At 40.7% G+C, this 72,089-nt stretch overlaps 1 protein-coding gene across 3 annotated transcripts; it reads left to right on the plus strand.

Moving 5' to 3' along the window:
- Positions 1-4,831: 4,831 nt before the first annotated feature.
- On the plus strand, positions 4,832-17,797 carry Asrgl1 (asparaginase and isoaspartyl peptidase 1). 3 transcript variants are annotated; one of them, XM_023564319.2, is made up of 7 exons: positions 4,832-4,847; positions 5,118-5,316; positions 7,909-8,051; positions 9,090-9,247; positions 14,178-14,296; positions 15,880-15,990; positions 16,426-17,797. In XM_023564319.2, the coding sequence occupies exons 2-7, from the start codon at positions 5,127-5,129 to the stop codon at positions 16,629-16,631; spliced, it is 927 nt and encodes a 308-aa protein (XP_023420087.1). In that variant the 5' UTR covers positions 4,832-4,847; positions 5,118-5,126; the 3' UTR covers positions 16,632-17,797. The 3 variants fall into 3 exon arrangements, with proteins under 3 accessions (XP_023420087.1, XP_063084319.1, XP_003467908.1); XM_003467860.5 differs by lacking the exon at positions 4,832-4,847 and having other exon boundaries at positions 4,914-5,316; XM_063228249.1 differs by lacking the exons at positions 4,832-4,847; positions 15,880-15,990 and having other exon boundaries at positions 4,911-5,316.
- Positions 17,798-72,089: the final 54,292 nt, after the last annotated feature.

A 72,089-nucleotide genomic window follows, 5' to 3' on the forward strand; every position in this document is an offset into this window, starting at 1 on the left:
GACACCTGTCTCCTGCTTCTTTTGTTGAGCAGGTTAATTTTTCTCTTGTGGGTGCAGTTCATTCTCCTTTTTTTATGGGATTGTACTCTAGGTAATTTTCCATTCTGCTGGACCAAAAACAGGGCACTCATTAAATACAGGGCTCAAAATGGCATCAGTTAGCCAACCTACAACAGTGGGCTACCAAGTGAATTCTGAGTGCTCAGCCTGACAAAGCTAAGGAAACCCAGTGGAGCTCATGAATTTTACTGTGCTTCAATAAATTCTAACATTGTGGAAACACACAAGTGTGTCTGTTCTGTGTTACTAGATAGCTCACTTATAATGCCCATGTATGTAACATGCAAAATGGGTAAATTTGTATACTTTTCTTTTGTTAGTCAGCACTTGGCATTGAGTTCTTATACTTACCTGAAGAGCCCACATAAAAACTAAGAGAAGCATGAGGGATAGTGGCACATGCATGTAATCCCAGCTCCTCAGGAGGCTGGGACAGGAGGATAATCAAGCCGAGGGAAGTTCTATAAATGACCCTCATTGGGTCATATAGTCAGCTGTTAAACAAGTTTTTGTTGCCACACAAATGAAATACCACAGCTGGCCAGGCCTAGTTTATGTGCTGAGACTTAGGGGCATGGATAGAAAGTCTACAAACATTAAAACAAAGATGGAATAATTTTCTTGGTGAGCAAGGAAATACCACAACAGACAACATACATAAATTAAAACAATGCCAGCATTGATGGGTACAAGATGAGGATTCCATGGGTGACTCTAAGGCTTTTGATTTAGAGGGGCCAGGGATATAGCTCAGCAGCATAAGTACCTGCCTGGCAAGTACAAGTTCCTGAGTTCGATCTCTGGAATGAAAAAAAATACTCAGAAGAAAGGGTAGAAGAGTGCCCTCCTCTAAGATAGCTAAGTAAGGCCAGGGGTGTCAGCACATCATTATAATCCCAGCTACTTGGGAGGCTAAGGCAGAAGGATCCCAAGTTTGAAGCCAATGGGCAAAATAAAAGAACTAGAAGGAAGTTCAGGCTGGGGGCATAGAATGGGGCAAGAAGGAGGAAAGTTTAAGACACAAGATGATAGACCAACCACAGAGACACATCAAGTGCAGGTGTCCAGAACTGGAGGCCTAACTCAAGAGAAAAATAAAAGCTAGAGACATAAATTTAGGACTTTTTTGTCATGTAACATGTAGGTAATGTCATGTTTCCAAACACAGATCCAGAAGCTCACCCCACAGAAAAGCCAACATGTAAGAAGTACATGTTGAAGAAAAGATTTCACTCAGGCCAAAGTATGGAAAAGTGTTATCTGTGCTCACAAATGAATTAATTTCCAGGTATAGGAAATAAATAATGAGGAAGAGCAAATGAAGGGAGAAATACTCATGTTCTTTTGGGGAAAAGATGGGGACTTTCCAGGAACTCAAGTGTCATGTGTTTTTGATCTTGTGTTTGCAGTCATGGTTCCTGGAGTCTTTAGCCCTGAAGGGGGAAAGGAGAAATTATGCATTTTAGAAACTCCTCACTGATAGGACAAAATATCCAACACCTGTAATTTAAAAGAACAGAGGTTTATTTTGGCTCCTATTTCAGAAGTTTCCATCATGCTGGGCAGGCTTGAGCACAGAAACAGCATGGTGGAAGGCCTGGGGGAGGAGAGCTGCTCAGCACACAGCAGCTAAGAAGCACAGTGAGGAGCCAAAAAGAGAGGGAGACTCTGCCAGCCAGGACCTGCTGCAACCGCAACTCCTGAGTTTCTTGGGGTTAAGGACCACAAGAGGATGAGAAAAATAAAGAAAAGACAAAGCTGGGGTCAGGTGGAGTCCCTATCCTCCTGATGGGAAGAAAGGAACTGCTCAACAATTTCAGGCCCTCTGCCTAGCAACCCATTGTCTGGCAGGCCTGGGCCCCTTGCCTTCTTGGTGCTGGAACAACTTGTTTACATAGTTTGTTTTGGTCTCTCTGTTTTTTGTGAGCTGGCCTTGTTTTAGCCCCACACATGTGATCAATCTCGTTTCCACGGCTCCCAACAAGGCCCCACCTTCCAACAGCACACCCATTCGCTGACCCACCAGCAGATGCTTCCATGGTGAGTACAGCACCCTTATGAACCAGACCCCTCCACAAGCCCATGTGAGTGCAAGAGGCCTTCTTCAGTGAACCAGAATCTAGGTAAGTCTAGATCAGGTCCATGGGTAACTGCATGGTTCTGGGCAAAGCATTTTTCAAATGATCAGCATGTCTACATAGAGAACTGAGTAAAATCTGACTCAAAGGTCAGGGGACCAAACAGGACAGATGTAATATGAAGACAGAAAATGCCAAACCTTTCGTCCCTATTCTAGTCACTTACCAGACATTCACAGGCCCAAATGGAAAGTCAGTATTTTCAGGAAAAGTGATCTAGTCTCTAACAAGTAGCCTGGGCAACCCACATTTTGATGATTAAAAATTAAAAAACCACCAAGAAAGAAAAAAATCCACCAATTTGGTTTCTTTTTGTTCATTTTCTGAAAGCTTTGCTTTGAATCTTCCAGTAATTTATACACTGTCCAATATGTGACAATTGACAAACAATCTGCATCATTTTAAGATTGTAGCTTATGGCAATATATGCCAAATAAACCTTCCAGATGTGATTTGAAAACATATGCACTGGTAGATGTGAAAACATTTTAGAAATTTATCCTGGAACCCAGCCAACAGGTCTTTATTCATGCAATAAAAAACTATATGGCTTTGTAAGCAAACTTGTTGCACCTATTTCAAAAAATAACTGAAATGTCACATTTGATAATTAGTTCACCAGTGACCCATGGATGTTACATTTGCTAAAAAAAAAAAAAAATACCAACTGGCCAGCACAGGAACTATTCACAAGAACAAAGCAGGAGATTCTTGGGGAAATGTTTTAAGTTCATAGTAAAGAAATATATAATCTTTGGACTTCGAAAGACATAACATTGGCCCCCTAGGTGATAAAAAAATAATATTAATACTATGAATATTACACCATGATGATAAGATTAATAGTGCAACCAGGTCTAGTGGTACATGTCTATAATCCCAGCACTGGGGAGGCCGAGGCAGGAAGATTCTGTAAATTAACGTCATCCTGTGCTACAGAGTGAATTCAAGGCTGCCCTGGACTACATAGTGAGACCCTGTCTCAAAGACCACAAAAATATGTATAGTGAGTCTCAACATAAATGAAGCCAGAAGTGGTCACATTTGACAACAAAACAAAAGATGGAGCAGATACTGTTGGTGAGTTACGCAGCACCTGTAAGTCCTCAAAACAAAGATTTGGCCAGTGCTTACATTTTACTCAATCCTAAACATGTCAGGCATAAAACCATTTCATAGTTTACAAAGAAAATAACAAGCACAAAATATCATGGAGAAATTTTCTTACAGGATTGGGAATAGAACTGATAAGTGATCAATTACTACAGAGGAATAACAGTATGTACCTGCCCAAAGAACTCTGCAAAAGAATTCTGGAGCAAACCAGTGAACAGACAGGGGAAACATCAGAAGCACTTTCTAGAAAATGGGAAGACCAGCAAGATGTTAAGTGTGTCCTACCAAAGAAGACAGGAAACAAAACCCATGTGCTATCAGTGTAAGTGATACTTTTGTATGGAACATGCTGTTCGCATGTGTGAAGACTGCCTTAGGTGTGATAATTGAAGTCAAAATTATTATGTGGTAGGATCTTATTTGTATTTTCATTGTAGTTACATAGGAGTTCATTTCTGTTGTAGATTTTATAAACAGTTGATGTTGAAAATATTGATATTTATTCTAAACCCTCATTGCATACTAAAAATTTAATATTTTTTGATATTATATTTTCCTGTTAAATATACATTGTATAATATAATAAAACTCATAAAATTAAAATAAATAATTCAATAGAAATACTCCTAAAAAATAAATGTGCGTGTTATACATCTACTTCTTTTTTTTAAAATTTAACATGAACATCAGGGAGATAAATTCACCATCCTTAAAGGATTTTTTTTTTACTTTTTTCAATCAGATTTGTTACCATAGAATCTGTTTGACCTGAAGTTTTTTTAAAAAACTGTTCAGATGACAGGCTTTTTCTCAGTTCCACTTTTTGTCTTTCAAAACATTCCATGATATCCATCTGTGGCAACAAGTTTTTGCATATGTTTTATTGAATTCTAAATTTTAAAAATTGACGTACTTTCCCTACAAAAAGCCTAGTGTGTTAGTACATATGTTGGCAAAAATTTTGTTGAATGTTTTCCTTCTGCCGTAATTTTTCTTTTCTTTCTTCCTTCCTTTCCTTCTTGTTTATTTTTTGGTTTTGTTTTCTTTGAGAGGATGTTGAAGCCGAGCTGGAATTTAAATGTTAAAGCATAGATAAATAAGCAAACCTCGTCCTGGCTTGGCAGTGCACGCTTGAAATCCCAGCACAGGAATCCTTGCCAGCAGACCTGCCTGGGCTGCAAAGTGAATTAAAGGTCAGCCTGAACCGCTTAGAAAGCCCCCCTCTCCAAAAGAAACAACCAAACTTTTTTTTTCTAGTGTACGGGAGGCCGAGTAATTATGACAATATTGAAATAAAAAATCTATTTGATATCTAGTTCCTTCACCCATATTTCCTGCACCACAACTGGCAAACACAGGACCCGGATGGGACACGCGGGCTGTCATCTGAGGGGCGGGACCTGGGGGCGAGGCTGTAGTGGGCGTGGCATGCCAAGGATGCAGAGGGGCGGCACCGGGGGCGTGGTCGCAGGGCTTCCAGAAACGCATAGTGCGCAGGCGTGGGCAGGCCATTTAGAGACGGTTGCGGCGGCGGTTAGTGAACCAGTTGTAGGGCTAAGTCCGTTCCAGCCGGGTGGGTGCATCCTGCGGCGGGGCGGGGGCTGGGGCCGGGACCAAGACTGGATCAGGGACGGGCGTGGGGGAAGCCGAGGCCGGTGGGCGGGACGCGGAGGTTCCGGGTGCCCGAGGCAGTGTCGGGCCGGGCCGAGCCGTTGCCTTGAGCCCCGGGGGACCAGGCCGTGTAGAGCCTCCCAGCGGCCTGTCCTCCCCTGTCGCCAGCCTCGCGTCCCTGCCTACCTGCAGCCTGGCGTCATGGAGCCGGTGCTCGTGGTCCACGGCGGCGGCGCCAGTTGCATTTCATGCGAGCGCCGGCAGCGCGTGCGCCAGGGCGTGATCCGGGCGGCCTCGCTGGGCCACGGCGTCCTGAGGGCCGGGGGCAGCGCCGTGGACGCGGTAGAGGCGGCAGTGGCGGCGCTGGAGGACGACGCCGAGTTCAACGCAGGTGGGTCGCGAGGCAGAGGGGGGAGTTGCGGGAGGAGGACCTGTCACAGTCTCATTGGACACGTTTATAGTACAGGATGATCCTACATCACACATCATCACACATGGTTCCAGTGTTTTCCTCCCTTCTACCCTTCTCCCATCTCTAGATTCCTTCCCTTTTGCAGAAGATCTATCTTCTTTTACTGTGCTCTTTATTTGCATGTTGGGGGTCTCATATAAGAAAATCAATGTGATATTTAAGCTTGTGTGTCTGATTTACATCATTTAGTAGTCTGGTTTCAGTGCCTCCATTCTCCTGCAAATGATTCAATTTTATTCTCCTTGGTACCAGAATAGCACTGCGTTGTGGGTAAATGCAACCTTTTTTTATCCATTTATCTGTTGATGGACAGCTTCCATGATTTTTTTTCTTAATTTTATTTGAGGAAAGACTAAAAACAGAATACAGGTAGAAATAATACATACTTTCAAAGAAAAAATAAACAGTAGGAAATCACTAGTTGATGACTACGTATTGTCTTCCCACAAATAGTTTTTCAAGATACAAAAGTGAAACATACAATGTCGGGATTCAAACAACCAGACTGCAAATGATTCGGTTCAACTATCCATCAAAAACCCAGCAATATGGTTATCGATCCTATACACTTAAACATACATGCAGTTATCCATATCTTCATTTATTTTGAGATTAAACAAACCAAAGCAGGCTAAAGTCACTCTGAACAAAGAATAATAGTATTGCTGGATTTCACATCATGACACCACAGGATCAGCACTGGGTAACTTAGTGTCTCCCCCTCCCCAAAGTATTTGCTCATTTCATCATGCGTTGTAAGATCAGTTCTCGTAAACTATTTATAGGTTCTATGCATATGTGAGTCTTAACATGTATTTCCATCCTTTCTATATTAGAGGGAGAAACAAAACAAAGCAAGACAAAACAAAACATATTCCTATAAACACATGAAATGAAAAAGACAAAACCACTGTACAAGGAGTTCTACCATGGTTACTGTATTGTCTCTTGTTATCTTCAATAGAATTGGCTGTATCATCAGACATCATATAATTGAATATAGCAGTACATAACAATATTAATAAAAACAAAACTTTGTAGATAGTGTAAAACTTCAAACACAGGTAATAATCAAACCAGAATGGGTATTGTAGTGAATCTTGTCATCTTCAGTGTAATTGCCTATACTCTCAGACTTGATACTATCAATCAGAACAGTTTTGAATAAAATCTGTCGATACCAAACAGCATTCAAACAAACCAAATTTAACTAAGATCAGTCATGATAAAACAGTATAAGTTATACAGGGCTCCAGATCAAGGCAATAGAAGATGAAAGATGATCACTGTACTATATTCTGTTGTTTTTGGAATAGCAGACAGCTTCCATGATTTAGCCATTATGAATTGTGCTTCTGTAAACATTGGTATGAGTGGATCTTTATAGCATGATGTCTAACTCTTTCAAGAAGATACCTTGAAGGGAAATAGCTGGGTTGAGTGGGATTTTTGAGAACTCTCCATATTGATCCCCACCAATAGTATGGAAGGGTTCCTTACTACCTGCAGCCTGACCAGCACTTGTTAGTCTTTGATTTAGTTTCATCCAGGCTAGAAGCTTTTCAGTATGGGGCTTCTGTTTTCAGTCAGTCCTCTCAGCCTACCCAGAGCTACACTAAATCACACACCTGCCATCCCATTCCCCCCAGGCTCTGCTCTGGGTCTGACCTGCAAGCATGAAACAAAATGAATGTCCTTACCTATTTTCCAAGTAGACCCCAGATGCACAGAGCTTAAGACCCAGAGCCAGGGCTGTGCCCTGTCCATGTGGAAGAAGTGAGGCACCAGGCTTAAGGGGAGGAGAGTTCATTTCAGAGGCACGGGCAGTGGGAGCTGGGGTGTGTTCAGGAAGGCCTAGCGTTTCAGGGAGATGAATCATGAAAAAAGGACCAGCTGGGGCATGAGACCTGAGGCCAGGTCAGCACCAACTGAGTGCTTGTTGTTTCATAAGTCATAGGGTGCTGTCTTAGCCTGCTTTGTATTGCAGTTATAACATAATCACTGAATCCTGTTCTGTAAAGAGAAGTAGGGCCGCCAGGAGTGTAGCTGTGTGCTTGTGTTTGCCCAATCACCACCACAGACAGAGAAACAAAGAAAAGGGATGTTGGGAGGAAAGCATGGAGGGGACAAAAGAAAGTGAAGTAAAGCAAAAGGGTTTGTGAACCACAGCACTGGGGCTGTTCAGAGCAGGACCAGTGTACTAGGTTCGGCCCAGGGCTGCTGCAGGTGGCCCTGCAGCCAGAGGGAGAAGCTAGACACAGGTCAGTAATCAGCTCACTCCCAGGAGTGGATCTGCCCCCATAGCGCCAGTGCAGTGGAAGCCTCTCAGGCCCTGGGGACCAGGCTGCCAGCCCCAGCCTCATCCAAACCTGTGAGTGCCCAACCAGATCTGAGATTCAAGGATCCCTATGGCAGTGGAGTAGCAGACAGGCTCAGGGGGCTGTGTTAGAGGAACAGGCAGAGCCTCCTCTGAGTGCTGCGGGCCCACCTTCCACCTTTGTCTCGGTGCAGGCCATGGCTCTGTGCTGACTGAAAATGGAGATGTGGAGATGGATGCCAGCATCATGGATGGCAGAGACCTCGGTGCAGGAGCCGTGTCCGCCGTGCGCTGCATTGCAAATCCCATCAAGCTGGCACGGCTGGTTATGGACAAGGTGTGTGTGCCCACAGCAGGGGTCTTGGGTGGGGGTCCTGCAGTGCTTTGGTGAGGGCAAGGCCTGACCCGGAAAGCACTGAGATGGCAGCTATGGCAGACATGTGTTAGGCACAGCGCCACTCCCCTCAGGGTCTCAGACAACCACAGTTGGACTCATAATCATGTGACACATGGAGTCTTTGTCATCACCTTGTGTTTCCTCAGCCTCTGTCTAGCACATGTCACAGCACATGCACACTGAGAAGATACATGCTGTTTAACAGCACATGTTAAATAAGAATGGTTACATTTTCTAGTTTTGCTTTTTGTTTGTTTATTTTGCAATACTTGGATTGAATCCAGAGCCTTTGCACTGGGCTATATCCACTACCCTTTTTCTATTTTGAAACGGGATCTTGCAGAGTTGCTCAGGCACTCAGACTGGCTGGTACATGCATGTAATCCCAGCACTAGGAAAGCAGAGACAAGGGGATTGCTGTGACTGCCTAGCAAGACCCTAAACAAAAAAGACACCAAAATTGCCCAGGCTCAGCTGGAACTTGCAGTTCTCCTGCCTCAAGGATTAAAATTTCTAAATGAAAGTTCTTGTGTAAGTGTAAGTCATATCCCTAGCGCAGTTCCATCAGTGGGGACTTTGGTGAAACAAAAGAACTCAGAGTCAGGTTCTTCAGCATTCAGAAAAGGAGGCCAGGCTGGTGCCCATCCACTGTAGTAGCATGCATGCCTCCCGTGCATGAACCCCTAGCCTGATCTGCAGCATCAGCAAAAAAAGTAACAGACCCAGTGGAGTTGCATCTGTGACCCTTTGTACCCTCAGACAAGCAGTTATTGCCACACAATTGGAACAGAGAACATGAGAAACTTTTCAAACCAGGCACAGTGACTGGCACATTCCTGTAATCCCAGCTGCTTTTGAGACTGAGGCAGGAGGATCAGTTTCACTACCACTGGGAAATTTAGACCCTGTTCCAAAAAACATGAAAACAAAGATTAAAATTTCACAAAAATCTCCCCATTTACTCTGCTCTCTTGTCAGACGCCACACTGCTTTCTGACTGGCCAAGGTGCAGCAAAATTTGCAGCAGACATGGGGATCTCGGAGATTCCTGGGGAGCAGCTGGTGACAGAGAGGAACAGAAAGCGTCTGGAGAAGGAAAGGCAGGAGAAAGACGCCTCAAGTCCTGACTGCCCCAAGTGAGCAGCCCACGATTCCAAGAAGTCTTCAGGGGAGCACACTCAGCAAATCCTTTCTGTCTACATTTCTTAAGCCAATGACTGGAACAACTGCTCTTAGCCCTCAGTTGGACCTTGTTTATGGCTGCTTTGTGTGGGAACTCCAGCCAGGCCCGTAGCGCTCTCCCCTGACTTGGGGTAGCCAGAGACGGCTGCTGGTATGAAGACATCGTGTATCTTCCACTTCCTCAAGTGTCTGTGTCTTACTGAGATATAGGGGATCTCCTGCACTCAGCTGTATTCATCCTCGCCTCGGCTGTGGCATAATAGTCCTATCCCTGCTTTCTAGCTTGTTGTCTCAAAGGTACAAGGGGCCCAGAGTGAGCAGGAAGAATTATTGTGCTTCTTGGTTCAAGCCTTCCCTTCTTTGGAACATTTTCATTTCTCTGCTGCCATAGATGTTAAGTATTTTTATTGACCATTTGCATTTTGTCTCCTAATAGGGGTCTACTAATTCAGTCGCCCATATTTTGATCGGATCTTTTTTGTGGAATTTATTTCTTATGAATTCTTCATATATTCTAGATGTTAGTCCTCTATCAAAAGAACAGCTAACAAAAAAAATTTTTCCCATTCTCTAGGCTATCTCTTCATGCTGGTGATGATTTCCTTTGCTGTGAAGAAGCTCTTTGATTTGGTACAATCCAACATAATGATTCTTGTGCAAGTGAGATTCTGTTCAGAAAGTCCTTGCCTATGCTTATAAGATTTTCACCTCTTTTTATCTTCCAGCAGATTGTTTAACATTTATATGTTTGATCTATTTTAATTTAGTTTAGTGCATAGCAAGACCTATGGGTCTGGTCCAGTCTTCTGTATGTAGATAGCCAGCTTTCCAGCACCCCTCATTGAAGAGGTGTTCTTACTATTATGTTTTTGTCCCATTTGCTAGAGGATACTGTAGTGTGCCTGAAGTTGTTTCTGCATCCTCTGTTCTGTTTCATTGGTCTACAATGTGTTTTTGTGCCAGAGCCATGCTATTTTTATCACTGTAACTTTGCCATATAACTCGAAATCAAGGATTATGATGCTACCTCCTGTGCTTGTGTTACCCAGAATTGCTTTTGTTATTGTAACAAAAGCAGAATTGCTTTTATTATTCTTTTTGTTTTTGTTCTATATGAATTTCAGGATTGTTTTCTCTAGTACCGTGAGAAATGCTGTTGGTATTCTGATCAAGGTTGCATTAAATCTATCAGTCAGTTGTGGAAGTATGCCCATTTTGACAATATTGGGACATTCCATTGGTTTGGTTTAGTTTGGTTTGGTTTGGTTTGGTTTGGTTTGGTTTGGTTTGGTTTGGTTTTTGAGACAGGGTCTCATTATATAGCCCGGGCTGGCTTTGAATGCACAGCAATCTTCCTGCCTCACCCTCCCAAGAGCTGGGATTACAGGCCTGTGCCACCACACCTGGCCCATCTTCCCAGTTTTTGGTATCCACTTTAATCTCCTTTTCAGAATATCAGAGATTTGTTTGTTTGTTTGTTTGTTTGGTACTGGGTATCGAACTCAGGACCTTGTGCTTGCCAGGCAGGTGCTTTGCCACTGAGCTAAATTTCCAGCCTCTAGAGTTTTTATTGTAGAGATTTTTCACTTGCTTGGCTGAGTTAATTCCTAAGTACTTGTGTTTTCTTATAACTGTTGTGAATGGTGTCGTTTTCCTAATTTTTTTCTTGGTGGGTTCATTATCATTGTGTGGGAAGGCTACTGATTATTTGCACATTGATTTTGCATCCTGCTTAATGTGGTTAATTCTAGGAATCTTTTGGTGGACTTTTTTTTTGGTTATTCTGTATAAAAGATCATGTCATCTGCAAAATAGTGACAGTTTGATTTCTTCTTTTACTAACCCTCCACCTATCCCTTTACATTTTCTTGCCTGAATGCCTTGGTTGTTTCAAGCACAGTATTGGACTTTGAGGCAGAAGTAGGTATCCAAGTCTTATTCTGATTTTACAGGGAAAGGTTTTAGTTTTTCTTTTTATTTTAATTTAAAGAGAATAAAACAAAACAAAGCAAGTCAGAACAGAACAATCAATGCAAGCAACACAGAACTTCACAACAGGACATCAACAGTGGCTACCATATTGTCTCTTGCTTTCTTTGAAATGTTTGGCCATCCCTTCACACACAGTAATGTCAAACATAACAAAATAGAATTTTTAGTTTTTCTATGCTTATTATGATGTTGGCAGTAGTAGGCTGGACATAAATAACTTTGACCAGATTGAGATAAGGTACTGTTACACCTATTTTCTTTTTTTTTTTTTTTTTTTTTTTTTTTTTTTTTTTTTTTTGTCTTTTTGAGATGAAGTCTCGCTATGCAGTTCAGGCTAGCCTTGAACTCACTTTGTAGCCCAGGGTGGTCTCGAACTCGCAACGATCCTCCCACCTCAGCCTCCTGAGTGCTGGGATTACAAAAGTGAGCCACCATGCCCAGCTCTGTGCCTATTTTCTTTAGGGTTTTATCCTGAAAGGATGTTGGTTATTTTTTTGTTTTGTTTTGTTTTGTTGTTTGTTTTTATCCTGGGAATCCAGATGTTGGATTTTGTTGAAGGCTTTTTCTGCATCTATTATGATGACCATGTGATTTTTGTTTCTGTTTATGTGATGTATTATGTTGACTGACTTGAATATGTTGAACCATACTTGTCCTTAGCTATGAAGCCTACTTTGTCATGATTTCTTCTTGTTTGCCAGTATCTTTAGGATTTTTGCATCCATGTTCATTAAAGAAACTGGCCTGTAGTTTTCTTTTTCAGCTGGGTCCTTTTCTGGTTTTGGAATCAAGTGGATATGCCACTTTCCAGAAATGAGTTTGGAAGTATTACTTGCCTTACAATTTCATTAAGGAATTTGAGGAGTATAGTGTTATATCCTCCCTGAAGCACTATTCAGTGGTGAATCTTTCAGGTCTTGGGCTTTTCTTATTTGGTAGGTTTTTAATTATTGCCTCAATTTCATTGTCTGTTACTGAATTAATCAAAGTTTTACATGTCATCTTTGTTCACTTTTGGTAAATCATGTGTCTAGGAATGTGTCCATTCCCAGATTGTGCAGTTTATTTTGTATTACTAATGGTCTCAACTTCAGAGGTGCCCATTGTATTTTTGCTTTTTTCACTCCTAACTGTATTGCAGTGAATCTTTTTTTGGGTGGTTTTTTTTTCCCTGCTGTTTGTTTCTGTTTGTTTGTTTGTTTGTTTGTTTGTTTGTTTGTTTGACACAGAGTCTTGCTACATAGTCTAGACTGGCTTTGAACTCACTATGTATACCCAGCTCACCTTGACCTCTCAGTGATCCTCGTATCTTAGCCACAGGGGTGCTGGCATTACAATCATGTGCCACCACATCTACCCTAAGTGTGTCTATTTTGTTTATACTTTCAAAAATCCAGCTCTTACAGTCATTGGTTGTTTTTGTGACTTTTTTTTGTAACCTCAAATTCACTAATTTTTGCTCTTGATTATCATCATTTCCTTCCTTGTACTAGATCAGGTTTTATGTTCTTCATTTTTTTTAGGTTCTTGAGTTATATCTTTAGGTTATTTGAATTTCCTCTGCAATGAACTTTTCTCTTAGGACTGTTATCACTGTCTCATAGGTTCTGGTATATTTTTTGGCTAGGAATTACTTTCTTCCTTGATTTCTTTTGTGATCCATTGAGTGTTCAGGAGGATGTGATTTAATAACTAGGTGTTTGTAACATTGCTATAGCTTGGACAGGGTTCTAGTTTTCTCTTTATTTGCCATGGATTTCTGATTTCAGAGTGCTATAATTAATAGTGTATAACGGATAGTTTTGATTCCTTTGTATATACAGTAAATACCTGACTGACACAAAGGTTCCATTCCAAGACAATTAAGCATAAGTTGGATTCTTTCAAGAATGGTTTTTATTTAAGAATGGTTATTTTTAAAACCCAACTTGGAATGTGCTGATTGTAAGCTCAAATAATCATATGAGCTCCCATTCTGTTGAAGAGAAAGAAAAGAGACCAGCCTGTCTTGGGTGAACAGGATGCACAGACAGTACACTTGTGAGAGCCTTGGCACATTGGCCCTGGCTATCCTATGACCTTGCTGCTGCCGCTGTCCTGAGCCAACTCCAGACACGGCAGACCCTGGGACTAGCTGGGCCAAGCATGTCTCTTGCCCCACCAGGACAGCACTCCCTCCCATGGAGGCCTCTGCCAGAGACTGCTGCACCCCCCTGCCGCTCACCTGCTATGTGGCTCCCAATCTCTCCTGCTTTCTTTCTTCCTTGTGGTTGCCACCTGAAGTTTTATGGCCCACCCCGGATGCAGCTGTGTGGGAGAAGGGGCTGGGTCCCTGCTATTTCCTACTATCATCTAGCACCCGGGACAGTTCCCTTGGGAATGGGGTAGGAGGATAGGTGACTCCACCATTGACTTCAAACTTCATAATGTCAAAGGAAAACCTAACCTACTCCTTCCCTACAGCCCACACAGCAGGCTTCTGTGGGGTCAATGGATGGGCAGTGGGACACCCTGGGCAGGGCCTGAGCACCACAGGCTGGGGCTGCCCTGAACCCACCACCTCACCTGGGTGCCCAAGGGATTCTCACGCTGGCCAGAGTTTGACATGAGCTCCTGTGTGTCTCTGTGCAGCTCCAAGGCCCCGCAGCTCAGGTGGTGCTGTGGCCGTGGTACACTGTCAGGTGGGGAGCTGGAGGAGGCAGGGACTACACTGCAGTGACATGGCTAGTGTGGTGGGAAAAGCCTAAGCCTGTGAGTCCACAGTGCCCAAGAGTCCACAGTGTCTTGGTGCCGTTAACACACAGCATGGACACTGGAGTGACTGTAAGCTCCAAGGGGACTGGTAGGAGTATTTCTTGTCCTCAGCCTGTCGCTTTTTCTGTTTTTTTGCAGAAACTTGGGAACCGTGGGTGCTGTGGCCTTAGACTGCAAAGGAAACGTGGCTTATGCAACCTCTACAGGAGGCATTGTTAACAAGATGACTGGCCGAGTTGGGGACTCACCCTGCATAGGTAGGATGTGGGCATGGCTCTTCCTACTCACCAGGGCCCATTTCTCTCCATTTCTTCCTTTGCTTTTCTCCATGGCAGCTTCTGGGGTTCCTGGAGTAGAGTTGGGCTGGAGGGGTATTCCGGGCAGTGCCTGCTTGTAGAGGCTACTGGCATGTTTCTTAGGCTACTAATTGGAGACCCCCATGAGACAGAGAGCAGAGACCCTAGAGCAGACCTGCATCCCCATCAGCCCAGGTGGGATCTGCAGACTAGCCAAGGCCAAGGCTGGGACTCCCTCCCAGGAGGCCTGCGCTCACCTCACCTAGTAGACAGCTGGATATTTGTGGTATGAGCCATGAGTGACACAGAGGTGACACACAGCTCTGCAGAAGGGGAGCAGAGGGAAATGTCCCAGAGGTGACCCCTGAAGCACACGGCCATGAGTTTCTGTGCAGACTTGGAGAGTTCCTATGGGAATTCCCACTAAGCCCTGAGAGGACTGAAGTTGCAGGACCAAACCTGCACCCTCTGCCCACAGAAACAGCCCCTCCTTCTGGTGGAAACTAATGCCCAGCTTGAGCTTTCCAAGAGCCCAAACCCCTCATCCAGATGTGGACCCATCTCCTGCTCCCTCTACGCAGCAGGAACCCTGGCCTGGGCATGCAGCACGGTGCTGCTACCCAGCTGGGGCAGTACTGGAAGCAGACTGCAAGCTCCTCAAGTCCCAGTAGAGAATTCCTGAGGGGAAAGGCATGATGTGAATTCCCAAAGCCCTGATCCTGCTTCTGCACCAGAAAGTCTGGCCCACAGGATCCTGCATGGACTCTGAGGGGAACACCCTGGCCCATGGTGCCTCCCTCAGGTGGAACCTCTGCCTGGGGCAGGGCAGTTCATGGGGCACTTGGTCCTTGTGGGCCCAAAGGAGCCAGAAGGGAAAAAAAACTTGGCTACACCCAGTACCAGGGCATCCCTGAGCACCAGGTCGGCTACCTCCTCCAGGTCAGCCACTTTGTCCTGCAGCAGAAGTTTGAGTGAGACAGGGGACAGAGGCCCTTTCACCGTAGGGGTGCACATTCCCCCATCCTGTACCCTGCAGACCCAGCCCCGAGTCTCCTGCCACAGGCAGTGCCACCTGTACCCTGAGCCCCAGCCTAGCCTCAGTGAGCCAGGGAATGTACCATGCTGAGCCAGGATGGGGGAGGCAAACCCTGTCCAACCCTAACCCTGACCCCCAAGATTGCCTTCAGATGGGGACCTGAGACCTGGTCATGATGGACAGTAGCTTTCCCCATCTTTCTTGGTGTGCTGGCATTGCTGGTGATCCAGACAGGGCAGGCAGGTGTCCTGGGCTGTAGGTGCAGGCAGGGTGGCATGACCTACCCTGAGACACAGGAGGTTTTGGCCCAGGTGCTGCTTGCTAACTGAAAGGTTCCTTGCTCCCATCTCCATCCGACTGGTCCAACATTTTCCTCCTGCTGCCTCTTCCTTTGATATCCGGCGGTCACAGTGCTGTACCTGATGCTGGCCCACACCTCAGCACTCGGATTCACTTTAGGTCTCCTGAGTCTTGCTACTGAGTTAGAACCCAGCCTCTTTGTGAGCAGGGTCTGGAGGCTATGCTGACAACAGCATCGGAGCAGTGTCAACTACAGGGCATGGAGAAAGCATCCTGAAGGTGAACCTGGCCCGGCTTGCACTCTTCCACCTAGAGCAAGGTGCGTAGGGCCAAGCCCAGGCCTCTGAGAAGCTAGGATGGATAGACAGGCATGCAGAACCTCCCTCTCTGCTAGGGCCAAGGCCAGGCCTCTGAGAAGCTAAGATGGGTAGACAAGGAGGCATGCGGAACCTCCCTCTCTGCTAAAGACATTAGTATTCATATTGCCTAACTCTACCCTCCTTACGAAGGTGCTTGCATAAGAAATCTGCCTGAGTCTGTTGGCTCTCTCTGAGTAGCAGTGCAGGTCCACTAGGGCTGGGGCAGGGTAGCTGCTGTATGGGAGGATAAGGGAAGAATATGTGGCGGGAGATTCTTTTATCACCCATCTATGTGGAAGTACTTGGCCACACTGCTTGCACTACCTACTTTGGCTTGCAAAGTGTGTCAGATACCTCTGTGGCATGTGTCATTTCCAATCCTTCCTTCTTCCCAGGAAAGACAGTGGATGAGGCTGCGGACCTGGCACTGGGCTACATGAAGTCAAGGCTCAAAGGTTTAGGGGGCCTCATCCTGGTCAGCCGAACAGGGGAATGGGTAGCAAAGTGGACCTCAACCTCCATGCCCTGGGCAGCTGTGAAGGGTGGCAAGGTGCATGCTGGCATCGACCTCAATGACACCACTGTCACAGACCTGTGCTGAGATGGAAATAGCCCCTGCGGGGCTGGCGTAGCTTAATCAATTAGATGTCAAAAGGAAAATTCACCCAGTCTGTCCCTTGTTTTGTTCCTGATCCATGAGTATCTTCACATTTCCTTTTGGGTTCCATAGTAGTGAGAGGAACACCAACTTCACAGTGGGACTGAGAGGGTGACAGCCCAACCAGCTCCTCCCCGAAGGACCTGAGCTAGGCCATGTGGCACATGGGCAGGAATCCTGGGGGTAGAGGCAGTGGGAATAGAGAGCCCCTGAGTGACACCCAGAGGAACTCAGTATTACACAGCTGCTGTTGAGGCACAAGGACCCTAGCAAGAAGTGTGAATCCCAACAAGAGGAATGCATTTTCTAAGGATGCTGGGGTCACATGTGACCAATGAGCAGCTTGAGCTCCTGATGCTGTGGGATCCTCCCATCACATCTCCCTGCTTGGAGCAAGGGCTCAGGTGGGGCTGATGTCCTATAGTCAGGAGTTTCCTGGCACCCATGTGCAGGACAGCAGGGCTGTGAACACCCCACCCTCCCCAGAAGCAGGGGCTGAGGGATGCAGAGTACATACCAGTCATCCTGGGGCACAGCAGGATACCTGCCTGCTTGCCAGGATGTAAGTGGTGGGCATAATGAGCTCGCTTTTCTCTCTCTCTCTGCCCCAAGTTCTGTGTCTGCTGTGAATGCATCTGGCCATCTAGGTCTCTAACTTTGTTGGAGAGGAGCAGTGACGTTGTAACTAGAAGTCCCTGTGGGAAGGGACCTGAGGTCTCCTCAACCAGGCAATGGTCATGGCTTTCCAGGAGAGGCTGGGGTGTGCAGTTTTGAAGCTTCTCTGTTTCAGCTTCCTTTACTTCATGTTACAGCCTTGATGTGCACCCATTTACCTACAGATGATTTGTGTTTATCTTCCTCTGTGGTTGAGGAGTGCTCACTGTGCACAAATGCCACATTAGCTTTGTGCACTCAGCTGCCGATGGACACGTGGGTCACAGCCAGGGCTGAGCCGCTGTGGACTGTGCTGCTGCAGGCATGGCTATGCAAGCATCACTGTCTTTAAGTCCTCTGAGAAGACCTCCTGGGGGAGTGGCTGGGTCAGGTAGAATTTCTACTGAAAGGTGAACAGCCATCAACTACAATAAAATAGAACAACTATTACTACATGCACTAGTAAACAGTCTGCTGCTTTATTTGTACCCAGTGTTTTGAACTCGTGGACAGTTATTTTTAGGTCACCAGATGATCAGTCACCTGTCAACCCATGCACACTTGCTGTCTTGCAGTCTAGGCTGGGCAGAGGCTGTGGCCATACCACTCTAACCTACCTTGTTGCCCAGCAGTTTCTTGGGTATGCTGAGCTACAGCTGCTGATGAGGATGGGTAGTGCAGCAGGGTTGTGTCTGGTTGTCCTTTTCAGGTGAAATGCTGTAATCCTCTGGTGGGAAGGAAGCCAGTATGTCATCCTCTCCCCATCCTGGCCAAGAATGGAGACACGGGCTTGAGCCCGGCCTCTAGCACTTTTCCACCTTCACCTCCATCCAGAGGACCAAGATGTGGCAACATGTGCTGGGCACCAGTTGGCGCTGATTGGAGCTAGGCCTTGGTAGCTGCAGGGGACAGGAGGGGAGCACGGGGAGGTTTGTTGGGCCCCATGGCACAAGCTGAAGGCCTGCACGGTATATCCCATGTAGCTGTGCAGCCTTGATAAGCCATGGAGAACCTGATAGGGCCCTGCCCAGTGAGGGCCCCACCCAGTGATCGCAAGCAACTGAGGAGCCTTGCCATGCCCTTTGGTTGCTGGTAGTGTCCTGCCCAGCAACCCCAAGCAGCCAGGGAGCATTGGTATGCTGTGTGGCATGAGCTGAAGACCTGCACAGTGTACTCCATCTGACCGTGCAGCTTTGGAGGCCACTCAGAACTTGGTAGGGCCCTGCCCAGCAAGCCCAATCAGCTGAACAGCCTGAGCACACTCTGTGGGGCATGGTAAAGGTGCACCCAGCATACTCCACTCATTCTGGGATCCTCCAGGTGTCTAACAATTCCACTCAGCTAGGAAGCCCCTCCAGTATGGACAGTGATCCTCAATCCAGGAAACAGCTGAGACTTTGCATTTAGCTGCTCTAAGGGAATACAGGAAAATGACAAAAGCAAAATGCAGTCTCAAACCTCTAGCCCATCCACAAGCCTAGGAGACATGGACATAGAAGAAAGTGTAAGCCATACACATGAAATATCTGAAATGATAACAACTGAAGTAACAAAACAACTCCATGCAACTATAAAGGAAATCGGGTCAGAAATAATCTCCCAGGTAAAACAAGAAATGATAAGCATAATGAAAGAAATGCTGAACATACCTAAAGACATAGTTTAAAAAATTGAAGAGCACTCAAGATGATAGAAACCTTGAGTGAACAATATAAGAAAGAATTAGAATGCATGAAACATTCAAAGAGATAATCAGGAAATGGACAGCTGGCAAAATTGCCTCAATGAATGTCAAGATAGACTTTCAGACCTTGAAGACAAGATTGAAGGAAAGATTGTTTAAAAAATAATCAGGAAACAGCAGTTAAACAGTTGCAAGATGATGCAAAGAAAATACTAATAAGTGTAAACAGAAGTGATGACAAATGATATAAAAAGACTAAAGAAATAATAGCAGATTTGCCAAACACAGGTAAAGAAAGTGGCACACAGATAAGTATATAGGACTACAATTAGCCATAACCAAAATAAGTCTACACCTAGGTATACAATCACACCCCAGAAATTCAACATAAGAACACTATTAAAAGCTGTTAGAGAAATCACCTATAAAGGAAAACCCATTAGAATCAAAGCAGACTTCAACAGAAACAAGAGCATAGAGTGAAGAATTTCAAATCCTAAAGGAAAACTTCCAACCGAGATTGCTGTACCTTGAAAAGCTATCCTTCAAAATCAGTGGAGAAATAGACACTTTCCTAGAAACATAAATTACAAAAGCTGCATCAAAAAGGTGTAAAACTGCTAAATAACCCAATTTCACGTAATGAAGTTGAAAATTAGAACCTTACCAACAAAGCCTAAGTCCTTAAGAATTAACTGCTGAATATTATGAGAAATTTAGGGCAGACAATGCCAACACTCCTCAACCTCTTCAAGGAAACTGAAAGGGAAGCAAGTCTGCATAACTTATTCCTAGAAACAAGTGTTACTATAATACCAAAGGCAGAGAAAGACTCAACCAAAAGGGCCAATCTCCAGAACGAACATAGATACAAACATTCTCAATAAAATACAGGCAAATAGAATGAAGCATATCAGCCAGGTATGGTCGCACACTCCTGTAACCCCAGCACTCAGGAGGCTGAGGTAGGATCATTGCAAGTTCAAGACCAGCCTGGGCTACAAAGTGAGGCCAAGGCTATGTGCAATGAGACTCTGTCTCAAAAAGAAATGCAGCATATCATCTGGAACATCATATACCATAACCAAGCAGCATTCATCCCAGGAATGCAGGGGTGGTCCAACATATGCAAGTCAATAAGTGTAATATACCATATCAACATAGCCAAAGACAAAACTCACATGATCATCTCACTCTTTGGAGAAAAAGTTTTGGGTAAAGTCAAAACACTCATGATAACTCTACAGAATATCAGAATAGGTGGCCTTTACTTCAATCTGATAAAACCCATGTATGGTAAACCAATAGCCAAAATTTTACTAAATACAAAAAGTTTTCACTCTGAAATCAGGAATAAGAAGGATGTCCATGATCACAGCTCATATTCAATATTAGTTCTCAGAATACTAGCTAGAGCAATTAGACAAGAGAAACAAAAGGAAGAAGTTAAATTATTATTTGCAGATAGTATGATGCTCTATATAAAAGACCCCCGAAACTCCATTGAAAGACTTCCTAGATGTAATAACCAAATTGAGTAATATGGCTGGATACAAAGTCAACACTCAAAAATCAATAGCATTCCTGTACACAGACAACAAACACTGATACTACCCCCTTCACATTAGCACCCAAGAAAATGAAATGCTTAGGAATCAATCTAACAAAGTAAAAGATCTATACACTGAAAATTGCACTACTCTGAAAAAAATAAAGGAGGATTTCAGAAAGTGGGAAGACATTCCTTGTTCATGGATAGGAAGAAGAAACACTGTTAAAAATCTTTTCTCAAAGTTGTTATAAAAATTTAATGCAACTCCAGTCAAAATACCATTAGCATACCTCACAGATACAGAGAAATCATTCCTAAAACTCATCTGGAACCAGAACAGACCTAGATTAGCAAAGATAATCTGAGCCACACAGGCAAGGCAAGAGGTATCACAAGCCCCAACTTGAAATATATTCTACAAAACTACTGTGATAAAAATCAGCATGGTACTGGATTAAAAACACACCTAAAGATTGGTGGAATACATTAGAAAATACAACTACAAACACTCAGCTACCTTATCTTTGACAAAGGGGCCAAACAAGTTCACTGGAAGAAGGATATCCTCTTTAATGCATGATGCTGGAAATGCTGGCTTCCATATGCTGAAAACTAAAACTAGACCCATGTCTATCACTATGCACTAAAGTCAAAATAGATCAAAGTCCTAAGTATTAAAACAGAAAAACTAAATTGGTAGACAAAATAGGTAGAAATGTAGATGACATAGAGGTAAGCAAAGAGTTCATGAACAAAAGTCAAACTCCATGGGAAATACAACCCAGAATCAACAACTGGGATCTCATTAAAACATTTTTGCACTTCAAAAGAAATCAACAGAGTGAAAAGAAAAACCACAAATTAGGAAAATATCTTGGCCAACTGTCCCTCAGACAAAGGACTTCTGTCTAGAACATATAAAGCCTTTAAAATATCAGGCCCTCAAAATTCAAAGACCCAATCCAAAAATGAGCATCTAAGATAAATATACACTTCTCAGATGAAATATATATATATATGAAAAAATGTTCAGCATCAATGATCATTAGAGAAATGCAGATTAAAATGCTGTTATTTCATCTCACTCCAGGAAGAATGACCAAGCTTAAGAAATCAACCAATAACAATGCTGGAGAGGCCATGGAGAAAAAGGAATCTTCCTTCACTTCTAATGGGAGTGCAGACTGGTTGAACCACCATGGAAATCAGCGTGGAGGTTCCTGAAAAAGCTAGGGTTAGAGGTCCCATTCAACCCAGTTATCCCACTTCTGGGCATTTTCCCAGAAGAATTGAAAACATATCACAGTCATATATGTGCACCCATGTTTGTAGCAGCACAATTTTTTTTAATATCCAAGTGTTGGAAACAAATGCTGATACCCTGGAATAAAAAAGAGATTGAACTTTTATACAATGGAATACCACTCAATTATAAAGAAAGGTAACATCAAAGCTATAAAATTATAGATAAATGGGTGCACTTTGAGACCATGCTCCTAAGTGAAGTAAATCAGGCCCACATGTGTAAATACCATATTGTCTCCCTACTGTAAGAAACTGAAAGAATAAGATCCAAAATCTAGAATAGATATTGTGAAAGGGTAAGAAACTAAAGGGAAAAAATAACTGGCATAAAGGAAAAGAGAAAAAGAAGGGGAAAGGTAAAAGATACAAATTTGCATACATATACATAAAATAGATAAGATGATTATACTGTTAATGCTATTAGTTCTTGGGATGCATAGGAGGTACCACGGGCCTGACTGGGTCATGTCCAATGATCTTCACTCATTCTCTGGAAACTGAGGGTGTTTGAGGTGAGTTTCAGCACACTTGCACTAGGAAAGAGCTTTGGACCATCGCTCCCAGTGGTAAGGACACTGCCCAGTGTCCTAGATCACCAGAGTATGCACAGGAGGACCCCATGGGCTTGACTGGGCCATGTCCAGAGACAGCCATTCAATCCTAGGAGCTGAGGTCATGCGAGGTGATTCCCAGTGTGATTATGCTCCAGCAGAGCGTTGGACCATTCCAGCATCCTAGACCACTGGAGAACACACAGGAGGTCCCTGTGGGCCTGATTAGGCCACACCCAGCGACCTCCAGTCTCAGGGGCCGAGGGCATGTGAGATGATTTCAAGCATTCCCTCAGGGAGCTATGGGACATCACTTGAAACCTTGAAATATAGGAAAATGACAAAGCAAAAGAGCAAAATGTAATCTCAAACATTCAACCCATCCCATACAAGCCTCAAAGACATGAATATTGAACAAAATATAAGCCATATACGTGAAATGTCTGAAGTGATAACAACTGAAATAACGCTGGGAAGCTATAAAAGAACTCATCAGAAATAACCTCCCAGGTAAAACAAGAAATGATAAATGTAATGAAAGAAATGCTGAACATGTAAAGACATAGTTTAAAACTTAGAAGAACAATGCCAAAAGATGGAAACCTTGGATGAACAATATAAGAAACAGACATAATTCATGAAGCATATTGAAAGAGATACACAATAAACCAAAAATTCCATCAAAAGTAAAACTGCCTCACAAAAGTGAAGATAGACTTTCAGACCTCCAAGACAAGATTGCAGCTAGTGAACAGGAAAGGAAAGATCTTTTAAAAATAAAAAGGAATCAGCAAGTAGCAATTCAACATATGCAAGATGATTCAAAGAAAAATAACATAAGATTGATAGGGATAAATGAAAAAGGTGACAACACAAATGATATTAAGAGGCTATTTACAAAAGTAATAGCTGAAAATTCCCCAAACATGAGAATAAAAACTGACACACAGAGCAGTGAAGCATATAGAACTCCAATTATAACCAAAATAAAACAACACCCAGATGTATAATAATCAACATCCCAGAAATCCAACATGAGAACAGAATATTAAAAACTGTTAGAAACACATATCACCTATAAAGGAAAGTGTATCAGATCACAACAGACTTCTCAACAAAAACAAGTCAAGAAAAGCATGGAGTGAAATATTTCAGGTCCTAAAGGAAAATGACTTCCAACCCAGATTGATGTACCCTGAAAAACTGTCCTTCAAAATGGATAGAAAAATAAGATACTTCCATGACAAAAAACAGCTGAAGCATTTCATAACCACCAAACCAACACTGCAAAGAATACTGAGAGACATTCCAGATAGATATGGGAAAAAAACACTAAGCAAAACAGAAAAACAGATGGGAAAGATAATCAACAGCAAAAAGATAATGTCAAAAATAAACCAATATATAACCATTAATGTAAATGGCCTCAATTCACCAATTAGAAGAAACAGACTGGCAGAATGGATCAAGAAATAACATCCAACCATGTGCTACAAGAAACCCATCTAGCCAAAAAGGAAATTCATAGACTGAAAGTCAAAGGATGGAAAACAATACTTAATGCAACAGGACCCCCCCCCCCCCGAAAAAAAGCAGGGATAGCTATTCTGTTTGCAGACAATGTGGACTTCAAACCAAGAATGATCAAAAGAGATAAAGGTCATTACATACTAGTTAGGGAAAAACTTCAAGAGTGAGAAATAACAGTCTCATATATGCACCACGTTTGGGAGCAGCCAGCTATACAAAACAAATATTAACAGAAATGAAAAATCAAATAAGCAATAACAATTTTGACAGGAGACCTTAACATGGCATTGACACAAAGGGACAGATCAATTAGAAAATCAGCAAAGAAATAACAGAATTCAGTCACACTTCTGAACAAATGAACTTGGTGGATGTATAAAGAGTACTCCACCCAACAACACCAGAATACACATTCTTCCGACCTGCACATGGTATGTTTTCTAAAATATTCTAGCCTACAGAACATGCTGAAGTAAATGCAGAAGAACTGAAATTATCCCATGCATTTTATCAAATCATAGCTGCATGAAACTAGAAATTAGTGACAAAAGAAAGTGCAAAAACGCCACAAACACATGTAAATTGAATAATACACTCCCAAGCAATCAACAGGTCACAAAAGACATTAAAAAAGAAACATTACCTACAAGCAAGTGAAAATATAAATAAAGCTTACCAGAACCTGGGGGATGCAATGAAAACAGTCCTCAGAGGAAATATTATTGCAGTGAATTCCCACATCAGGAAAACAAAATGAAAACAGATATAAACAACCTCATGCTACACCTCAATCTAGAAAAAGAAGAACAACGCAAGTGAAAAGCCAAAAGAAGGGAGGAAATCAGAAAGATTAGATCAGAAATCAATACAATAAAGACTAAGAAAATAATACAAAGAATCAATGAATCAAAAAGTTGGTTCTTTGAAAGAATAAGTAAAATTGATAAGCCACTAGCCAATCTTATTTTTAAAAGGAAAGAAAAAACTCAAATTCATGCCATAAGGAATGAAAAGGGTGAAATCACTACAGGCTCTGTGGCAATACAGAAGATCATCAATGCTTGTTTCTAAAACCTCTACTCTCATAGGCTTGATAACAGAAGAAATGGACAGATTCCTAGAAACATATGAATTACCAAAGCTGGGTCAAGAAAATGTAAAACTGCTGAACAACCCAATTTCAATTTAAAAAATTGAAAATGTGGACTTCTGGGAGAACATGGCAGACAGATAGCAGATACTACGGAGGCTCTCTGAAAGGCTTGGTTCAGAAGTCAGGAATGGTGCGGACTAAGGAGACATAAGCCGGTAGAGATATGCTCTGCTGACTCAGGAACAAACTGGGCTGAGAGAAACCAACTTGGAATGCAGTCCTGGTGCTAAAACAGGAACAGAAAAGTCTCAGTGTGGAGCCTGGACCCCGCGCCATTGGAAGCAGCGATTTGGGTTTCCCACCACGCAGCAGCTGGCTGCCTCTACATCGGCTCGGCAAGGAGAGAGACGCGCAGAAGCTCTGAGAATGGGAGTCTGCGAACGGAGTCGAAAACAGGACGGGCAGAGAGGCATACACTGACTTGTGGTGAGGTGAGTGAGAGAAACTGACACTCTACCACAGTTTGACTCCAGTGGAGGACTTTCTGGGCTCGGGCAGTCCTGCGGGAGCAGGGTGCGGTGGTGACTCCAGCCACACATTCCCCTCTCAGACGGGATTGGTGAAAAGTGCCTGGCCTGCGTGATGCTGCTGGCGGACTTGGTAGGCTGGCCCAACCCAGATCCCAGAGCCTGACGGTGGCCTGGAGGGGCGATTCCCGCATAGGCTGCCTAGTCTGCAACTCCCTGGTGTGCTGCAGGGGGCGGGAACATCTAGCCAGCGTAATTCGATCAGGCTCTGGCTGACAGGGAGGGAAGCTGGGCCTCCTATGTAAGCTTGCATATATAAGGAACAGAGAATATGGGAAAAGGCAGCAACAAGAAAGGCTCCTCGGCCCCCAATTCTGAGAAACAGGCAATAGCGGACACCGCACCAATAGACATAAAGCACCATATAGAGAGCCTCATAGACCAATTCAGGAATGAAGTTATCAACGACCTGAAGCTAGAAGTATGCAGAATAGTTAGAAAAATGCTAAGCACCACCCAGGAAAAAACAGATGGTGGAATGGAAAAACAGAAAAAGAGGGGAGAATTGTTTGATGGAGAAAACAGAGAAAGCATAGAGTACGTGAAGCAGGTTCAAAGGGACTACCAAGAAATTAAGAAGTCTATCCAAGACTGGCATAACAGCTTGAAAGAAACTAAGGACAGACTATCTGAACTGGAGGGCAGACTTGTAATATGGGAGAATGAAATGAAAAACTTCTTAAAAATAACAAAGAAACAAACAGCAATAATACAAAGACAAGAAGATGATAAGAGGAGCCATAACTTAAGGATTAAGAACATAAAAGAAGAAGTAGGGACACATACAAGTGAACTACAAAATCTACTCACAGAAATAATCCAGGAGAATTTTCCTAATTTAGCAACAGGTAAAGATACTCAGATGTATGAGGCATACAGGACCCCAGCTACCTGCAACCCAAACAGAGCAACACCCAGATATATAATAATAAAAATTCCAGAAATTCAATACAAGAACAGAATATTAAAAGCTGTCAGAGACAAGAAACAGACCACCTACAAGGGAACACCCATCAGAATTACAGCAGATTTCTCTGCACAAACCATCAAATCACAAAGAGCGTGGGGGGAAATAATTCAAGCTTTGAAGGATAATAATCTCCAGCCAAGATTGAGATATCCTGCACAACTGTCCCTGGAAATTGATGGAAAAACAAGGTGCTTCCAGGATAAAGAGGAACTGGGGGAATTTGCAACCACCAATTCAACTCTACAGAAAGTATTGCAGGATATTCTGAAAAAAAGAAAAATACAAAAAACCCAGAAATAGTGGTGGGGAGGCCACAACAAATGGAGCAGAGAACAAAATGAAGAAGACAAACTGACAGCTACTGACAGAAAAAGAGCTCAACAGAAATGAGACAGAGAAGATTGAATGATAGGAACAGCTATTTTGGAGAAAATGACATCTTAATAGGTAATACTGATTTAGTATCATCTTGTTTTGAAGTCTCATCTAGCTTTTGTTCTTCTGTCTCCAATGGTCTAAATAGGTTGTATCTTATTGGATTTTATTATGTACAATAGTATAAGCAAAAACCTTTTAAAGACAAGGAGATTATACAGAGACCATTGTTCATTTTCTGTTAGTCAATTCTAAATACTCTGTAATGCTGTCATTCTCTTAAAAGGTTTTACATTGTTTTGATATACTTAATGCTACAGTATATGAAGTGTACTCAAGGACTTCAAGGAAAGAGTCAATATGGTAACTACTTTTGGGTCGGAATTATCTGGTGGTGAAACACTATTCTGCTTAAATGGTTATGTTTTGATCTGCGCTGTTTCGCTGTTATGCCCTCTTTTATCTCAATCTCCACTCCATTATTTACTTTTTTATTTTTATCCGTTTAATTAAAGGGAAAAAATAGCAGGATATATTATAGTAACCCACTTTGACTTTCTATTATCTCGATTTGAAGCCCTGTATTACCCTCACCATCTTGTTTTTGGCTGATGTTCCCCTATTCTGTTTTGCTGGATAGTATCAGGTTCGAAAGTTTAGGCATCAGCTGTGAAGATAATGAGGTTCATTATAACGCCCATTCTCATTGACTTTTATCTACTTTTGAATACCTACAATGTCTCCAATGGTTTGGTTTTATCGGTTTTGTTCTTTACTGTTTTGTTCAATTGTATTATAACTAATGATATAGGCAATTCTATTAGAGATAGCGGGAGGCATTATGGTAACCATTGTTGATCACCTTGTAGTTTGTTTTTACATTATCTATTATGTCCACCCTTTTGACTTGACCGATTCTGGTCTGTTATGTCACACTTGGTTTTACTCTCTTCCAAAAAAGCAATAAGAACCGTGGGAGCAATGAAACCCAAAATGTGTAATAGTCATTATATAAAAGAGAGGAAAATAAAGTGCTCTAAACTATATAACTGCATATATATTTAAGTGTATAAGAAAGAAAATGATATCACAGAGTTTTATTGGATCATTGAACAGAACTGTTTGCAGTATCATTGTTGGAATGTCCACTCTACAAGCTTTAATTTTGTGACTTGAACAATTATTTCTAAGATGGCAATATGTAATCCATTAACTAGTGATCTCCTACTGTTCATTTTTTTCTTTTGTAAATCTGTATAACTTGTACCCTTTCACTGTTTTTTTTCTTTTCTCCTTAAATAAAATTTAAAAAAAAATAAAATGTAATTAAATCCTTCACAACAAAGAAAAGTCCATGTTCAGATAGATTCACTGTGGAATTCTACAAGAAATTAAAAGAAGACAATGCCAACACCCCTCAAACTCTTCAATGAAGTTGAAAGGGGAGCAGTTCTCCCTAAATCATTCCTGGAAGCAAATATTACTCTAGTACCAATGTCTAAGAAATACCTAACTAAAAAAGAATTACAGGCCAATCTCCCTAATGAACATAGATGCAAAACTCCTCAATAAAATATTGGCAAACAGGATGCAGCAATTCATCAAGAAGATTATACAAAATGATGAAGTGGCATTCATCCCAAGAATGCAAGGACAGTTGAACATATACAAATTAAAAAATGTAATCCACTATATCAATAGAGACAAAAATAAGAATCACACGAAAATTTCTATAGATGCAGAAAAAGCTTTTGATAGGGTCCAACATATAATCATCATAAGAACCTTGCAGAGAATTGGAATAGATGGTCCTTACCTCATTATGATAAAAGCCATCTATGACAAACCAATAGCCAGCATCATATAAATGGCCAAAAACGGAAAACATTTACCCTAAAATCCAGAAAAAGACAAGCATGTCTTTTATCGCCACTCCTATTCAATATAGTACTGGAAATACTAGCCAGAGCAATTAGACAAGAGAGAAATATAAAGGGGGAGTAATAACAGGAAAAAAAGTTAAATTATCATTATTTGCAGATGACATGATACTCTATCTAAAAGACTCTCAAAACTCCATGGAAAATGCCCAGCAAACCCAAACAGCAAGCAGGGCCCAGAATCAGGTCCCAGGTCCTGACCTCATGAGAGCATTGAATTCCAGCACACAGGGAAAACTTGAAACTTTGCTCTCAGGCAGTAAGACCATGCCCTGCATCTGAAATCACCCTAAGACAAAAGGGAGGTACTGAAGGGCCTAACCAGGCAATGCCCAGCCAATTCCAAGCAACAGGCAGGGCCTGATATCCAGTCCTGGTCCCTGACAGCACATGCTGCTTGAACTCCAGCACAGGGGGAAAACTGGGAACTTCCAGGAGTACCCACCCTTTCAGAACCTTGGACAACAGCAGATTAACTGTGCCAGTTTGAAGGGAGATTCAGTAACAGCCTCACCCAAACAGATCTCAGCAGGCTCCAGTCAGTGTGGTGAGTATGCCCCTAAAATAGAGGTGTACAGTGGGTAAATAGGGCTAGTAGTAAAGCTCTCTCCAACTAAGACTTTGGTAAGTCAGGCAAGAGTGTAGGTGACTCCTTCCTGCACGCAGAAAGCACAGGGCAGGGTGAGGAGTGTGCCAATAACGACTCCCCAAACTTGGGGAAAATCAAAAGGGCTTATGAGACATACAGGCACAAAATAGGGACACAGTTGAGCCTCAGCCAACACAAACACTATAGACAGGGAGATTTGGTGACCTGGCATAACCTAAAGATAAAATAATATCAGGAAATAGAAGTTCACCTACATCATTACTACTAGGCTTGTCATCAGAGGAAGAATATAGGACTCACCCAACAGGACCTGCAGTGGGAAGTCAGGTGATGGGCACACCTCTTCGTTGTGTGACCCAGCAATTGGACAAATATCAACCTGATATTAGGACCCCAAGATACACACTACCAACAGTTGACACTAGTGGGATTGAAGGGCCAAATATTAACTTGAAAGGGGAAAATGGCAAAACAAAAAAGCAAAATGCAATTTCAAACTAGTCCATGAGGAGCAAGTACAAGAGATATTGAAACAGAGGACTTCAAAAGTAACACACCAGAAATCTCTGAAAAGATAGTGAAATAAAAAAAAAAACCTCCATGAGGCTATATAGGAAATCAAGTTAGAAGTACTCTCCAATGTAAAGATAGAAATAGCAACCTTATTAAAGGACTTGCTCAACATAGATAAACAAGAAATAGAGAAAAAAGTACAGGAGCATGGGAAACTGATTGAAACCTTGAATGAACGACATAGAAAACAAACAGAATTCATGAAACAAACTCAAACAGACATTCACGAAACAAAAAATTCTATTCAAAGCTGACAAAGCCATTTAAATGAAACTAAGGATAGGATTTCAGACCTTGAGAACAAGATCACAGTTAGTGATCATGAAAGGATACAACTTTTAAAACTAACAAAGCAGCATGAAATGACAATCCAGTAGCTTCAACATGATGCCAAGAACAACAACACAAGATTAATAGGCAGGACTTTCAGGAAAACATGGTGGATAGATAGCAGCAGCTACGAAGGCTCTCTGAGAAACTGCACTTAAAATCCAGGAATGATGCTGGGTAAGAAATCCTAAGCAAGGGGAGATATAATTTGCCAACCCAGGAATGAACTAAACTAAGAGAAACCAACTGGAAACACAAACCCGGTGACATAACAGGAACAGATAAGGTCTCAGCACAGAAGCTGGACCCTGTACCACTTGAAGCTGCAATTTGAATTTCCTGCAGCCGCTGCTGCATTGCAATCGGCACAGCAAGGCGAGAGATGCAAAAGCTCTGAGAGTGGGAAGCAGTGAATGGAGTTGAGAACGGGACTGGCCAGGAGCCCTGCATTGACCTGTGGTGAATGAGCAGATCGGGGACCCTTCCATAGAGTAGAAGGCTTCAGCAAAGAACATACTGGGACCAGGCAGGCTGGCCGGGACAGGATGCTGCAGTGACTTCAGTCACATATTCCCCTTTCAAGCAGGATTGGTGGGGAGTGCCTGGCCTGCATGATGCCGCTAAGACCAAGTAGGCTAGCCTAAACCAGGTCCCAGCACCTGCAGGTGCACCCTAGCAGTGAAGTCTTTGGTAGGTTGACCTGGAGGGGTGAGCCCAGCATAGACTGCCCAGGTCTGTGTGTCCCTAGTGCACTGCAGTGGCTGGGACAACCTAGCCAGTGCAATTCAAACAAACTGTAACCGACAAAGAAACTGGGCCTCCTATATACACTTGTATAAAAGGAACAAAAAATATGGGAAGAGGGAGCAACAAGAAAGGGTCCTTGGCCCCCAATCCTGAAAAACATGCAGTATCAGACACAGCACCAATAAACATAAACCGCTATCTCCAGAGCCTCATAGAAGAGTTAAGGAATGAAGTTATTAACGACCTGAAACAAGATATAAGTAGAAAACATAGAGAAATGTTAAGCACCGCCCAAGAAAAAACAGATGGTTGAATGGAAGAACAGAAAAAAGGGGGAAAATTGTTTGATGGAGAAAATAGAGAAAACATAGATGCAGGTTCAAAGAGATTACCAGGAAACTAAAAACTCTATCAAAAACTGGCATAACAGCTTGAAAGAAACTAAGGATAGATTATCTGAACTGGAGGGCAGATTTGTAATATGGGAGCAGGAAATGAAAAACTTCTTTAAAATAACAAAAAAAAAAAAAACCAAACAGCAACAATACAAAGGCTAGAAGAGGATAAGAGGATCTATAACTTAAGAATTAAGAACCTAAAAGAAGTAGGGACACAAACAAGTGGACTACAAAAGCTATTCACAGAAATAATCCAAGAGAATTTCCCTAATTTAGCAAATGGTAAAGATACTCAGATGTATGAGGCATACAGGACTCCAGCCACCTATAACCCAAACAGAACTACACCCAGGCATATAATAATCAAAATTCCAGAAATCCATTATAAGAAGAGAATATTAAAAGCCATCAGAGACAAGAAACAGATCACTTACAAGGGATCACCCATCAGAATTATAGCAGACTTCTTGGCAAAAACCATGAAATTACGAAGAGTGTGGGGTGAAATAATTCAAGCTTTCAAAGATAATAACCTCCAGCCAAGATTGATATATCCTGCACAACTGTCCCTAGAAATTGATGGAAAAACAAGGTGCTTCCAAGATAAAGAGGAACTAGGGGAATTTGCAACCTCCAATTCAACTCTACAGAGAATACTGCAGGATATTCTAAAAAAAGGAAAATACCAAGATTCCAGAAATAGTGGCAGAGAGGCCACAATGAATGGAGCAGAAAGCGAAATGAAGAAGACAAACTGACAACAAATGACAGAAAAAGAGCTCAACAGAAATGAGGCAGAGAAGATCGGATGGTAGGAACAGCTATTTTGGAGAAAACAGGATATCATAATAGTGCTGATTTAGTATCATCTTGTTTTGGAGTCCCATCAAACTTGTATTCTTCTGTCTGAGTCAGTCTTAAAAGGTTGTATCTTACTGAATTTTATTATATATGATAATATAAGTAAAAACTTTTATAGACAAGGAGATTATACAGAAACCATTGTTCATTTTCTGTTAATTGGTTCTAAATTCCCTGTAATAATGTAATTCTCTTGAATGGTTTTAATAGTGACTTGATATGTTTGGTGCTACAGTATATGAAGTTATACTCAAAGATGTCAAGAAAAGAGACACTATGGTAACTATTTTCATGTCAGGATATCTTGTGGTGAAACACTATTTTGCTTAAATGGTTATGTTTTGACCTGCGCTGTTCTGTTGTTATGCCCTCTTTTATCTCAATCCCTTTTTTTAATTATTTACTTTTTTCTTTTTATCTTTTTAATTGAGTGAAAAATAAATAAAAATAGCAGGATACATTATAGTAACCTACTTTGATTCCCTATTAACTTGATTTGAAATCCTGTATTGCCCTCACCATCTTGTTTTGACTGATTTTCCCCTATTCTGCTTTGCTTGATAGTACCAAGTTCGAAAGTATAGACAAAACTGTGAAGACAATAAGAATCATAATGACACCCATTCCGGTTGACTATTATCTTCTTTTAAAGTCCTGTAATGTATCCAATGCTTTGGCTTTATTCTTTACTGTTTTGTTCAATTTTATTATAACTGGCAATTCTTCTTAAAATAGCAAGAGGCAGTATGGTAACCATTGTTGATCACCTTGTATTTTGTTTTTACATTATCTATTATGTCCATCCTTTTGATTTGACTGATTCTGTTCTGATATGTCACATTTGGTTTTACTCTGTTCAAAAAAAGTAATAAGAACTGTGGGAGTAATAAAACCCAAAATGTGTAACTGTCATTGTACAAAAGAAAAGAAAATAAAGTGCCCTAAAGGTTAAAACTGCATGTATGTTTAAGTGTATAAGATAGAAAACCATATTGCTGAGTTTTTTTGGATCATTGAACAAAACTTTTTGCAGTCTCAAGGTTTGAAAGTCCACTTTATATGCTTCAATTTTGTAACTTGAACAACTGTTTCTAAGATGAGCATATATAATCTATTAAATAGTGATTTCTTACTGTTTATTTTTTAAATTTTATGTTACTTGTACCCTTTTTCTGTTTTTTTTTTTTTCCTTTTTCTCCTTAAATAAAAAAAAATTAGGCATTGGTGAAGATGCAGGAGTCAATGCAAATGACATAACTAAAATGTTCATTGACGTAATAGCAGAAATTTTCCCAAACATGGGGAAAAATTTGATATGCACTTAAATGAGGTATGTAGAATGCCAAACAATCATAGCCAACATAAATCTACATGCAGACATATATAAATTCAGATATCAGACATATAACATAAAAACAATACTAAAAACTGTTAGAGAAAAGACACAACTCACCTATCAGGAAAGTCCATTAGAATCACAGCAGACTTTTCAGCATAAACCCTCAATCAAGATGAACTTGGAGTGAGGTATTTCAAGCCCTGAAAGAAAACAACTTTCAACCCAGACTGATGTGCCCATAAAAAGCATTCGTTCAAATTTAATGCATAAACAAGGTACTTCCATGACAAAGAACAACTGAAGGAATTCATGTCCACCAAACCAACCCCTGAAACAGTATTGAAAGACGTGCTAGATAGAGATAAAAATGACCACAATCTCCAGAAAAACAACAGAAAGAAACGACCAGGTAGGACAAGCAGTTAAACAAGGGGGAAAAGCAGAAAGCAGCCAACAGGAATGTAACATGGCAAAGTCAAGCCAGTACATATCAGTAATATCCATAAATGTAAATGGTCTCAATTCACCTATCAAAAGAAATAGGTTGACAGAATGGATCAAGAAACTTGATCCTACAATATCCCATATACAAGAAACACATCAAACCAAAAAGGAAACTCATAGATTAAAAGTCAAAGGATAGAAAGCAGTATTCCATGCAACAGAGAACCAGAAAAAGCAGGGGATAACTATTCTATTTGCAGACAATGTGAACTTGAAACCTAAAATGATTAAGAGACAAAGAAGGTCACCACATATTCATTAGTGGAAAAATTCAAGAGGAAGAACTGACAATTATAAATATATATGCACCAAATGTAGGAGCACCCAACTTTATAAGACAAATACTAATGGACATGAAAAACCAAATACATAAGAACATAGTTTTAGGTTCCAGTAAAGCTGGCGGATAGATAACGGCAGGCTACAGAGGGTCCCTGAGATAGTCAACTTAGATTCCAAAGTAATACAGCATGGGGGGGTCCTGAACAGAGGGAGATGGATCCCCCTGACCCAGGAACAAACTAAGCTGAGAGAAACCAATTAAACATACAGTCCTGGTGCTACTATTGGAACAACTAAAGGCTCAGTGCTTGAACTCATGCAGCCGAGACTTAACAAGCTACCCAAAAGCCTGCTGCTTCAACTCAATGGAGACACACTCACACCAAGGTCAGGGGTCAGTAAGCCAAACTGAGAGCTGAGCTGGCAGGGAACTTGCATCAATCTCTGATGAGTGATGGGAATAAAACCAATCCACAGAAAAAGAGGGTCCAACAGATGACATTCTGAGGCCAGGCAGACTGGTGAGAACAAGAAGCAGCAGTGACTTCAGTCAGCTTCTCCCTTCTTAAGCAGGATTGGTGGGGTGTACCTGGCCTGGGTCACACCATTGGATGAGACCCAATAGGTTAGCCCAAACCAAGTCCCTACACCTAGGAGCGCACCCTAATGTGGTGAAGCCATCAACAGGCTGACTGACCCAGAGGGGTTACCCAGCATACACTGCCCCTGTTTGTACCTCCACAGTACACTGCAGTGGGCAGGAGCACCTAGTCAGCATGCTTCAGATGAACTGTAACCAACAAAGAAAGAAACCGGGGCCTCCTATAGACACCTGTATGGAAGGAGAAAAAAATATGAGAAGAGGAAGCAACGAGAATGGATTCCCAGCCCACAACCCTGAGAACACTGATTCAGGAGAGGTAAATACAAAGGAGCTTGAGGATGGGAAACATGCAATATCAGACATAGCACCAGTGGACATAAAGAGATATCTTCGGGACCTCATAGACAAATTCAAAAGTGAAATATTTAACCAAATAAAGCAAAATACAAATAGAATAATAAAAGAAATGCTAAGCACCTCTCAAAAAGACACAAATGGAAGAATGGAGGCACAAAAAAAGAGAGAACCGGAGACTTTTAGGAAAATGGCGGCGAGCTAGGGGATCGAGCGAAGAATCTCTCCAGAGAATTCAAACTCAAAGCTAAAAAAAAAAGACAGCATGGAGAGGACCAGACAAATCCATAGCGATTCTTATTAACCAAGACAGTACAGCTGGAGGATTTAAAGTCGTGCTGAGACCGGAGGCTGCAAATCCCGCGCCCTTAAATCAACGAACAGACTCATGGACCCAGCACGAAAAGCTGAGTTGCTTTTGGGGACTGCGGAAACTGAGACCCAGATCGAGACTCCAGGTGGCAGCCAGTTCTGCACCGCTGCACCACAGCAGATGTACAGAGCTCTGGCGTTTCGAATCTAAACGGTGCACAGAAATCTGACCGGTCAGCGCTGAGCCGCGAGGTGGGGAAAAGTGGACGGCTTGGTGTGCAGCGGTCCCGGAGTGGGGACTTGCACCGGACTCTGGTGAGTACAGAAAACCCCGCGGCTGCTGGGTTTGACCAGAGAACAGCTGGCCCGCCACCACGGGGAAATCAATAACACAGAATCTGGTGCAGACATATTAGCCTGGCGGCAGAAACCGTAGCTTGGTAACATCACCAGGTCCCTCTGTAGGGAGGGCTGGTGGAAGACATTTTGAGTCCTGGCAGAGTCTGATTGCTTGCTGGCTTCAGCTCCTCACGGAGAACTTAGTGGGAGCCATCTTGGTTTTGGGCAGATCTGCTTTTCTAGAGCTCCTATCACAGAGAGGTTTGGAAGAGAATGGCTGGGACCTGGGCAGAATCCTGTGCCATTACCCAGCTGCTTCTGATTCAGGGAGAACTGGCAGGAGCTACTGGGGCTAGACCAGGCCTCTGCTTGGGGCCCAATGGGCAGATGCAGAATGGTCACAACTCAGTGACAACCAGAAAGTACGGCCTAATTTATGAACTAACTGACACAGAGGCTAGAGACTAGACTGTACCGCCCCTGCATCCCAGCCTACCCCAGATAACAGCAAATTGGGGAGGACAGCAAAAACTCAAGCCAGCACACTTCTGAAAGGCCCTAAGCAATTCGGAGAGTGCCAGAGAACTCCAGGACAGTCTGAAAGAAACCAGAAACATGACAAGAGATAAAAATAAAAAAAAATCTCCAGCTGTTCAACAGGAGAAATTAAACCCAAGAGAACTAAACACTGAAGAGAACAAACACAGTAACCATCCATTGCTCGACACAGCATCAGCCGAAATTAAAAAGTATTTACATGATCTCATAGAGGAATTTAAAGATGTACTCCTGATCCAAGTGAGGCAAGATATAAAGAGATTAATTAAAGAAATGACAAGCCCCGCCCAAGAGAACACAGATGGAAGAACTGAGGAAATCAGAAAAGAAAGAGAAGCATCTGAAGAAGAATTTAAGCATAACTTAGAATACATGAAACAGATCCAAAGAGAATATCAGGAAACTAAAAACTCCATTGAATATTGGCAAAATGCCTTGACAGAAACTAAAGACAACCTTCTGAAACTTGAAGAGAGATTTAGGGCTTATGAACGTGAAAGAAAAAGCCTCTTAAAAATAACAAGGAACCAGAAAGAAGCAATTCTAAAACTGGAAGATGATAAAAAGATGCATAACCTAAGAATAAAGAATGTGAGTGAGGAAGCAGGAACATCCAAAAATGAAATACAAAAAATATTCACAGAGATATTAAAGCAAAATTTCCCACGTATAGCAAAAAGAAATGATATCCAGATAAAAGAAGCATACAGAACGCCAGCTACCTACAACCAAAACAGATCTACGCCTAGGCATATAATAATCGAGATCCCAGAAATCCACCAAAAGAACAGAATATTAAAAGCAGCCAGAGAAAAGATGCAGGTTACCTATAACGGGAAATCTATCAAAATAACAGCAGACTTATCAACACAAACTCTTAAGTCAAGAAGGGAGTGGGGAGAAATATTCCAAGTCCTGAAGGAAAAAAATATGCAACCTAAGTTCATATATCCGTCAAAACTCTCTCTAAAAATTAATGAAGAAATAAGATACTTTCAAGACAAGAAGGAACTGTGGGAGTTCGTGGCCACCAATCCAACCCTACAGAGAGCGCTGAAGGACATTACAGAGAAAGAGAGGAAGAGATATCAGGATTACAGCTACAGTGGCAGAGAGGCCTCAGTGTACGGGGCAGACCATGGAATGAGGGAATAAGGTGGACAAATTATAGCAGAAAAGTGGAGTAGCAGACATGAGGCAGAGACGGTAAGCTAGTCTTTGGTAGAGACAGCTCTGAAACTTTATTTAAAAAAAAAAGCAGAGGTCATTGCTAATGGTGTATAATGATTTAAAAGACACAGTAGTCCTAGTGCCATATTTAGATTGAATTAAATTTGTTCTGGTCTGTCCACTCATATCAGATTTGAGGACACAGACCTCTAGAACCAAAAAATAGCAGGTTATACCATAGTAACTATCCTTATTTTCCTATTGACTTAAGCTGAAATCCTGTATTACTTACATTGTCTTACTATGACTGATCTTAATTGTACCTGAATCATAAGACTATTGGTTGGCCTTGACTGATCCTATTTGAAATCGGTATGCGTGTTAGAATCAACCCTAAAAGTAGAGGAAACTACTCTGAGCATGACAGGATGTAAAGGATATCCATACTGGTATGAATCAGTAACAGCTCTCAAATACTACAATGCAGTCAAAGATAAGTTTTTATAAAAATAGGTGATAGTATATTTAACTATAATAAGCCAGTGTTGTCGACAAATCTATTGAAAATAACAAGAGAAAACATAGTAGCTACGGAAGATCATTTATATTATAGTTTTATAAGTCTTATCCATTGCATGTTTATCTAGGAAATTGTTTCACTGTCTTGTTATGACTTGGTTTTCCCTATAATACAGAGAGGACAGGAACAAATACTCTGAGGAAGAGACCTGAAAAACCCGAGGCTTATTTTGTAGCATTATAATATAAATTCTAGCAATCTATTGCTTGCTGATTAAAATGACTCTGGACTGGTTTCTTCAGCTCAACTTCAGCATATGCAGAGATGGGGACAGCTATCACAAAGAGAATGAGAGATGCGATGGTAGTTGGAAATGTCTTCCCTAATCTGGAACTTGAGGACCTAAAAAGACTCCATCATCCTGTAATGATTTGATTTGTTCTATAATATGCAATAAGTATAGAAAGTGGGTGAAGTTAGGGACAACTATTTGTAAGAAGCTAGAGACAGTTAGATAAGGTAGATCTCCAGTGGACTTGCTTTGAAATCTGTATTTCTTTAAATTGTTTTTTATTTTTTTTTAAATGTTCTGTTCTGTTTTGATATGGTTAACCTTATCTTCTTAGAGATGTAAAACAAATAGGTGGGACTGATAATCATATTACGGAGCTTTTGTTCGGCCATAAAGCAGAATGGTTTGTAGGGTCACTTTTTTGAATGTCATTCTAAATACTTTAATTCTATAACCTGAACAGCCATTTCGAAGAAGACAATTTGTAACTCATCAACTGGCAATTTCTTACCTTTTGTTTGTCTGTAATTTAGTATTATTTCTACCCTTTTTTTTTAATCTCCATGTATTTTTTTTTCGTTTCCTTTTCTTTAAATAAATAAAAAAAAAGAGAGAGAGAACCATGTGATGGAGAATATAAAGAAAACATAGAATACATGAAGCAGTTCAAAGAAATTACCAGGAAATTTAAAACTCCATTGAAAGCTCGCAAAACTGCTTGAAAGAAACTAAGGATAGATTATCCAAACTGGAAGACAGGTTTGCAATGTGGGATCATGAAAGAAAAAAATCTCTTAAAAATAACAAGGAAATAAGCAGTAGCAATACAAAGGCTAGAAGATGACAAGAGGATCTACAACTTAAGAATAAAGAATGTGAATGAAGAAGCAGGAGTACAAACAAAGGAACTACACAGGCTAGTCACAGAAATAATTAAAGAAAACTTCCCAAACATAGGAAAAGGAAATGATATTCAGATATATGAGGCATATAGAACTCCAGCCACCTACAACCAAAACAGAACTACATCCAGGCATATGATAATCAAGATCCCAAAAACCCTATTAAAAGCTGTCAGAGACAAGAAACATTACTTACAAGGGAAAGCCCATCAGAATTATGGCAGACTTCTCAGCACAAACCATCAAATCGAGAAGAGTGTGGAGCAAAGTATTCCACGCCCTGAAAGAAAATAAATTCCAGCCCAGATTTCTGTACTCTGCAAAAATGTCTCTAGAAATTAATGGAGAAACAAAATGCTTCCAAGATAAAGAAGAACTGGGGGAATTCACAACCACCAATCCAACTCTGCAGAGAATACTGCAGGACATTCTAAAGAGAGAGAAAAGTACCAGGATTTCAGGAACAAGAGCAGAGAGGCCTCAATGAATGGACCAGAAAGCGAAATGAAGAAGACAAACACACAACTAATGACAGAAAAAGAGCACAACAGAAATGAGGCAGAGAAGGTCGGTTATAATCTCTAATAGAGATGGCCTAGATACACTAAATTAAGAAAAAAAGAATTGCAGGAAGAGTGGATCAAGAGGTAGGTCCCATTGAGATGCTCTTCATAGGAAATATAATTGACCTGAAGAAGGGTATAAGGACTGAAAATCAAATATGAGAAAACAGTACACTATGTGATATGAAACCAGAGAGTAATAGGGGCAACTGGACCAGTATTTATGGGTAGATTGGAAAGACAGGTTTTAATAGGTAAAGAAATACAACTAGAGATCAAGTCCAGGAGGGAGAAGGTTCAGAACCACTTAGGTAAATAGCAGGTTGCCCACTCAATCTAAAAATAGAGGGTGTTGGTGGGACCCAAAAATGCACAGTGCACCCTGGGGGAGTGAGAGAGGAGGAATAGTCTTTAAAAAGACAGCAGAAGATATTGCTAATAGTGTATCAAGAATTAAAACTCATATTACTCGCACCACTCTGCTTATATAGAACTTATTCCATCCACAGTTTGTATTCAAGCACTAGATCTGAGGGCATAGACAGCTATCCCAAAAATAACAGAATACAGTACAGTAATCATCCTCAATTTCCTATTAACTTAATCTAGAGCCATGTATAACTTATATTGTTTTATCATGACTGATCTTAATTAAATCTGGTTTGTTTGATTGCTGTTTGGTATTGACAGATTTTATTCAAAACTGTTCTGATTGATAGTATCAAGTCTGAGAGTATAGGCAACTACACTGAAGATGACAAGATTCATTATGATACCCATTCTGATTTGATTACCTGTTTTTGTAGTTTTACACTCTCTACAAAGTTTTATTTTTATTAATGTTGTTATGTACTACTATATTTAATTACACTATGTCTGATGATATAGCTGATTCTATTGAAGATAACAAGAGACATCACAGTAACCATGGTAGAACTGCTTATACAGTGGTTTTATATGTCTTTTTCATTTCATGTGTTTATAGGAATATGTTTTGTTTTGTCTTGCTTTGTTTTGTTTCTCCCTCTAATATAGAAAGGATAGAAATACATGTTAAGACTCATGCATACGTAGACCTATAAACAGTTTATAAGAACTGATCTTATAATGCATGATAAAATGAACAAATACTTTGAAGAAAAAGACACTACTGTACCCAGTGCTGATCCTGTAGTGTCATGATGTGAAATCCAGCAAAACTATTATTCCTTATCCAGAGTGATTTTAGCCTGGTTTGGTTTGTTTAATCTCAACATAAATGAAGGTATGGATAACTTCATGTATGTTTAAGTGTATAGGATTGATAACCATATAACTAAGCTTTTGTTGGATAGTTGAACAGAACCATTTGCCATCTCGCTGTTTGAATCCCCACTTTGTATGTTTTGCTTTTGTATCTTGAATAACTATTTGTAAGAGGACAATATGTAATCATCAACTAATGATTTCTTACTGTTTATTTTTTCTTTGAAAGTATGTATTATTTCTACCCTTTTTCTGTTTTGTTTAGTCTTTCTTTAAGTAAAAAAAATTTTTTAAATCAACCATGCTGGAACTTGGGGGTACCAACCAAGAAAGCAATGAACCACCCATCTTTCCTGGTAAGTGGTTCAAGACGTGGGCATCCATAGGAAAGAACAAGTCAGCATCTCCCTAGAATCAGCCATGCTGGAACTTGGAGGACCAAACCAGAAAGCAGCAAGCCATCCTTTCTGTTAAGTGGTGTGAGCCGCAGGTGCTCCAGGAAGAGAACAAATCAGTGTCTCCGGTGAGCCTACTGGTGGCGGTGTGGAAGCTGAGAATCAAACATCCCATCCCCCTATCCCCATTAGCAACTGGACGGTTTCAAGGTCAGTCAGTGTTGATAGAAACTAAGGTACATAAAGCAACTAAATGCTTGTATTGTTGGGTTAATTATGCTGACCTGGGACCAGAGGTCTGAGCATCTCTTGGGAGGATGACAGTATACAATATAGCAAATATAGGGGATTTTCTTCTATCTTGTCTTTGAAGGCCAACTTGTTTTCACTGTTCTGATTTGTTATGATCAATTGTTTTTGCACTATTCAATATTCTGTTTTGTTTGGTTTTATAATGTTCTGCTTTTGGTTTGATTTTACTGTACTTGACTGAACAACTATTGTGAAGATAACAAGGTATACTATGGTACCTATTATTGTTATCCCAATATCCTGCTCTGAAGTTCTGTACCAGTTTCACTGCACTGTCTCAGTTGGCTTTGTTCTGTCTTGTTTTGTTGTATTTTACTACCTTTAAAATAAAATAAAATAAGATGAATGATGTACAGAATGGCCTTCTGTATCCCTCCAAAGTTAACAATTTATTACTTATGCTAGGGTGAAAAACGTTATCCACACCCTATGGATCTGTCATTGCTACATCCAGAAGTCATGCCATAGACCAATGGTGTTGGGCAATAACAGAAACATTGGCATCTGTATGTAAAAGCCCTTTAAATGTTTTCCTTCAGTAATCAATTTCATCTCAGGGTGATTTCTTTAACCTGTTGAACCCAATACATATTACAGGGCCCAAATTCCTCAACTCTCCTTCCTTTATTTATAGACTTTCCAATTTTTCTCAAGGAGAGAATCACCAACTAAGCAATATGAGTCTGGTGCGACTTGAACAATGTTTCATACAGTTTGAACCATAACCTTGATTTCCCCAGTATAATCAGTGTCAGTGACACTAGGCAATATCCAGAGACCTTTTAAAGTGAGGCTGTTGCAGCCTAGCAGGAGACCTACTCTTCCAAAGCAAAGGTCCATAGACTCCAGTAAGAATACCTTGTTGTCCCATTTTAGAAGTTAGTACAACTCGGGAGGAGGGACTGAGTCCAAGCCTCTGCTGTCTTTTGTCACTCGCCAGAGGTCAGAAACATATTTGGCATTATGGGATAGGTCTGGGAAGGAATTGGGGAAAGCAGCCCCACAGTTTGGTGGGGCTGGGGCAGGCCACATTGGAAGTTTCACAAAATAGGTTAGCCTTCTACTTAGTTTTGGATCTATTCTCACTTGCCCAATGATATCCTCATCTACACTTTGGACAGATATTAAAATGTTTAGTTGAAGGTGGTTATGCTGCCTCTACAAGTGCAGCAGAGCAATTTTTGGCAAAATGAAACAAGTAACCCTATTTTTTCCCTTTCTCTAGTCTATGAATAACTTGAGTAATAGTTGCTGCTAAGTTATCCCCCTGCACATGAGGGGCCAATGGCTGCACAAATTTGAATAATCTCAGTTAGTGTACCCCAGTTTTTGTGGCCTTCTAAAGCCTCCTTTCACCATGTATTTGCATTTTTAAAGGCCAACTGTTAACTATTAACTTGCTAGTCTTTGTATCATTTATAACCTTCCCACTAGCTTGCAGTAAGCAGGCTGTAAAATCTTGAAAATGTTCATCAGGACCATGACAAATGGAAGTCAAATCAAAGGAAATCTCACACTTTGAAGAAAATTTCTTCAAAGCCCTTTGGGCAGCTATTTTAATTTGTTCACACATTTGTAATTCAAAAGTAAGTTAATCATTTTTGGCACCCTGTCTGGTAAACATGTCTTTCATAATGGCTATGTTGTGAGTGGTATTATGAGTGGGCTGATCCATGTATAAACTGAAAAAAATTTTTTTTCCTTTCCATAAATAATTTCCTAGTCCTTTTTTTATAATTTTATTTAAAAGGAAAAAGAGAAAAAACAAAACAAAACAAAGTGGTGTAAGGGTACAAGTAATACAGAACTACAAAAAAAACAGTAAGAAATCACCAGTTAATAGATTACACATTATCATCTTAGAGATAGTTGCTCAAGTCACAGTATCAAAGCATACGAAGTGAACATTCAAACAGAGAGACTGCCAAAGGTTGTGTTCAGTGATCCAACCAAAAACATTAATATGGTCAGCTATTTAACACCCCTAAACACGCTTGCAGTTGTATCCTTTAGAGCACTATTTTTCCCTCTTTTTTACAACAAAATTTACACATTTGGGGTTTTATTGCTCCTTAGTTCTTATTACTTTTTTTTTGGAAGAGAATAAAGTCAAATATGGCAAAACAAAGCTGTCAGTCAAAACCAAGGATAGACATACTACATGATGTAAAAACAGTACAAGGTTAGCAACAATGGTTACCATAATGCCTCTTGTTTCCTTAAAAAGAATTCTCTATTTCATTAGGTATTATAAAGTTGAACAAAACAGTAGAGAACACGACCAATAAAACTTAAACATTGTAAACATTACAGGACTTCCAAAGGAGATAATAGTCAAACCAGAATGGGCAACTTAGTGAATCTTATTACCTTCAAAGTAGTTGCCTATATCCTCAACTTTGATACTATCATGCAGAATGGAACAGAGTCTAATCAGTCAAAACAAGATAGTGGGAATATTACAGGACTTCAAAACAAGGTAATAGGAAATCAAAAAAGTTACTATAATATATCCTGCTAATTTTTTAATTTTTCCTCTTAATTAAAAAAATTAAAAATAACTAAATTTTTTTAATGAATAAGGGACAGATTGACATAAAAGAGGACACAACAACATAACAATACAGGTCAAAGCATGACTCTTTCAGCAACCTAGTGCTTCACCACCAAATAACACGACTTAATAGTAGTTACCATAGTGTCTGTCTTTTTCCTTGAAATATTTGGATAAAACTTCATATACTATAGCTTGAAATATTTCCTTATCAAGAAGCCCAGAATAAAGCCTTTCTAATTAATAAGTGAAAACTTTATAAGTCTTCAAGGCCACATAATGGGGAATCATGATTACTACATGTTTTTATATATTTGAATTGTTACTTATATTAGGCAAACTATTCGGTATTCACACATGCGAGATTGATATATTTTGCTTATGAGTATGGTCTCAAGCTGCGCCCATTTATTGATAAATATCTCAATGTGATCCTTCTTTATAGCTGAATAATACTCCATTGTATAGAAATACCACAACTTTTTATCCATTCCTCAGTTGATGGACTCTTGGGTTGTTTCCAAGATCTGGCGATTACAAATTGTGCTGCTATGAACATAGGTGCACATATATCACTGTGGTATGATGCTTTCAGTTCTTCTGGGAATATGCCTAGAAGTGGAATAGATGGAATAAATGGAACTTCCAATCCCAGCTTTTTGAAAAATCTCCAGACTGATCTCCACAAAGGTTGCACCAGTCTACACTCCCACCAACAGTGCAGGAGAGTTCCTTTTTCCCCACAGCCTCTCCAGCATTTGTTGTTGTTGGTTTTCTTGAACCTGGCCATTCTTTCAGGAGTGAGATGGTATCTCAGTGTGGTTTTAATTTGCATTTCTCTAATGACCAATGATGATGAACATTTTTTCATGTATTTATTTGCTATTTGCATTTCGTCATCTGAGAATTGCGTATTCATCTCAGATGCGCATCTTTGGATTGGATCTTTGAATTTTGGAGGTCTGAGTTTTTTTAATTCTTTATATGTTTTAGACAAGAGTCCCTTGTCTGAGAGAGAGTTCACTAAAATCTTTTCCTGGTTTGTGGGCTTCCTTTTCACTATGCTGGAGATTTCTTTTGACATGCAGAAACTTTTTAATAAGAAATGGTCCCAGTTATTGATTCTGGGAAGTATTTCCCATGAAGTTTGAGTCCTGTTCATGAATTCTCTACCTACTCCTAGGTCTCCAAGGTTTCTATCCAATTTGTCTTCCAATAGATTTAGTGTTTCTGTTTTAATATTCAGATCTTTGACCCATTTAGATTTTAATTTAGTACATGGTGATAGACATGGGTCTAGATTTAGTTTTCGGCAAATGGAGAGCCAGTTTTTCCAGCACCATTTATTACAGAGACTGTCGTTCTTCCAATGAAACTGCTTGGCTCCTTTATCAAAGATAAGGTGGTTGAGTGTGTTTGTAGTTGTGGTTGTATCTTCTAATCTATTCCATTGATCTTCAGCTCTGTTTTGATTCCAGTACCATGTTGATTTTACCACAGTTGCTTTGTAGTACAACTTCAAGTCAGGGATTGTGATGCCTCCTGCTTTGTCTTTGCTGCTTAGAATTGCCTTTGCGATTCTAGGTCTCTTCTGGTTCCAGATGAAATTTAGGAGTGATTTCTCTAGATCTATAACGTATGTTGATGGTATTTCTATTGGGATTGCTTTGAATCTGTATAACAGTTTTGAGAGAATGGCCATTTTCACAATGTTTGTTCTTCCTATCCACGAGCAAGGGAAGTCTTTGATTTTCTGGAATCATCCTCAATTTCCTTTTTCTGTGTATTATAATTTTCATGTATAAGTCTTTCACTTCTTTCGTAAGAGTAATTCCTAAATATTTCATTTTTTTGCTTGCTAATGTGAATAGTCCAGTTTCTCTTATTTCCCTCTCTGTGATTTTGTTGTTTGTGTATAGGAATGCTATTGATTTCTGAGTATTGATTTTGTATCCAGCCACATCATTGAATTTATTTATTGTATCTAAGAGTCTTTCAATGGAGTTTAGGGGGTCTTCTATGCAGAGTATCATGTCATCTGCAAACAATCATAATTTAACTTCTTCTTTTCCTATCTTTACCCCTTTTATTTCTCTTTCTTGCCTAATTGCTCTGGCTAGTACTTCCAGTACTATATTAAATCGGAGTGGTGATAAAGGACATCCTTGCCTTGTGCCTGATTTTAAAGTAAAGGCTTTCAATTTTTGGCAATTTAGTATGATGCAAGCTGTTGGTTTGTCATAAATAGCCTTTATTATATTGAGGGAAAGACCATCTATTCCAATTTTCTGTAAAGTTCTTCTCATGAATAAATGTTGGAGCTTATCAAAGGCTTTTTCTGGATCTATAGAAATGATCGTGTGATTCTTATTTTTGGCTTTATTGATATGGTGGATTACATTTATTGATTTGCGTATGTTGAACCATCCTTGCATTCCTGGGATGAATACCACTTGGTCATGGTGTATAATCTTCTTGATGATTTGCTGGATCCTATGTGTCAATATTTTATTGAGGATTTTGGCATCTGTGTTCATTAGGGAGATCAGTCTATAGTTCTCTTTTTTAGTTGAGTCTTTCTCAGGTTTTGGTACTAGAATAATATTTGCTTCTAGGACATAGGAAGGATTGCTTCCCTTTCAATTTCATTGAATAGTTTGAGGAGTGTCAGCATTAAGTCTTCTTTGTCTTTCTTGTAGAATTCTGCAGTGAATCCATCTGGGCCTGGGCTCTTCTTGGTGGGTAAGGACTTAATTACATTTTCAAATTCATTTACAGAGATTGGGTTATTCAACAGTTTTACATCCTCTTGATCTAGCTTTGGCACTTCATATGCTTCTAAGAATCTGTCTATTTCTTCTGTGGTATCAATCTTTTGAGAGTAGAGGTTTTCGAAATAGGTGTTGATGATCTTCTGTATATCTATTGGGTCTGTAGTGATTTCATCTTTTTTATTTCTTATTGCATGAATTTGAGCTTTTTCTTCCCTTTTTTTAATAAAGTTGGCTAGGGGCTTATTGATTTTATTTATTCTTTCAAAGAACCACTCTTTGACTCATTGATTCTTTGGATTGTATTCTTAGTCTCTATTGCATTGATTTCTGATCTGATTTTTATAATTTCCTCTCTTCTTTTGGCTTTGGGCTTGACTTGCTCTTCTTTTTCTAGCTGTTTGCGGTGTAGCATCAAGTTATTTATTTGTATTCGTTCTGTTTTCCTCATGTGGGAACTCAGTGCAATAAATTTTTCTTTCAGGACGGCTTTCATTGCATCCCATAGATTCTGGTAAGTTGTATCTGCATTTTCATTTTTTTAGGTATTGTTTAATTTCTTCTTTAATTTCTTCTGTGACCCACTGATTACTCAAGAGTGTGTTAATCAGTTTCCATGTGTTTGCGGGATTTTTGCAGTATCTTTTATCGTTAATTTCTAATTTCAGAGCGCTATGATCCGATAACATGCAAGGGATGATTTCAACTCTTTTGCATTTGTTTAAATATGTTCTGTGAGCTAATATATGGTCTATTTTAGAGAATGATCCATGTACTGCTGAGAAGAATGTGTATTCTGATGTTGTTGGGTGGAACATTCTGTATATGTCTATCAAACCAATTTGTTCACAGGTGTGATTCAGTTCTGTTATTTCTTTGCTCATCTTCTCTCTGGTTGATCTGTCCCTTGGTGTCAATGGCGTATTAAGGTCTCCTGTTACAATTGTGTTCCTGATAATTTGAGTTTTCATTTCTGTTAATAATTGTTTTATAGAACTGGGTGCTCTGGAGTTTGGTGCGTATATATTTAAGATAGTTATCTCTTCCTTTTGGAGTTTACCCCTTACGAGTATGTAGTGACCTTCTTTGTCCTTTATGGTCATTGTTGGTTTAAAGTTCACGTTGTCTGCAAACAGAATGGCTACTCCTGCCTTTTTTTGGATTCCTGCTGCATGAAGAATTGTTTCCATCCTTTGACTTTCAGTCTGTATACTTCTGGGTTAGATGGGTTTCCTGTAAACAGCATATGGTTGGATTTTGTTTTTTCATCCATTCTGCTAGTCTGTTTCATTTGATTGGTGCATTGATACCATTTACATTAATGGTTATTAATGTTAAATGCTGGTTAATTGTAGGAATGTTATCTCTCTGCTGTTGCATCTTTATCTTTCGGTTCTGTTTAATTATTTGCTTTGCTTAGTGGTTTTTTCCTTTGTGTATCTAAACTGTCTTTCAATATTTTTTGCAGGGTTGGCTTGGTGTTCATGAAGTTCTTCAGCTGTTCTTTGTCATGGAAGTATCGTATTTCACCATCTATTTTGAATGATAGTTTTGCAGGATATATCAGTCTAGGTTGGAAATCATTTTGCTTTAGGATCTGGAATACTTCACTCCATGTTCTTCTTGACTTTATCATTTGGGAGGAGAAGTCTGCTGTGATTCTGATAGGTTTCCCTTTATAAGTGATCTGTCTTTTCTCTCTGACAGCTTTTAATAATCTATTCTTGTGTTGGATTTCTGGGATGGTGATTATTATATGTCTGGGTGTAGTTTTATTTTTTTATGACTATTTGGAGTTCTATATGCTTCACTGATCCTGATGTCAGTTTCTGATCTCATGCTTGGGAAATTTTCAGCTATTACTTCTCTAAATATCCTCTTGACATCCTTTATGTTGTCTCCTTCTTTTTCATTAATCCCTATCATTCTTATGTTATTCTTCTTTGCATCGTCTTGCAGTTGTTGAATTGTGGTTTCCTGATTCCTTGTTATTTTTAAAAGATCTTTTCTTTCCTGTTCACTAGCTGCAATCCTGTCTTCAAGGTCTGAAATTCTATCTTCACTTTCATTAAGGCGGTTTTCACAACTTTCGGTGGAGTTTTTTATTTCCTGTATATCTCTGTGCATCTGCATTATGTATTCTGTTTGTTTCTTATATTGCTCGTCTAGAGATTCTATCTTTTTGTTTAGTTCCTCCAATTTTTTATCTGTGTTTTCTTTAGATATATTCAGAATCTCTCTCATTTCTTTTATCATTTCTTCTTTTATCTGGGAGATTATTTCGAGTTTGAATTTCTTTAAAGCTTCCTGGAGTTGCTTGTCAATTTCAGTAGCTATTGTGTCCGATATTTGAGGTGGATGGGATATATTTTCTTCTATATGCATTGCTCCTAGGGTTTCTTGAGATGGGCTGGAGGTTTGAGGTTGTAATTTGGTCTTTCGTTTTGTCATTTTCCTATATTTCTGTGTTTCAAGTGTTATTTGAAAGCTTCCTCAGGATCTGTTGAAAATCCCCTTCTATGTTTGCAGCTACTGAGACTCTGGCACCATGCTACCCCAAGCCATTGGGCCTGAAGAACCAATGGCCCTCCTCTGCCTGCTCAGAACTCCGCAGTTCCAGACAACTGGGCCTCAGGGACACTGTGCGCCCACCTGCCCCTTGGAAGCTCCACAGCTGTCCAATCGCAGCCGGTTAGGGTACTCACCACAGGCCGTGGTGCCTCGGGAAACTGTGATCCCTCCCTGCTGCAGAGATATCCACAGTCCTCCAGACACACGGAGAGGCCGATACAGGCACCCCAGATCCGCCCAGCTCTTCCTCTGCACACCGATGGCTAGGTGTGGCAGTGAAACAGGCTGGGCTCCCGGGGATTGTGTGGGCCCGCCCACCAGTCAGAACCTCAGCAGTTCTCCAAGTGCAGCCAGGATAGGGAGGCAGATGTAGAGGCCTCTAACCCACTAGTCCACTTAACTGCACCCGGAAGCCCGGGGGGTCCGGAACAGTCTGAGATTTGGGCAGAGTGTGCTGAGCACTAACCAAGGCCGCGGTGCCTCAGGAACCTGCGATCCCTCTCTGCTTTCAGAGATATCCACAGTCCTCCAGGCACATGGAGGGGCTGATGCAGGCACCCCAGATCCGCCCAGCTCCTCCTCTGCACACCAATGGCTAGGTGCAGCAGCGAAACAGGCTGGGCTCCGGGGATAGTGTGGGCCCGCCCACCCATCAGAAGCTCAGCAGTTCTCCAAGTGCAACCGGGATGGGGAGGCGGATGTAGAGGCCTCAAACCCACCTCTCCCCTTCACTGCACCTGGAAGCCTGGAGGGACCCAAACAGTCTGGGCCAAGATATCCACAGTCCTCCAGAAATATGGAGAGGCCGATGCAGGCACCCCAGACCCGCCCAGCTCCTCCTCTGCACACCAATGGCTAGGCGCGGCAGTGAAACAGGCTGGGTTCCAAATAACCTGACTTAATAGTAGTTACCATAGTGTCTATTTCCTTGAAACATTTGAATGTAACTCCGTATACTATAGCATCAAACATATCAAGACAGTGTGAAACCATTCAAGTGGATGAAAGTATTACAGGGAATTTAGAACCAGCTAACAGAAAATGAACAATGGTTTCTATATTAACTCTTTGCCTATAAAAATTTTTGTTTATACTATCACATATAATAAAATACAGTAAGATACAACATGATAAAACCACTGGAGACAGAAGGGCAATAGTTTGGTGGGGCTTCAAAACAAGATGATATTAAATCAGCCCTAGCTATTATGATGCTTTCTTCAAAATAGCTACTCATTTCATCACAAGCAATAAAATCAAGCAGCCCAGAATAAAGCCATTCCATTAATGAGTGAAAACTTTATAAGGCTTCAAGGCCACATAATTGGGAATCATGATTACCACATACTTCATATATTTGAATCATTTCTTACACTAGGGAAACTATTCCATATTCACACATGTGAGTTTGATTTATTTCACTTATGAATATGGTCTCAAGCTGGGCTCATTTATTGATAAATATATCAATGTGATCCTTCCTTATAGCTGAGTAGTACTCCATTGTATAAAAATACCACAACTTTTTATCCATTCCTCAGTTGATGGACACTTGGGTTGTAATCTGGTGATTACAAATTGTGCTGCTATAAACATAGGTGAGCATATATCATAGGGGTATGATGCTTTCAGTTCTTCTGGGAATATGCCTAGAAGTGGAATATCTGGAACAAATGGAACTTCCAATCCCAGCTTTTTCAGAAATCTTCAGACTGACCTCCACAAAGGTTGTACCAGTCTACACTCCCACCAACAGTGCAGGAGAGTTCCTTTTTCCCCACAGCCTCTCCAGCATTTGTTATTGTTGGTTTTCTTGATCCTGGCCATTCTTTCAGGAGTGAGATGGAATCTCAGGGTTGTTTTGATTTGCATCTCTTTAATGACCAATGATGATGAACATTTTTTCATGTATTTATTTGCCATTTGTATTTCTTCATCTGAGAAGTGAGTATTCATCTCAGATGCCCATTTTTGGATTGGATCTTTGAATGTTGGGGGGTCTGAGTTTTTTTAATTCTTTATGTGTTTTAGAAAAAAATCCCTTGTCTGAGGGGGAGTTCACTAAGATCTTTTCCCAGTTTGTGAGTTTTCTTTTCACTATGCTGGAGATTTCTTTTGACATGCAGAAACTTTTTAATAAGAAGTGGTCCCGGTTATTGATTCTGGGAAGTATTTCCCATGCGGTTTGAGTCCTGTTCATGAATTCTCTACCTACTCCTATGTCTTCAAGGTTTCTACCCAATTTGTCTTCCAATAGATTTAGTGTTTCTGTTTTAATATTCAGATCTTTGACCCATTTAGATTTTAATTTAGTACATGGTGATAGACATGGGTCTAGATTTAGTTTTCGGCAAATGGAGAGCCAGTTTTTCCAGCACCATTTATTAAAGAGACTGTCGTTCTTCCAGTGAACCTGCTTGGCTCCTTTATCAAAGATAAGGTGGTTGAGTGTGTTTGTAGTTGTGGTTGTATCTTCTAATCTATTCCATTGATCTTTGGCTCTGTTTTGATTCCAATACCATGTTGATTTTACTACTGTTGCTTTGTAGTATAACTTCAAGTCAGGGATTGTTGTTGGGAGCCGCGGCCGAGCCCGGTCGCCTTACTTGGCGGACGTGAGGCCTGTAGGAAAGAGCAAAGCCTGAGCTAGATTACCCCTCCCATCGAGTGTGCTAAGATGGCGCTTATCTCCTGCTTGGTAAACAACCCGCCCTGTAAGATCTCCTGCTTCCTGCTTGGTAAACAACCCGCCCTGTAAGATCTCCTGCTTCACAACCCGCCCTGTAAGATAGTCTGCCTAGCAACAACTGATGTTAGCCAATCAGCCCGCATCGCGCGCTTTGAACTGGTTGGCCACTGTAACCCTATAAAAGTGAGTGCCTCTCCTGCCAAGAAAAGAAGAAGAAGCAAAAGAAGCAGAAGAAGCACGCAAGGAGCCGCGGAGAGCGGACCGGTAGAGGCTTCGGGACAGACTGTAGGGAGAAGCACGCAAGGAGCCGCGGAGAGCGGACCGGTAGAGGCTTCGGGACAGACTGTAGGGAGAAGCACGCAAGGAGCCGCGGGGAGCGGACCAACAGAGGCTTCGGCCGGGAGGATTCCCGGGGCAGGCTGTACGGAGAAGGAAAATAAAAGAAAAGGTTGTCCACTGCCAGACTTTGTTGTGTGTCCTTCCTGCCGGCCGGGAGTGACACCGACAGATTGTGATGCCTCCTGCTTTGTCTTTGCTGCTTAGAATTGCCTTTGTGATTCTAGGTGTCTTCTGGTTCCAGATGAAATTTAGGAGTGATTTCTCTAGATCTATAAGGTATGTTGACAGTATTTCTATTGGGATTGCATTGAATCTGTACAACAGTTTTGGGAGAATGGCCATCTTCACAATGTTTGTTCTTCCTATCCATGAGCAAGGGATGTCTTTCCATTTTCTGAGATCATCCTCAATTTCCTTTTTCAGTTTATTATAATTTTCATTGTATAAGTCTTTCACTTCTTTAGTAAGAGTAATTCCTAAATATTTCTTTTTTTTTTTTTTTTTTTGGTTGCTAGTGTGAAGAGTGTGGCTTCTCTTATTTCTCTCTCTGTGATTTTGTTGTTAGTGTAAAGGAATGCTATTGATTTCTGAGTATTGATTTTGTATCCAGCTACATTACTGAATTTACTTATTATATTTAAGAGTCTTTCAATGGGCTTTCGGGGGTCTTCTATGTAGAGTACCATGTCTTCTGCAAACAATGATAGTTTAACTTCTTCTTTTCCTATCTTTATGTCTTTTATTTCTCTCTCTTGTCTAATTGCTTTGGCTAGTAATTCCAATACTATATTAAATAGCAGTGGTGATAAAGGACATCCTTGTCTTGTGCCTGATTTTCAAGTAAAGGCCTTCAGTTTTTGACCATCTAGTATGATCCTGGCTGTTGGTTTGTCATAGATGGCTTTTATTATATTCAGGTTAAGACAATCTATTCCAATTTTCTGTAAAGTTCTTATCATGAATGAATGTTGTACCTTATCGAAAGCTTTTTCTGCATCTATAGAAATGATCATGTGATTCTTACTTTTGGATTTATTGATATGGTAGATTACACTTATTGATTTATGTATGCTGAACCATCTCTGCATGCCTGGGATGAATCCCACTTGGTCATGGTGTATAATCTTCTTGATGATTTGCTGCATGCTATTTGCCAATATTTTATTGAGGATTTTTGCATCTGTGTTCATTAGGGAGATTGGTCTATAGTTCTCTTTTTTAGTTGGGTATTTCTCAGGTTTTGGTACAAGAGTAATATTTGCTTCCAGGAATGACTTAGGAAGGATTGCTTCCCTTTCAATTTCATTGAATAGTTTGAGGAGTGTCAGCATTATGTCTTCTTTGTATTTCTTGTAGAATTCTGCAGTGAATCCGTCTGGGCCTGGGCTGTTCTTTGTAGGTAAGGACCTAATTACATTTTCAGTTTCATTAATAGAGATTGGGTTATTCAGCAGTTTTACATCCTCTTGATCTACCTTTGATACTTCATATGTTTCTAGGAATCTGTCTATTTCTTCTGTGTTATTAACCTTTGAGAGTAAAGGTTTTCGAAGTAAGTGTTGATAATCTTCTTTCTGTATTTCTATAGAGTCTGTAGTGATTTTACCTTTTTCATTTCTTATTGCATGCATTTGAGCTTTTTCTTCCCTTTTTTTAATAAAGTTGGATAGGGGCTTATCGATTTTATTTATTCTTTCAAATAACCAACTTTTTGATTCATTGGTTCTTTGGATTGTTTTCTTAGTCTCTATTGCGTTGATTTCTGCTCTATTTTTATAATTTCCTGTCTTCTTGTGGGTTTGGGCTTGACTTGCTCTTCTTTTTCTAGTTGTTTGAGGTATAGCATCAGGTTATTTATTTGTATTCGTTCTGTTTTCCTGATGTGGGGACTGAGTGCAACAAATTTTCCTCTGAGGATGGCTTTCATTGCATCCCACAGATTCCAGTAAATTGTATCTGTATTTTCATATTCTTGTAGGTATTGTTTAATTTCTTCTTTAATTTCCTCTGTGACCCACTGATTACTCAAGAGTGTGTTATTCAGTGTCCATGTATTTGCAGGATTTTTGCAGTATCTTTTACCATTAATTTCTAATTTCAGAGCGCTATGATCCAATAACATGCAAGGGATGATTTCAACTCTTTTGCATTTGTTTTAATATGTTCTGTGAACTAATACATGGTCTATTTTAGAGAATGACCCATGTACTGCTGAGAAGAATGTGTATTCTGTTGTTGTTGGGTGGAACATTCTGTATATGTCTATCAAGTCCATTTGTTCACAGGTGTGATTCAGTTCTGTTATTTATTTGCTGATTTTCTGTTGGTTGATCTGTCCCTTGGTGTCAATGGTGTGTTAAGGTCTCCTGTTACAATTGTGTTACTGATAATTTGATTTTTCATTTCTGTTAATAGTTGTTTTATATAACTGGGTGCTCTGGAATTCGGTGCATATATATTTAAGATAGTTATCTCTTCCTCTTGAAGTTTTCCCCTAACCAGTATGTAGTGAACTTCTTTGTGTTTTCTGATCATTGTTGGTTTAAATATCACATTGTCTGCCAACAGAATGGCTACTCCTGCTTTTTTTTTTTTTTTTTTTTGGATTCCTGTTGCATAAAGTACTGTTTTCTATCCTTTGACTTTCAGTCTGTGAGTATCCTTCTGGGTTAGATGGGTTTCCTGTAAACAACATATGGTTGGGATGCTGTTTCTTGATCCATTCTGCCAGTCTGTTTCTTTTAATTGGTACATTGAGACCATTTACATTAATGGTTATAAGTATTATATGTTGGTTTATTGTTGACATGTTATCTTTCTGCTGTTGCATTTTTATCTTTCTGTTCTGTTTAATTATCTGCTTTGCTTAGTGGTTTTTTCCTTTGTGTATCTAAACTGTCTTTCAATATTTTTGCAGGGTTGGCTTGGTGTTCATGAAGTTCTTCAGCTGTTCTTTGTCATGGAGGTGTCTTATTTCACCACCAATTTTGAATGATAGTTTTTCAGGGTGCATCAGTCTAGGTTGGAAATCATTTTACTTTAGGATCTGGAAAACTTCACTCCATGCTCTTCTTGACTTTATTGTTGGTGCTGAGAAGTCTGCTGTGATTCTGATAGGTTTTCCTTTATAGATGATCTGTCTTTTCTCTCTGACAGCTTTTAATAATGTATTCTTGTGTTGAATTTCTGGGATGGTGGTTATTATATATCTGGGTGTAGTTTTATTTTGTGTATGATTATTTGGAGTTCTATAGGCGTCACTGAACCTGATGTCGGTTTCTGATCTCATGCTTGGGAAATTTTCAGCTATTACTTCTCTAAATGTCCTCTTGACATCTTTTATGTTGTCCCCTTCTTTTTCATTAACCCCTTTCAATCTTATGTTGTTATTCTTTGTGTCGTCTTGCAGTTGTTGAATTATTTTCTGAATCTTTGTTATTTTTAAAAGATCCTTCCTTTCCTGTTCACTAGCTGCAATCCTGTCTTCAAAGTCTGAAATTCTATCTTCACTTTCACTGAGGTGGTTTTTACAGCTTTCAGTGGAATTTTTGGTTTCCTGTATATCTCTGTGCATCTGTTTTATGTATTCTGTTTGTTTCTTATATTGCTCATCTAGAGATTGTATCTTTTTGTTTAGTTCTTCCAATTTTTTATCTGTGTTTTCTTTAGATATGTTCGGTGTTGGGAGCAGGAACCAGGGGTCGGGCAGTGAACAAGTATGGAAAACCACACACTGAAGCTGGACCTCAACCAGTTCCTTATCCTGCAGTAACCTCAGCCTTCTAGACAAAGCATCATGATGATATTAACCTGGGAATAGCTTTATAACATAAGCAAAGAAGTTTCTCATGGGCCCAAAAACATGTTTACCTTTGCTGTATGCATAAGAAAGTGTCCTAAAGTGACTTGTACTGCTCTTTGTTTTGAAACACTATAAAAACTCTGGAGTCCTTTAATAAATCACCTTTTGCCTCCTGAGCAGCTGGTCGCCCTGCGTTTTCAGTCTCTCACCTGACTCCTTCCCCGTGCTGGCCACGGCACCTGGCAGTTCAGTATCTCTTTCATTTGTTTTATCATTTCTTCTTTTACCTGGGAGATTATTTCAAGTTTGAATTCCTCTAAAGCTTCCTGGAGTTGCTTGTGTATTTCAGTAGCTCTTATGTCCAATATTTGAGGTATATGGCATATATTTTCTTCTATATGCATTGGTCCTAGGGTTTCTTGAGATGGGCTGGAGGTTTGAGGTTGTAATTTGGTCTTTTGTTTTATCATTTTCCTATATTTCTGTGTTTCAGGTGTTATTGGAAAGCTTCCTCAGGGTCTGTTGGAAATCCACTTCTATGTTCGAAGCTCCTGGGACTCTGACACCCAGTTCCCCCAGGCTGCTGGGCCTCTGGAACCCATGGCGCTCTCCTGCTTGCTTAGAACTCCGCAGTCCCAAACAAGCTGGGCTCCGGGGACAGTGGGCACCCACCGGCTTGCTTGGAACTCCACTGTTCTCAGAGTGCAGCTGGCACTGGGAGGCAAATGTAGGTGCCTCTGACCAGCCTCATTGTTTCACTGCACCCAGAAGGTTCAAGGGTCCCAAACAAGCTGGCTGGGGGAGAGTGTGCAGGGCACTTACCCCAGGACACAGGCCCTCTGGAACTGGTGATGCTCGCCTGCTTGCTTAGAAATCCACAGTCCTCCAGACACACGGGGAGGCAGATGCAGGTGCCCCAGAACTGCCCAGCCATTCCACTGCACCCAGATGGTGCGAGGGTCCCAAACAGGCTGGACTCCAGGGACAGTGTGCTCCCACCTGCTTGCTTGGAACTCCACAGTTCTCCAAGCACAGCACCAGTTCCCATCATTTTCTTATGTTCCTCTATTTTTATCTAAATCTTCTTTAGACACACTCAACATTTCTTTCATAATGTTTGTCATTTCTTTTTTTACCTGAGGAGTTATTTATGATCTGATTTTCTCTATAGCTTCATGGAGCAGTTTTTTTTACTTTACTTTCTATCATTTTAGACATTTCAGTTGTGCAGTTTCCCATGGCTTCCATTTCAACATCTCCTGGTCTTGCTCTCAGTGAGCTGGAAGACTGAGACTGCATTTTGACCTTTCACTTTGTCATTTTCCTCTGGGACTCATGCAGCAGGCCAAATACCCTTCTGATGGACTGCACTGGAGCACTGCACTGGGAAGAGCTACAATCTTCTAATATCCTTGTGGTTAACTAGAGCATGCCCCCAAACTATGGTACCAGAGCCTTGTGCTCTGTGACCTATGAGACTGGCTAATCATTCCCCTGATGGATGGTGCTGGGTTGCACTGGGATGCAGGTCTGGGTAGAGCTCAGATCCTCCATGCAGCTAGCAAAGACACACCCCCAAGAGTTGTCACTGTGACCTTATGCCTCTTTGGATAGAGTTCAGAACCTCTGAGACCCAGGCAGCTAGCCAGGATGTACCCCCAGAATATGGCACCACCAGGACCTTGCACCTGGCTGAGAGGAGTTCAGAACCTCTGGACCATGTGGCTAGCCTAGATGCACCTCCCTACATTTTTTTTTAATAAACTACTTCCACAAGCTTTCCCCAATATACATAAGCTTTCTAGTCTTGTTATTATTTTTCTTCTCACCTTTTTAGCAGGACAAGGCTTTTATCACACAGAATCCTCTCATATCCAAAATATAACTCTTACACTTATAGCCTTTATAATACCTCCTTTCTCCATTAACTATAAACCTTTTACAATAAACTTGGCTGCAGGATTTCGATCAAAATGGTGGCTTGCTAGGGGATCGAGCAAAGAGTCTCTCCGGGGAAATCATACTAGAAGCTAGAATATGACAACATGGAGAGGGCCAGACAAATCGATAGCAATTCTTATTAACCAAGACAGTGTAGCTGGAGGATTTAAAGTCGGGCTGAAACCATGAATGCTGATAACAGGAGGCTGCAAATCCCACGCCTTTAAATCAACAAACTGACCCATGGACCCAGCAGGAAAAGCTGTGTTGGCTTTTGGTAACTGCGGGAAACTGAGACCCGGGACTCCGAGTAGCAGCCAGGACTGCACTGATGCACCAGAGGAGATCGTACAAGGCTCTGGAGTTCCAAATCTAAATGGTGCGCAGATTTCTGACCATTCCACACTGTGCCGGGAAGGCACGCTGTGCACCGTTCCGCACTGTGCCAGGAGTGCAGGAAAGGTGGGCAGCTTGGTGTGTGGTGGACCCAGAATGAGGACCTGCGCCGGACTCTAGTGAGTACTGGGAACCCCGCGGCTGCTGGGGTTGGCCAGAGGATATCTTGGAACTGGACAGTGTCCGCCACCACAGGGAAATCAATAACACAGAGTCTGGCGGCAGACATTTTAGTATTGGGCAGAAACTACAGCTCGGTGACATCACCAGGTCCCCCTGTAGGGAGGGCTGGTGGAAGACATCTTGAAATTTAGCAGAGCCTGATTACGTGCTGGCTTCATCTCCATACAGAGAACTAGTGGGAGACATCTTGGATTTGGGCAGATCTGCTGTTCTGGTGCTCCTGTCACAGAGAAGTCTGGAAGAGAACAGCTGGGATTTGGGCAGAACCCTGTGCCATAGTGACATTAGTCAGCTGCTTCTGGTACAAAGAGAACTGGCAGGAGCTACTGGGGCTAAAGCAAGCCTCTGCTTGGGGCCCAATAAGCAGATACAAAATAGTCACAACTCAGTGACATCCAGAAAGTACAGCCTAATTTACAGATTAACTGGCACAGAGGCTGGAGACTAGCCTGTACCACCCCTGCATCCCAGCCTACCCCAGATAACAGCAAATTGGGGAGGACAGCAAAAACTCAAGTCAGCACACTTCTGAAAGGCCCTAAGCAATTCGGAGAGGGCCAGAGAACCCCAGGACAGTGTGAAAGAAACCAGAAACATGACAAGAGATAAAAATTTTTAAAAATCTCCAGCTGCCCAACATGAGAAAATAAGCCCAGGAGAAGTAAACACTGAAGAGAACAAGCACAGTAACCATCCATTGCTCGACACAGAATCAGCCAAAATTAAAAAGTACCTACATGATCTCATAGAGGAATTTAAAGCTGTACTCCTAATCCAAGTGAGGCAAGATATAAAGAGATTAATTAAAGAAATGACAAGCCCCACCCAAGAGAACACAGATGGAAGCACTGAGGAACTCAGAAAAGAAAGAGAAACTTCTGAAGAAGAATTTAAACATAACTTAGAATACATGAAACAGATCCAAAGAGAATACCAGGAAACTAAAAACTCCATTGAACACTGGGAAAATGCCTTGACAGAAACTAAAGACAGCCTTCTGAAACTTGAAGAGAGATTTATGGCATATGATCATGAAAGAAAAAAGCCTCTTAAAAATAACAAGAAACCAGAAAGAAGCAATTCAAAAACTGGAGGATGACAAAAAGATACATAACATAAGAATGTGAGTGAGGAAGCAGGAGCAACCAAAAATGAAATACAAAAAATATTCACAGATATATTAAAGCAAAATTTCCCATGTATAGCAAAAAGAAATGATATCCAGATAAAAGAGGCATACAGAACACCAGCTACCTACAACCAAAACAGATCTACATCTAGACATATAATAATCAAGATTCCAGAAATCCACCAAAAGAACAGAATATTAAAAGCAGCCAGAGAAAAGATGCAGATTACCTACAATGGGAAAACTATCAAAATAACAGCAGACTTATCAACACAAACTCTTAAGTCAAGAAGGGAGTGGGGAGAAATATTCCAAGTCCTGAAAGAAAAAAATATGCAACCTAAGTTCATATACCCATCAAAACTCTCTCTCAAAATTAATGAAGAAATAAGATACTTTCAAGACAAGGAGGAACTGTGGGAGTTCATGGCCACCAATCCAACCCTACAGAGAGTGCTGAAGGACATTACAGAGAAAGAGAGGAAGAGATACCAGGATTCCAGCAACAGTGGCAGAGAGGCCTCAGTGAACGGGGCAGACAATGGAATGAGGGAATAAGGTGGACAAATTATAGCAGAAAAGTGGAGTAGCAGATATGAGGCAGAGACGGTAAGCTATAGTCTTTAGTATAGACAGCTCTGAAACTATATTTTTAAAAAAAGCAGAGGTCATTGTTAATGGTGTATAATGATTTAAAAGACACAGTAGTCCTATTGCCATATTTAGTTTGAATTTAATTTGTTCTGGTCTGTCCACTCACGTCAGATTTGAGGGCACAGACACCTTGAACCAAAAATAGCAGGTTATACCATGGTAACTATCCTTACTTTCATATTAACTTAAACTGAATCCTGTACTTACATTGTCTTACTATGACTGATCTTAATTGAATCTGAATTATAAGACTATTGGTTGGCGTTGGCTGATTTTATTTGAAATTGGTATGCTTGTTAGTATTAACCCTAAAAGTAGAGGCAACTACTCTGAGCATGACAAGATGTAAAGGATATCCATACTGGTATTAATTAGTAACAGCTCTCAAATCCTACAATGCTGTCAAAGTTAAGTTTTTATAAAAATAGGTGATACTATGTTTAACTATAATAAGCCAGTGTTGTGGACAAATCTATTGAAAATAACAAGAGAAAACATAGTAGCTACAGAAGATCATTTATATTGTAGTCTTATATGTCTTATCCATTGCATGTTTTTCTAGGAAATTGTTTTGCTGTCTTGCTATGACTTGGTTTTCCCTATAATACAGAGAGGATAGATATATATGTAGAAATTCACACACGGGTTTTTTTTTAATTATTTACGGGAACAGATTATATAATGCAAGATGTAAGGAACAGATACTCTGAGGAAGAGACGCTGAGAAACCCGAGGCTTATTTTGTAGCATTATAATATAAATTCTAACAATCTATTGTTCGCTGATTAGAATGACATTGATCTGGTCTCTTGAGTTCAACTTCAGCATATGTAGAGATGGGGACAGCTATCACAAAGAGAATGAGAGATGCGATGGTAGTTACTATTGTCTTCCCTAATTTGGAACTTGAGGACCTAAAAAGACTTCATCATCCTATAATGATTTGATTAGTTCTATAATATGCAATAAGTATATAAGGTGGGTGAAGATAGGGACAATTATTTGTAAGAAACTAGAGACAGTTAGATAATGAAGATCTCCAGTGGACTTGCTATGAAATCTGTATCTCTTTAAATTGTTTTTTTTAAATGTTCTGTTCTGTTTTGATATGTTTAATCTTACCCTCTTTGAGATGTAAAACAAATGTGTAGGACTGATAATCATATTACTGAGCTTTTGTTCGATCATAGAGCAGAATGGTTTGTAGGGTCTCTTTTTAAATGTCATTCTAAATACTTTAATTCTATAACCTGAACAGCTATTTCTAAGATGACAATGTGTAACTTATCAACCAGCAATTTCTTACCGTTTGTTTTTCTGTAATTTTGTATTATTTCTACCCTTTTTTTTATCTCCATGTATTTTTTTGTTTCCTTTTCTTTAAATAAAAAAAAAACTTGGCTGCACCACTTGAATATAAAATGTTCCCTTTGACTCCCGTGCGTCACCATGGTGCGCAGAGGAAGGGCTGGGCGGATCTGGGGTGCCTGCATCTGACTCCCCATGTTCTGGAGGACTGTGGATATCTCAGCAACCAGGGGAGAATCGCAGGTTCCAGAGGCCCTGCAGCCTGTGGTAAGTGCTCAGCGCACTCTGCCCAAAACCCAGACTGTTCGGGATCCTCCAGGCTTCCAGATGCAGTGAAGTAGAGAAGTGGGTTTGAGGCATCTACATCCACCTCCCCATCCCAGCTGTGCTTGGAGACATGGGGAGCTTCGAAAAAGCAGGGGGGCGCACACTGTCCCTGAAGCCCAGCTTATCTGGAACCACAGAGTTCTAAACAGGCAGAAGAGGGCCATTGGTTCTACAGACCCAGTGGCTTGGGGTAACGGGGTGCCAGAGTCTCAGGAGCTGCAAACATAGAAGGTTCAGTGAAGCCTATAAAACTCCAAATAGTCATAACCAAAATAAAACTACACCCAGACATATAATAATCACCATCCCAGAAATCCAACACAAGAATAGATTAATAAAAGCTGTCAGAGAGAAAAGACAGATCATCTATAAATGAAAACCTATCAGAATCACAGCAGACTTCTCAGCACAAACAATAAAGTCAAGAAGAGCATGGAGTGAAGTATTCCAGATCCTAAAGAAAAATGATTTCCAACCTAGACTGCTGTATCCTGCAAAACTATCATTCAAAACTGATGGTGAAATACGATACTTCCATGACAAAGAACAGCTAAAGAACTTCATGAACACCAAACCAACCCTGCAAAAAATATTGAGAGACAGTTTAGATACACAAAGGAAAAAAGCACTAAGCAAGGCAGATAATTAAACAGAACAGAAAGATAAAGATGCAACAGCAGAGAGATAACATGTCAACAATAAACCAGCAATTAACAGTAATAACCATTCATGTAAATGGCCTCAATGCACCAATCAAAAGAAACAGACTAGCAGAATGAATCAAGAAACAAAATCCAACCATATGCTGTTTACAGGAAACCCATCCAACCCAGAAGGATACTCTCAGACTGAAAGTCAAAGGATGGAAAACAATTCTTCATGCAGCACGAATCCAAAAAAAAAAAAAAAGCAGGAGTAGACATTCTGTTTGCAGACAATGTGAACTTTAAACCAACAATGACCATAAAGGACAAAGAAGGTCACTACATACTCGTAAGGGGAAAACTCCAAGAGGAAGAGATAACTATCTTAAATATATACGCACCAAACTCCAGAGCACCCAGTTATATAAAACAACTATTAACAGAAATGCAAACTCAAATTATCAGTAACACAATTGTAACAGGAGACCTTAATATGCCATTGACACCAAGGGACAGATCAACCAGACAGAAGATGAGCAAAGAAATAACAGAACGGAATCACAACTGTGAACAAATGGATTTGATATACATATACAGAATTTTCAAACCAACATCAGAATACACATTTTTCTCAGCAGTATATGGATCGTTCTCTAAAATAGAATATATATTAGCTCACAGAACATATTTAAACAAATGCAAAAGACTTGAAATCATCCCTTGCATGTTATCAGATCATAGCGCTCTGAAATTAGACATTAATGATAAAAGATACTGCAAAAATCCCGCAAACACATGGAAACTGAATAACACACTCTTTTTTTTTTTTTATTTAAGAGGAAAAAGAGAAAAACACAAAACAAACCAAAGCGGCGTAAGGGTACACGCAATACAGAGCTACAAAACAAAACAAAACAAAACAAAACAAAAAACCATAACAGTAAGAAATTACCTGCTAGTAGATTACACACTATTTTCTTGAAAATAGTTCCTCAAATCACAGTATCAAAGAACACAAGGTGGACATTCAAACAGGGAGACTGCAAACAGCTGTGTTCAATGCTCCAAAAACATTGATAAAGTCAGCTATTTAACACCCCCAAACACACTTGCTGTTATATCCGTTAGAGCTCTTTTTCTTTTTTTTTCCCCCTCTCTTTTTTACAACAAAATTTACACATCTTGGATTTTATTACTCCTTACTGCTTATTACTTTCTTTGGGGGGGGGAAGAATACAGTGAAATATGGCAAAACAAAGCTGTCAGTCAATACCAAGGATAGACATAGCACATGGTGTAGAACAGAGTACAAGTTTATCAACAATGGTTATCAACGTTGTCCCTTGTTTCCTTAAAAAGAATTGTCTATCTTATTAGATATTATAAAGTTGGACAAAACAGTAGAGAACAAGACCAATAAAACTTAGGCATTGTAAACATTACAGGACTTCCAAAGAAGACAATAGTCAAACCAGAATGGGTATCTTAGTGAATCTTATTGTCTTCAAAGTAGTTGCCTATGTCTTCAAACTTGATACTATCATATAGAATGGAACAGAGTCTAATCAGTCAAAACAAGATCGTGGGAGTACTACAGGACTTCAAAACAAGTTAATAGGAAATCGAAAAGAGTTACTATTTATATATCCTAATTTTTTTGAATTTTTTCTTTAATTAAGACAAACATAAGAAATGACTAAATAATTTTTTTTGAAACAATAAGGGGGAGATTGAGATAAAACAGGACATAACAATATAACAATAGAGGTCACAGCATGACTGTTTCAATAACCTAGTACTTCACCACCTTATAACCTGACTTAATAGTAGTTACCATAGTGTCTTTTTCCTTGAAATATTTGGGTAAAACTTCATATACTCTAGCTTCAAATATTTTCATATCAAGAAGCCCAGAATAAAGCCTTTCTAATTAATGAGTGAAAACTTTATAAGGCTTCAAGGCCACCTAATGGGGAATCATGATTACCACATATTTTTATATATTTGAATCATTACTTATATTAGGGAAACTATTCGGTATTCACACATGCAAGATTGATTTATTTCACTTATGAGTATGGTCTCAAGCTGCGCCCATTTATTGATATCTCAATGTGATCCTTCTTTATAGCTGAATAATACTCCATTGTATAGAAATACCACAACTTTTTTATCCATTCCTCAGTTGATGGGCACTTGGGTTGTTTCCAAGATCTGGCGATTACAAATTGTGCTGCTATAAACATAGGTGCACATATATCACTGTGGTATGATGCTTTCAGTTCTTCTGGGAATATGCCTAGAAGTGGAATAGCTGGAATAAATGGGATTTCCAGTCCCAACTTTTTGAGAAATCTCCAGACAGATCTCCACAAAGGCTGTACCAGTCTACACTCCCACCAGCAGTGCAGGAGAGTTCCTTTTTCCCCACAGCCTCTCCAGCATTTGTTGTTGGTTTTCTTGATCCTGGCCATTCTTTCAGGAGTGAGATGGTATCTCAGTGTGGTTTTAATTTGCATTTCCCTAATAACCAATGATGATGAGCATTTTTTCATGTATTTATTTGCCATTTGCATTTCTTCATCTGAGAATTGCATATTCATCTCAGATGCCCATTTTTGGATTGGATCTTTGAATTTCGGAGGTCTGAGTTTCTTTAATTCTTTGTATGTTTTAGACAAGAGGCCCTTGTCTGAGAGCGAGTTCACTAAAATCTTTTCCCAATTTGTGGGTTTTCTTTTCACTATGCTGGAGATTTCTTTTGACATGCAGAAACTTTTTAATAAGAAGTGGTCCCAGGTATTGATTCTGGGAAGTATTTCCCGTGCGGTTTGAGTCCTGTTCATGAATTCTTTACCTACTCCTATGTCTCCAAGGTTTCTACCTATTTTGTCTTCCAATAGATTTAGTGTTTCTGTTTTAATATTCAGATCTTTGACCCATTTAGACTTTAATTTAGTACATGGTGACAGACATGGGTCTAGCTTTAGTTTTCAGCAAATGGAGAGCCAGTTTTTCCAGCACCATTTATTAAAGAAACTGTCGTTCTTCCAGTGAACCTGCTTGGCTCCTTTATCAAAAATAAGGTGGTTGAGTGTGTTTGTAGTTGTGGTTGTATCTTCTAATCTATTCCATTGATCTTCGGCTCTGTTTTGATTCCAATACCATGTTGATTTTACTACTGTTGCTTTGTAGTATAACTTCAAGTCAGGGATTGTGATGCCTCCTCCTTTGTCTTTGCTGCTTAGAATTGCCTTTGCGATTCTAGGTCTCTTCTGGTTCCAGATGAAATTTAGGAGTGATTTCTCTAGATCTATAAGGTATGTTGATGGTATTTCTATTGGGATTGCATTGAATCTGTATAACAGTTTTGGGAGAATGGCCATTTTCACAATGTTTGTTCTTCCTATCCATGAGCAAGGGATGTCTTTCCATTTTCTGAGATCATCTTCAATTTCCTTTTTCAGTGTATTATAATTTTCACTGTATAAGTCTTTCACTTCTTTCGTAAGAGTAATTCCTAAATATTTCATTTTTTTGCTTGCTAATGTGAATAGTCCAGTTTCTCTTATTTCCCTCTCTGTAATTTTGTTGTTCGTGTATAGGAATGCTATTGATTTCTGAGTATTGATTTTGTATCCAGCCACATTACTGAATTTATTTATTGTATCTAAGAGTATTTCAATGGAGTTTAGGGGGTCTTCTATGTAGAGTATCATGTCATCTGCAAACAATGATAATTTAACTTCTTCTTTTCCTATCTTTACCCCTTTTATTTCTCTTTCTTGCCTAATTGCTCTGGCTAGTACTTCCAGTACTATATTAAATAGGAGTGGTGATAAAGGACATCCTTGTCTTGTACCCGATTTTAAAGTAAAGGCTTTCAATTTTTGGCCATTTAGTATGATACTGGCTGTTCGGTTGTCATAAATGGCCTTTATTATATTGAGGTATAGACCATTTATTCCAATTTTCTGTAAAGTTCTTATCATGAATAAGTGTTGGACCTTATCGAAGGCTTTTTCTGCATCTATAGAGATGATCATGTGATTCTTATTTTTGGCTTTATTGATATGGTGGATTACATTTATTGATTTGCGTATGTTGAACCATCCTTGTATTCCACTTGGTCATGGTGTATAATCTTCTTGATGATTTGCTGGATCCTATTTGCCAATATTTTATTGAGGATTTTTGCATCTGTGTTCATTAGGGAGATCAGTCTATAGTTCTCTTTTATAGTTGGGTCTTTCTCAGGTTTTGGTACTAGAGTAATATTTGCTTCCAGGAATGACTTAGGAAGGATTGCTTCCCTTTCAATTTCATTGAATAGTTTGAGGAGTGTCGGCATTAGGTCTTCTTTATATTTCTTGTAGAATTCTGCAGTGAATCCATCTGGGCCTGGGCTCTTCTTGGTGGGCAAGGACCCAATTACATTCTCAATTTCATTAGCAGAGATTGGGTTATTCAACAGTTTTATATCTTCTTGATCTAGCTTTGGTACTTCATATGCTTCTAAGAATCTGTCTATTTATTCTGTGTTATCAAACTTTTGAGAGTAGAGGTTTTCGAAATAGGTGTTGATGATCCTCTGTATTTCTATTGGATCTGTAGTGATTTCTCCTTTTTCATTTCTTATTGCATGAATTTGAGCTTTTTCTTTCCTTTTTTTAATAAGGTTGGCTAGGGGCTTATCGATTTTATTTATTCTTTCAAAGAACCAACTCTTTGATTCGTTGATTCTTTGGATTGTTTTCTTAGTCTCCATTGCATTGATTTCTGCTCTGATTTTTATAATTTCCTCTCTTCTTTTGGCTTTGGGCTTGACTTGCTCTTCTTTTTCTAGCTGTTTGAGGTGTAGCATCAAGTTATTTATTTGTATTCGTTCTGTTTTCCTCATGTGGGAACTCAGTGCAATAAATTTTCCTCTCAGAACGGCTTTCATTGCATCCCACAGATTCCGGTAAGTTGTATCTGCATTTTCATTTTCTTTTAGGTATTGTTTAATTTCTTCTTTAATTTCTTCTGTGACCCACTGATTACTCAAGAGTGTGTTATTTAGTTTCCATGTGTTTGCGGAATTTTTGCAGTATCCTTTGTCATTAATTTCTAATTTCAGAGCGCTATGATCCGATAATATGCAAGGGATGATTTCAACTCTTTTGCATTTGCTTAAATATGTTCTGTGAGCTAATATATGGTCTATTTTAGAAAATGATCCATGTACTGCTGAGAAGAATGTGTATTCTGATGTTGTTGGGTGGAACATTCTGTATATGTCTATCAAACCCATTTGTTCACAGGTGTGATTCAGTTCTGTTATTTCTTTGCTCATTTTCTGTCTGGTTGATCTGTCCCTTGGTGTCAGTGGCGTATTAAGGTCTCCTGTTACAATTGTGTTACTGATAATTTGAGTTTTCATTTCTGTTAATAATTGTTTTATATAACTGGGTGCTCTGGAGTTTGGTGCGTATATATTTAAGATAGTTATCTCTTCCTCTTGGAGTTTTCCCCTTACGAGTATGTAGTGACCTCCTTTATGGTCATTGTTGGTTTAAAGTTCACGTTGTCTGCAAACAGAATGGCTACTCCTGCCTTTTTTTGGATTCCTGCTGCATGAAGGATTGTTTTCCATCCTTTGACTTTCAGTCTGTGAGTATCTTTCTGGGTTAGATGGGTTTCCTGTAAACAGCATATGGTTGGATTTTGTTTCTTGATCCATTCTGCTAGTCTGTTTCTTTTGATTGGTGCATTGAGACCATTTACATTAATGGTTATTACTGTTAAGTGCTGGTTAATTGTAGGAATGTTATCTCTCTGCTGTTGCATCTTTATCTTTCGGTTCTGTTTAATTATTTGCTTTGCTTAGTGGTTTTTTCCTTTGTGTATCTAAACTGTCTTTCAATATTTTTTGCAGGGTTGGTTTGGTGTTCATGAAGTTCTTCAGCTGTTCTTTGTCATGGAAGTATCGTATTGCACCATCTATTTTGAATGATAGTTTTGCAGGATATATCAGTCTAGGTTGGAAATCATTTTGCTTTAGGATCTGGAATACTTCACTCCATGCTCTTCTTGACTTTATCGTTTGTGCTGAGAAGTCTGCTGTGATTCTGATAGGTTTTCCTTTATAAGTGATTTGTCTTTTCTCTCTGACAGCTTTTAATAATCTATTCTTGTGTTGGATTTCTGGGATGGTGACTATTATATGTCTGGGTGTAGTTTTATTTTGGTTATGACTGTTTGGAGTTCTATATGCTTCACTGATCCTGATGTCAGTTTCTGATCTCATGCTTGGGAAATTTTCAGCTATTACTTCTCTAAATATCCTCCTGACATCCTTCATGTTGTCTCCCTCTCTTTCATTAATTCCTATCATTCTTATGTTATTCTTCTTTGCATCGTCTTGCAGTTGTTGAATTGTTGTTTCCTGGTTCCTTGTTATTTTCAAAAGATCTTTCCTTTCCTGTTCACTAGCTGCAATCCTGTCTTCAAGGTCTGAAATTCTATCTTCACTTTCATTAAGGCGGTTTTTACAACTTTCAGTGGAGTTTTTTATTTCCTGTATATCTCTGTGCATCTGCATTATGTATTCTGTTTGTTTCTTATATTGCTCGTCTAGGGATTCTATCTTTTTGTTTAGTTCCTCCAATTTTTTATCTGTGTTTTCTTTAGATATATTTAGAATCTCTTTCATTTCTTTTATCATTTCTTCTTTTATCTGGGAGATTATTTCGAGTTTGAATTTCTTTAAAGCTTCCTGGAGTTGCTTGTCAATTTCAGTGGCTATTGTGTCTGATATACGAGGTGGATGGGATATATTTTCTTCTATATACATCGCTACTACGGTTTCTTGAGATGGGCTGGAGGTTTGAGGTTGTAATTTGGTCTTTCTTTTTGTCATTTTCCTATATTTCTGTGTTTCAAGTGTTATTTGAAAGCTTCCTCAGGATCTGTTGAAAATCCCCTTCTATGTTTGGAGCTACTGGGACTCTGGCGCCGCGCTACTCCAAGCCATTAGGCCTACAGAACCAGTGGCCCTCCTCTGCCTGCTCAGAACTCCGCAGTTCCAGACAAGCTGGGCCTCAGGGACACTGTGCGCCCACCTGCCCCTTGGAAGCTCCACAGTTCTTCAATCGCAGCCAGGTTAGGGTACTCACCACAGGCCACAGTGCTTCAGGAACCTGTGGACCCTCCCTGGTTGCAGAGATATCCACAGTGCTCCAGACACGCAGAGAGGCCGGTGAGGGCACCCCAGATCTGCCCAGCTCCTCCTCTGCAGACCTATGGCCAGGCGCGGCAGCTAAACAGGCTGGGCTAGGCTGGTAGTGTGGGCCAGCCCACCTATCGGGAGCTCAGCAGGTCTCCAAATGAAGCCGGGAATGGGGAGGCTGATGTGGAAGCCTCAAACCCACCTCTCCCCTTCACTGCACCTGGAAGCCTGAGGGAACTCCAGCAGACTGGGCGCAGAAATCCAGAGTCCTCCAGACACGCAGAGAGGCCAGTGAGGGCACCCCAGATCTGCGCAGCTCCTCCTCTGCAGACCTATGGCCAGGCGCGGCAGCTAAACAGGCTGGGCTAGGCTGGTAGTGTGGGCCAGCCCACCTATCGGGAGCTCAGCAGGTCTCCAAATGAAGCCGGGAATGGGGAGGCTGATGTGGAAGCCTCAAACCCACCTCTCTCCTTCACTGCACCTGGAAGCCTGAGGGAACTCCAGCAGTCTGGGCGCAGAAATCCAGAGTCCTCCAGACACGCAGAGAGGCCAGTGAGGGCACCCCAGATCTGCCCAGCTCCTCCTCTGCAGACCTATGGCCAGGCGCGGCAGCTAAACAGGCTGGGCTAGGCTGGTAGTGTGGGCCAGCCCACCTATCGGGAGCTCAGCAGGTCTCCAAATGAAGCCGGGAATGGGGAGGCTGATGTGGAAGCCTCAAACCCACCTCTCTCCTTCACTGCACCTGGAAGCCTGAGGGAACTCCAGCAGTCTGGGCGCAGAAATCCAGAGTCCTCCAGACACGCAGGGAGGCCAGTGAGGGCACCCCAGATCTGCCCAGCTCCTCCTCTGCAGACCTATGGCCAGGCGCGGCAGCTAAACAGGCTGGGCTAGGCTGGTAGTGTGGGCCAGCCCACCTATCGGGAGCTCAGCAGGTCTCCAAATGAAGCCGGGAATGGGGAGGCTGATGTGGAAGCCTCAAACCCACCTCTCTCCTTCACTGCACCTGGAAGCCTGAGGGAACTCCAGCAGTCTGGGCGAAGAAATCCAGAGTCCTCCAGACACGCAGAGAGGCCAGTGAGGGCACCCCAGATCTGCCCAGCTCCTCCTCTGCAGACCTATGGCCAGGCGCGGCAGCTAAACAGGCTGGGCTAGGCTGGTAGTGTGGGCCAGCCCACCTATCGGGAGCTCAGCAGGTCTCCAAATGAAGCCGGGAATGGGGAGGCTGATGTGGAAGCCTCAAACCCACCTCTCTCCTTCACTGCACCTGGAAGCCTGAGGGAACTCCAGCAGTCTGGGCGCAGAAATCCAGAGTCCTCCAGACACGCAGAGAGGCCAGTGAGGGCACCCCAGATCTGCCCAGCTCCTCCTCTGCAGACCTATGGCCAGGCGCGGCAGCTAAACAGGCTGGGCTAGGCTGGTAGTGTGGGCCAGC

Source organism: Cavia porcellus, unplaced genomic scaffold, assembly GCF_034190915.1.
Source record: "Cavia porcellus strain 051 isolate PalLab524CR breed Dunkin Hartley unplaced genomic scaffold, mCavPor4.1 scaffold_17, whole genome shotgun sequence".
Taxonomy (NCBI): Eukaryota; Metazoa; Chordata; class Mammalia; order Rodentia; family Caviidae; genus Cavia; species Cavia porcellus.

What these genes read in the sequence shown, in the direction of transcription:
- Asrgl1 (XM_023564319.2), top strand. Translation starts at nt 5,127, where the DNA reads ATGGAGCCGGTGCTCGTGGTCCACGGCGGCGGCGCCAGTTGCATTTCA. An exon ending in CGACGCCGAGTTCAACGCAG is followed by an intron (nt 5,317 to 7,908) that starts GTGGGTCGCGAG and finishes GTCTCGGTGCAG; the next exon opens with GCCATGGCTCTGTGCTGACT. An exon ending in TCAAGTCCTGACTGCCCCAA is followed by an intron (nt 9,248 to 14,177) that starts GTGAGCAGCCCA and finishes GTTTTTTTGCAG; the next exon opens with AAACTTGGGAACCGTGGGTG.